General features: G+C 34.8%; 3 protein-coding genes and 1 pseudogene across 3 annotated transcripts; all 4 read right to left on the reverse strand.

Annotated features, from left to right (window-relative positions):
* Window positions 1-18500: 18500 nt before the first annotated feature.
* Window positions 18501-24923, reverse strand: LOC115955923 (annotated as a pseudogene).
* Window positions 24924-44573: 19650 nt separating this feature from the next.
* LOC115954891 (tetraspanin-6) lies at window positions 44574-47361 on the reverse strand. Its single transcript, XM_031072882.1, has 3 exons — window positions 46695-47361; window positions 45274-45590; window positions 44574-44831 (listed from the first exon to the last, which is right to left on the reverse strand). The coding sequence occupies exons 1-3, from the start codon at window positions 47184-47186 to the stop codon at window positions 44792-44794; spliced, it is 849 nt and encodes a 282-aa protein (XP_030928742.1). The 5' UTR covers window positions 47187-47361; the 3' UTR covers window positions 44574-44791.
* Window positions 47362-55219: 7858 nt separating this feature from the next.
* Window positions 55220-55828, reverse strand: LOC115957108. Its single transcript, XM_031075336.1, has one exon. It carries the CDS (start codon window positions 55826-55828, stop codon window positions 55220-55222), a length of 609 nt encoding a protein of 202 aa, XP_030931196.1.
* A 5379-nt stretch (window positions 55829-61207) lies between these two features.
* LOC115955551 (serine carboxypeptidase-like 27) lies at window positions 61208-65823 on the reverse strand. Its single transcript, XM_031073705.1, has 9 exons — window positions 64825-65823; window positions 64635-64730; window positions 64308-64400; window positions 64106-64191; window positions 63741-64001; window positions 62599-62726; window positions 62419-62514; window positions 61996-62101; window positions 61208-61673 (listed from the first exon to the last, which is right to left on the reverse strand). The coding sequence occupies exons 1-9, from the start codon at window positions 65177-65179 to the stop codon at window positions 61533-61535; spliced, it is 1362 nt and encodes a 453-aa protein (XP_030929565.1). The 5' UTR covers window positions 65180-65823; the 3' UTR covers window positions 61208-61532.
* Between the last annotated feature and the right edge of the window lie 6266 nt (window positions 65824-72089).

The following is a 72089-nucleotide window of genomic DNA, read 5'->3' on the forward strand; positions in this document are numbered from 1 at the left end:
CGAGACTGTTTCAATTTCCAAACTGATGCGTTGGCAACATTATTCACATTCCAAAATTTTGGGATTGCTCAATTTTGCATACAAATTTTTTTTTTTTTCAAAGGTCAAGACTCAAGAGTCTTATTTTTGGTCTGCAAAATGACAAGAATATAATACCCCTAGAATTGGTATAGTCATCACTCATCAAAGACTAATCAATGATTAAAGATACTACAGATTCCGAGACTGTTTCAATTTCCAAACGTTGGCAACATTATTCGCATTCCAAAATTTTGGGATTGCTCAATTTTGCATACATCTTTTTTTTTTTTTTCAAAGGTCAAGACTCAAGAGTCCTATTTTTGGTCTGCAAAATGACAAGAATATAATACCCCTACAATTGGTATAGTCATCATTCATCAAAGACTAATCAATGATTAAAGACACTTGAGAGACAGAGACTGTTTCAATTTCCAAACTAATGCTACAGCAACGTTTCAATTTCCAAACTAATGCTACAGCAACATTATTCACGTTTCAAAATTTTGGGATGTATCAATATAGCATATAAAATGATTTTCTTTTAAAAAAAAAATTAAGAGTTTTGTAGTTAAATTAGTTGGCTTAGTAATTAGTATTTTTGATGAGACACTCATAGTTCAAATCCCTTTCTTCCTTCTATCGAATTTATAAAATATTAAATAAAAAAAAAAAAGGTCAAAAGACTTCATTAATATTACTAAACGACATTTGATGGCCAAGCCAAACGCGCATAGACCTGTTCTTGATATTGAAATGTTGTAGACGAAATGAGAAAGTTTTTTTTTTGGGCAATCTTTTTTTTATTTGATCATGTTATTTTTGGCAATCTTGGTTCAAAGGTGGTTCATTAGTTTTGACTTTGACTTTCAAACCAAAATTGGAAGGGAAAATTAAAGACATCAAATCAAATGTGACTCCATGCTACAGCAATAACAAAACTATGTTATTGACTGATTGTATGCCATTTTTGTAGCCATAAACTGTGGGTTTGGGTTTAAAAGTCTAATTGTAATTTTTTATATAAAGAATCTGTTTTCCGCATATCATGTGTATGTTACATGACAAGGAATACAGATTCTTTTTTCTTTTCTTTCTTCTTTCCATTACTGCTTATGAATGACGCGGATGGGACTTTATTTAGAAATGATGACCTACACTATGGAAAACAACTATTTTCTTCACTGTGGATCACATTAAAATTTAAAATTCTTTCTCCCAAGTAAGCTACAAAAGACTAATAACTCTGAAAGCAAAGACTAATAAGGCTAAAAATGTTATTTAATATATACTACCTTATACTAAATTGAGTTTGTGTTGTTAAGTTCACTCACCATCATTTTCTCAACCAAAAAAAAAAAAAAAAAAAAGTTAACTTACCAGCATTGTAATGGAAAATTCTTGTATAAAACGGTTTCATAAGTCCTATGTCTCAATTACACAAGTCTCACAGATATATGGATTTCACATGCATGAAACTCACAGTTCATTAAGATATAGGTCTTATAAAACCGTCTCATACAACACTTACTCTATTACAAAATATGCCTACATGAATTTAATATAACTGGACTTTGGAATACAAATTTGAAGGAAAAAGAAAAAAGGCATTTCTATTTGACTCCATCAAGATTAAGAAAATGCCACATTACCGTACACGGACTTAAATGTGAAACTTCTGTAGCCAAAACCTTTGTTGGTTTGGGTTTAAAAGTCAGTTTGATGTTTTCATAGGGATATAAAACTAATGAAATTGGTCATGATTGTAAAAATTTCTGGGGGCCACGAATAGAACATTCAATGCAACTTGCTTGCTTCAATTTTGTAATTTTTCTTTATTTGATTTTGAAAAAGTCTAAGACCACAAAATTTTCATAACTGTAATCTGTAATGTGACAGAATGTGATTGATAAAAAAAAAAAATAGATAAATATGTTAATACCCTGTGTTGGTCACATTAACCGGCTCTCCTCATCCCCACCATGGATGGTCATTAAAGGCCGTCGTGTTGTAAACAAGGTTGTTAAATCCGGACCGAACTGGACGGTCCGACCCGAAAACCCATGACCCGGGCCCCAATCCGGTTCTTTAGCCAGAGAAAACGGGTCCTAAACTTAATTGGGAAAAACGCGTGCTCTAGGAATAGAACTAGTGACCTCGCAGGAGTTTTGGACTTTTGTCCAACACGCCAACCACTGAACCAGTAGGCTTTCCTGGGTGCTTCTTGACATTTATATTTTATTTATTTTAATTTTACAAGATTAATAGTTTTGGATTTAATTTTATCACTATTTACTTAATAGTATTTTCTAATTTTTTTTTTTTGTTCAAGAATTATTCTTTTACATCAATAAATATGAATATGAAAATTGTAAATTTATGTTAAAAATCATTTTATTTTAAATTAAAATGCATTTTTTATTCGAAAGATTAATAAATACAATTTTTTAAAGCTTGTTTATATTTATTATTTTCTATTCACTTTATAAAAATAACGAAAATACATTTGAAAGTTTTTTTTAACTGCATAATATTTTTTAAGGGTAAATTTTCATATTTTTACACATTTAATACATTTATTTGTATTTTAATTAATATTAAATTAATTTTGACGTCATTACAGTTCGACCTCGATTGGATCTCGGTCCAACCTTAAAAACCTTGAACCTCTCCCTTCTCTGATTCTTTAAACAATCCGGATCTGAAAATCTTGATTGTAAAGGGCAAGTGCAAATTGGTCGTGACAATTTGACTATGATTTTTTTTTTCCTCCTCTTTAAAGGGGACCCAGGCAATGCCAGGATGACTCAGCTTTTTTATAAAATCGCCAATAATTGGAAAAAAATATATGAAATTTATTGCATCATTAGACTCGTTGGAATACTTATCCTCCTTACGTGGCTCACTATTATAATGATGGTATTGCCCTCTAGCAGTCTAGCCGTAGAAGCCATGAACCACTTCCAATCATAATATCACAAATTCACAAGTAGCAGTGATTTGATAGATCATCGTCCTTATAATCTAATGAAAATGCTGAGATTACTAAAAATGACACAATTTTATATCACAATTCGTCATATATCGAGTTGTAATTGATGAAAGTGTGTTCTCACATGGTCCATAAACACTCCTTCACCAATCACAACTCGTCACGTGGTAAGTTATGGAATAAAATTGTGTCATTTTTTATGGTCCTAACACAACTCATAATCTAAAGGCTAATTCATGTGCAGTTTATCTATATGTTTAATATAGTTTAAAGACCCAAAATATAAAAATGATAAAAATACACAAGCAATTACTAGGTGATTCCAACATACAGTGATGTGGTATTTCAAACCAATAAAAACTCAAAAACAAATTAATTAATACAAAAATATGATATAAACTCAAAAATTAATGTGAAAAAATTAATTATTCGTAGGGTATTTAATTTTTTATTCTAAAAAAAAAATAGTGGATTAATCCTACATTAAAAAATTTGTGTAAGACCAAAAAAAATACTTAATATTCTCAACCAAAAAAAAAAAGATTTGGAATACCATATCAGTTTTTTTTTTTTTTTTTTTAGGGAAATTCCGTATTAGTTGTACTTCAAAAATACTTTATAATTTTCCAAAATACACACCTATATACGCTATAGTTTGATATAGTTTTTATTGATACCATTAGTTTCTCATTTTTCTAATCCATCCCATGTAGTATCCACTTATTTCATTAAATTGTTTTTATCTACTCTCCTATTTAAATCATTAACGAAAGCAAAAGATCTCATAGTTAAATTGGTACATCTTTATGTACAAAGTGTTTAAAGGTTTAAGAGGAAAAATGTTCGAACTATGAAGTTAGCAACATATTATAATTACCTCTAAAAACAATCATTAACAAAAAGTATCACGTGAATAAAAAGATATCACAAGAGGTGTGCTTTGAAATGAAGGTATGATAAACGAGTATATATGTGCCATAAATTAGTACCCAACTTCTGAATATGTGGCTTGAAGAACTTGCTTTTGTTTCATAATCACCGAATTCCTAGCCACACCAAATCGTGCATGTCCCTAATAGGCTAATCATATTGATAATTTGATAACAATTAATAACTTGTACTTGTAAACCTAGCATTAATGGTAAACCGACTTATAAGGGACCCCCTTAACTCTTAAGTCATTAATTTCTAGCATTAATGGTAAAGGGACTTAGGAGCCCCCTTAACTCTTAATTTCTAGTATATATCTAAACTTTAGATATAAAATTGGTATTTCCTTGATTTTGTCTTTTTAATTAACTAAGAGTCCTTGTCAATATTGGGAGTCTAGGGATGACAATTTTGGTTTATCCCGCCCCAATCTATTCTGCTCTACACAGATATTTTTTACCCCATAAAGGTGTTGAGGTGGGCCGGAGATAGGGTGAGATTTTTGCCCCACATCTCGAGACAAAGTAATGATTGATTTAAATTGCCTAACCGTGCCCCACATATATTTGCAAAAAATACAATTCATTTTATTTTTATTTCAAAACATCCCCTAGAGTTCCTACTATCTTATATTTTTAAGTATTAAAATTTTTGGATATTATGATTTTTTTCAAAATTGTCTTGTTAAATAATTTGATTTATATTATTGTAATAGGTGTGGAATATGGCAGGTTAACACAGGATGGAGTTCATCCATACTTATCATAAACAATTTTTTTTTTTTCATAATTTTATTAATAAATTTTGAGAAAGTTATTCTCCTTTCTTTCTATTGGATTCCAAATTTCTCCTTATATATTACTGGAACTCACAAACTTAAAGATTATTATCTTGAAAGAAACATGTTCTATTTCTTGTGTCTTTCACTTGTGTCACTTTTGGATTTTTTTTTTTTTTAAGAATCTTTTTTAAGGATGTTGTATTTGGAATTTTGATGTAATTTTTCTTTGAGAAACTTGGACTATATACTCTATAGAAATAGTTTATAATTGATTGAACTTTCCTTTTGCTGGAAGATTTTAATTATTGTTATTGCTGGAAAGATAAATGGATATTTTGTATTAGAGCTCTGACAATTATAGTTTGTTGCCTCAAGCTCTAGGCCCTCGTCAGGTTTGGGACCTGACAAGTGCTCATGCTGTGGAACCAACATCTCACATGTACAAAACAATATTTAATGCAAACTGTTTAAAGGCTAGGCTAGGTTTTAGAAAGAGATTAGGTTGTTAACTCTAAGTTGTGTTGAAGAGAACGAAAAAATATCAATTCTTCAAGAATACTTTCTTGGAACAAAGCTCCCAAGACGTACTTAAATTAAATGCTATTATTTAGAATTGTTGTACTTTACAAAAGTGATGTTATTTATAGATACAAAACCTTGGTTTAGTCTCTAGGAGCTCACTCCATGTTATAAGTAAGCAATTGTAGGAGGCGAAATTTTAAGCCAATCATAAAATGCCACATCAAAATTTAGTGACAAAATTTAAATTAATATGTCATTAAATTAGATAAATCAAGTGTTGACATGTGTCATTTAAGAGGATATTTATCCTAATTAAATAGAGATAAATATCTTGATGATAATTATTCTAATTAAATAGAGATAAATATCTCAATTAAATTGGAAGGATAATAGTAATCATTGTCTCTATTAAAATAAATAAATAAAATTAGAGATAATTATTGACAAGGAAGTCAATCACAAGTGGGACTTATACTTTGAAACCACTATAAATAGAGGGCATACCTCCTCTCATTTAGACACAATTTTCTAAGACGTCAAAGTTCTGGAGAAATTCTACCTCAAGAACACACGAAAAATATTCAAATAAATTTTTTGAAGTTCTATTGGAATTAAACTGAAATCTATAAACTTCAACAAACCTCAAATCCTTGAAGCTCAACGAATCCTAAAGCCCCGAAGAACTTAACCTAAAAACCTTCATATTCAAAGACTTAAAGAACAATAAATCTCTAATAAGCTTAAAGCTAGAAATTTGTTGTGGAGACCATTCAATCCATCTTCCAACTAAAGTCAAGAAGATTCCTTGTTCGAGTCAAGTTCAATGAAGATAGAATCAGAGGGTATTCTTTTGTAAAAGAATGGAAATAGAGATTGTACTCGTTATTCATCAATGCAAATTTATATTTGCAAATCATATTTCTTTTCAATTGTTCGATTTTCTGCAATTGAGAAATTTTGTGTTTACAAATTTTTGGCATGCCTGGTGGGACCATCTCTACCTCTCATCTCTTCTTCATCAACTTGTCACATCCTTTGAAGCTATATGGCTTCAAAGAAGACTCAAATCGACAACCCTCTTTTTGGAACAAGTGAAGTTGATCCTACACTTGATTCAAACTTTGATATTCCCTATACTGAACCCATGACAAGGGGAAGGATAAAAGCCCTTGCAGAAGTCTATGCTCAAACAACACCCATACCCCAAACCTCGTCTGTTTTCAACACTTCTAAAACCGAAAAGTCACAAACAACCTCATCAACTCAGGGGGCAAGCAAAGATGTAGCTAGCCTCGTCAAAGAAATGTTGTCTCAACCAGCTTTGTCACCAGAACCAACACAAGAAGCTCCACTTGTTAAAGAAGAGGTTGAATCACTTGATGGCTCTGAATACTTCCAAGCTTAGGGAATCCCCTCACTGTATGAGTTCATTTGCCATGCCAGTCATGATGACTAACACAACATCTTTGGAGGAACAAGTCTCGACCATAGCCCAGACTTTAGAAGAGCTAATGAAGTCCATGAAAGAGCGGGAAGCATTGAGAGACACACAAATAACTTTCTTGATGAATAAGATGGGGAATACATCTGGAACGAATCGTGAAGATGAAAGCTTTCAATTAAAACAAACCCATAATGACAAACCCAAGTGTTCAACAAAGGATCTCAAACTCTCTGCAAATGGGTCTATCTCTCCTGACCAGCTCAAGGAGTTAATCAAGGAAGCTATCAAAGACCAAGTTAAGGGTGGAAGTCAATCGTCCATTGCCTATGCCAAACCATACACTCAAAGGATAGACCTCTTGAGGATGCCTCAAAACTATCAACCACCAAAGTTTCAACAGTTTAAAGGTAAAGGCAATCCAAGGCAGCATGTAGCTCATTTCGTGGAAACTTGTAACAATGCTAGTACTTATGGGGATCTCATGGTCAAGCAATTCGTTCGCTTTTTGAAAGGAAATGCATTTGATGGGAATACTAATCTAGCGTCTGGCTTCATTAATAGTTGGAATCAAATGGAAAGAGAATTCCTAAACCGTTTCAATAGTACTCAACATACTGTTAGCATGATAGAACTCACCAATTCAAAGCAATGGAAAGAAGAGCCTGTCATTGATTACATTCAGCAGTGGAGAAACCTTAGTCTTAACTGCAAGGATCAATTATCTTAGGCATTCGCAATTGAGATGTGTATTCAAGGAATGAATTGAGCTATAAGCTATATCCTTCAAGGAATAAAGCCTAAAACATTTGAAAAATTAGCAACACGCACCCATGACATGGAGCTTAATATTGCTTCCAATGGTCACCAAGGCCCAATTGTTCAAGAACCTCGCAAGGGGAAAGAAAGACAAGATACTCGAAAAGGCGGCAAATTCCCTCCTAAACCAGAAAATAAGCAGTCTTTGATTGTAACTACTACTCCTCTCAAAGTTTTAGTTAAACCCAAGATAAAAGAACAGACATCTGCTCTCACTCAAGAAAGAAGAAGAAGACCAACATTACAAGAAATGCAAGAAAAGCAATATCCATTCCCTGATTCCGATATCTCTAACTTGTTGGATTATCTACTTGAGTTGAAGTTGATTGAGCTACTGGAGATGAAACATCCTGAAGAGGCTAACCAAACAAATGATACCAAGTATTGCTAGTATCATCACCTCATAGGCCACCCCATTGAGCAATGCTCGCTTTGTGTTGAAAGAAAAAATCATGGAGCTAGTTCATCAAGGAAAGATCATGTTTGATGATGAAGTTGCAACTGCCAATCTAGCCATGGTAACCTCAACAACTACTTCTACTTATTTCACCATTCAATTTGGTTCATTTGAGCCTATTAAGGTGAAAGTACCTTTCTCCCCAATGCCAATTCCCGAGGATTATATCTTTTCATCTCTTACATGTTATCAAGTAAGTGGTGAAGAAGAATCTTCAAAAAGTGAGGAGGAAACAGAGCGAGCTATTGTGTATAGAGCATATTGGTCTTCAATCATTTTCACTGATGATGATCGTTTGTTGGGATCCTTATTGACGGTGGATCTGTAGTCAACATTCCGCCAATCAAAATATTAAAATAGCTCGAAATCTCCTTGGATGAACTACTTCCCAGTAAATTGATGATTCAAGGCTTTAATCAAGGTGGACAAAGAGCCATTGGGAAGATTAGTCTTTAGATGCTCATCGGTGAAATGGAATCAACTGCACTCTTCCATGTCTTTGATGCCAAAACCACCTACAAACTGCTTATTGGAAGACCATGGTTGCATGAGTATGGTGTTGTGCCGTCTACGTATCACCAATGTCTTAAGTATTTCCAAGATGGACAAGTAAAAAAGATAGTAGCTGATCACAAGCCCTTTATTGTAGCTGAATCACATTTTGCTGGTGCAAAATTTTACTTGGAAGATCATACGCTAGAGGAAGCACACGTTATTATTTCACCATCTAGCAAAGAAGTAAACCTCCCTTCCAAAACTTCAAAGATTGACTCTCCAATTGAGGAGAAGAAAACCAAGCCAATTGAGGAGAAGGAAACCAAGCAAACAAAGACTTCCATAAAAGAGAAGATGTGTCATGCCTCTGAAGCAACTAAGGTAGCTCCTGTGTTACATTATGTCCCAATCACCAAAAGAAAAGAGGGCCAATCACCATTTTCAGGAGATGGAGAGTCAGCATTGGAGGATCTGCAAGGACTAAATCTCCCAGTTGCTAAAATCACAAAATCAAGAATCTTAAGCCAACCATTGAAAAGGTTTACAAAACCATCCAAGTGACCGATCATTGAACATGGGACTTTGCCCACCAAATGAACTAAAGAGACTTTTGACCCTAATGCATATAGACTTACGGCTAAAGCTGGTTATGACCATGAGAAGCCGAATGGTTTAGGTAAGCTCATCCCTAAAGCCTTTGGAAAAAGGGAACACCAGGTGTCGAAGGCTAAATGTTTTGGTGTAACAAGTTCTAAGGTTGGAATTGGATACACTCCATCATCTCCTATTCATCTTCCCATTCGAAAAGCTAGTGTTTCAATAATTTCAATAGATTATGAGGAAGAAGAACAGTCTTCAAACCTATCAAAGAGTTCATCTGTTTTCGAGTGCATTGCGCAACCCACTTCCCATATATCAGTCTTGGATAGGTTAGGGACACAAGAAAACAACTCTGTGGTTGGCACTCAAGGCTCTATTTTCATAAGACTTGGTCACTCAACTCCTCCTTAAGTTGACACTCGAGGTTCAGTTTTCACAAGGCTTAGTCATGCAATCCGTTCTCGACTCTCAGAAGATTTGAAGGCAAAGCGAGAGCAGAATGAGAGGACAAATCTCCTCCCTAAAGGTGCTAATGACACAATCATTGAAGACACGAAAGAAGAACCCCTATTGAAGATGATACTAAGGATGCTCTACCCTCATTTGAAAAAGGCGTACAGACTACAATTGATGAATTGAAGGAAGTCAACATTAGCACCACTGAAGACCCTAGGCCAATCTTTATAAATGCAAGTTTATCTCTAGAAGAGGAAGATGTCTATGTTGAACTCCTCAAAGAGTATAGGGATGTTTTTGCTTGGATGTACAAAGAAATGCCCGGTCTTAATCCAAAGATTGTCGTTCATCATTTATCAATAAGACATGGGGTATGACCAACAAAACAAGCACAACTTAGGTTCTGGCCTGAGTTAATCTCCTAAATTGAAGGTGAAGTCAACAAACTTATTGAAGTTGGCTTTATTCGAGAAGTCAAGTATCCTTCATGGATATCAAACATTGTCCCAGTAAGAAAGAAGAATGGGCAAATCCACATTTGTGTCCACTTTCGTGACCTCAATAGGGCATGTCCAAAAGATGATTTTCCTCTTCCTTTAACAGAAATTATGGTTGATGCTACAGTAGGCCATGAAGCTCTTTCATTTATGGATGGGTTCTCTGGTTACAATCAAATTCGCATGGCTCCAAAAGATGAAGAGCTCACTGCTTTTTATACTCCAAAAGGGATTTATTGTTATAAAGTTATGCCATTTGGGTTAAAAAATGATGGTGCCACTTATCAAAGGATAATGCAAAAAATATTTGATGATATACTCCATAAGAATGTAGAATGCTATGTTGATGATCTGGTGGTGAAGTCGAAGAAAAGAATTGAGCACCTTCAAGACCTTCATCAAGTTTTTGAGCAACTTCATAGGTACCAACTCAAAATGAATCCTACGAAGTGTGCATTTGGAGTTACATTGGGAAAATTCCTAGGATTTATAGTCCGACACAGAGGAATTGAGATAGATAGTTCAAAGATTGATACTATTCAAAAAATGGCAGAGCCTCGAAATATTCATGATCTCAAAAGTCTTCAAGGAAAGCTTGCCTACATTAGGAGGTTCATATCCAACTTGGTTGGGCGCTGTCAACCTTTCAATCGCCTTATGAAGAAAGATATCCCATTTGAATGGGATGAAGCATGTAGAAACGCTTTTGAGAGTATCAAAACATGCTTGTTGAATCCTCCTATCTTACAAGCACCCATACATAGGTGGCCGCTCATTCTTTACATAACAGCACAAGAACAATCTCTAGGAGTGCTCCTGGCACAGGAAAATGAAGAAGGAAAAGAGAATGCTCTTTATTACTTGAGTAGAACCTCACATGGTGCTGAGCTTAATTACTCACCAATTGAAAAGATGTGTTTAGTTTTGATGTTTGTCATTCAAAAGCTAAGGCATTACCTACAAGCCCATTCAATACAGCTCGTTTCACGAGCAAATCCCATCAAGTACATTATGACTAAGCCAGTTCTTTCGAGGAGGCTAGCAAAATGGGCTCTTTTACTCCAAGAGTTTGAGATAATATATATGTCCAACAAAAAGCGGTGAAAGGACAAGCTTTAGCCAACTTCCTTGCTGACCATCCTATTCCTGATGATTGGGAGCTGTCCGATGACCTTCCTGATGAAAAAGTAATGCTTATTGAAATTTCGCAAACATGGAAGATGTTCTACGATGGGGCTGCTCAATGTAGTGGTGCCGATGCTGGGGTAGTTTTTGTAACTCCAAAAGGAGATGTACTCCCATATGCATTCACTCTCATAGAATGTTGTTCAAACAATGTTGCTGAATACCAAGCACTAATCCTAGGTCTTGAAATGGCAATGGATGCGAAAACAACTTGTTTGGAAGTCTTTGGTGATTCGAAATTAGTTATAAATCAAGTGCTTCTGCACTATGATGTGAAGAAACCTAAATTGATCTCATATTACAAATACGCCAGGAGACTTTTGGGTTGGTTTAATCATATCAGTATTACACGTCCCAAGAAATGAGAATAAGCAAGCTAATGCCTTGGCAAAATTAGCAATAGCTCTTACTCTACAACAGCTTGAGGTGAAAATTCCAATATGCCAAACATGGGTAATACCTCCAAACTTTGATGAAGATGAGATAGAAGAAGAAGTTAATGCAATTTCAATGTTTGAGATAGAAAGAGAGGATTGGCAACAATCCATCATTGATTACATAGAACATGGGAAGTTGCCTAATGATCCTCGACATAGAACAGAGATTCAGCGATGAATTCCACGTTTTGTTTATTATAAGTATACTTTATATCGCCGTTCTTTTAATGGTCTTCTCCTTCGTTGCTTGGATGATGAGGAAGCTGTCAAGGCACTTGAAGAAGCTCATTCAGGGATTTGTGGTGCTCACCAATCTGATCCCAAACTTCATTTTCAAATTAAGCAAATGGGTTATTATTGGCCCACTATGGTCAAAGATTGTATGGATTATGCAAAAAGGTGTTCAGCATGTCAATTCCATGCAAATTTCATTCATCAACCTTCAAAACCCTTACACGCTACTATAACTTCATGGCCATGTGATGCTTGGGGATTAGATGTGGTTGGACCATTGATTCCGAAGTCCTCTGGTGGACATTCATATATCCTAGCTGTGACAAATTATTTCTTCAAATGGGCTGAAGCTGCTGTATTTCAAGAAGTGAAGAAAGAAACTGTTGTGAACTTCATCAAAAAAAACATCATCTTCAGATATGGTGTGCCTCGTTACATAATAACCAATAATGGGAAAGAATTCTAGAACAAGTCAATGGACAAGCTTTGCAATGACTTTGGTTTTAAGCAACATAACTCCTCAATGTATAATGCTCCAGCTAATGGTCTTGCAAAAGCTTTTAACAAAACTCTATGCAATCTTCTCAAGAAAGTTGTAGGGAAGTCAAAAAGAGATTGGCATGGAAGAGTTGAAAAAGCTTTGTGGGCGTATCGCACAACATACCAACACCTACCCAAGCTACAACCTACTCTCTTGTTTATGGGGTAGAAACTGTTTTACCACTTGAACGCCAAATCTCTTCATTAAGAATTGCCATTTAAGAATGCCCCTCTAATGAGGACAATATTCGTCTACGACTTGAAGAATTGGAAGCTTTGGATGAAAAAAGGCTTGAGGCACAACAACGCCTTGAGGGTTATCAAGCTTGCCTTTCTAGGACTTTCAACAAAAAGATTCATCCTCGATCTTTCCAAATTGGAGATTTGGTTCTTGCTATACGAAGACCCATCATCATCACTCATCGCACCAAAAATAATTTTGTGTCAAAATGGGACGGACCATATTTTGTTCAAGAAGCTTATACAAATGGCACATACAAGTTGGTTGCTGAAGATGGTTTGAGAATTGTCCCCATCAACGGAAAATTCTTGAAACATTACTATGCTTGAAATTTGAAATGCTCCTTGGCAAGAGCTTAAAACTGCTTACTTCAACACTTAAAAAAGTACATGATGTTCTCCCATTACTTTTGAAAGTGTTAAAAAAAAAAAGCCCGCTAGGTAGAAAACCTTCTAAAAGTACATGATATTCTCCCATTACTTTTGAAAGTGTTAAAAAAAAAAAAGCCCGCTAGGTAGAAAACCTTCTAAAAGGCTACCTAGGAAAAAGTTAGGATATTAAAAACTCGCTAGGTCGAGAACCTTTAAAAGGCGGTCTAAGCAAAAGTTAGAGACCAAAGGCAGCTTAGTATTTTATACTAAGTTCAATCATGTCTCAAACCAAAACCTTTTGAACTATGTGGTGACTTGATCCCTCTCAAGGGGTAGGTAGGCAGCTTGGTATTTCATACTAAGTTCAGTCACATGTTAAAACAAAAGCCCTTTGAATTATGTCATGGCTTTGAACCCTTTCAAGGGGCACGTAAGGAGCTTGGTATTCTATACTAAGTTTAGTTGCCTGTTGAAAAAAAAAATTTGAGCAATTAGTTTTCAACTAAGAAGTTCAATTACATGTTTCAAATTGATCAATTAGTTTTTAACTAAGAAGTTCAATTGCATGCTACAAATTGAGCAATTAGTTTTCAACTAAGCAGTTCAATTGCATGTTTCAAATTGATCAATTAGTTTTTAACTAAGAAGTTCAATTACATGCTACAAATTTAGCAAAATTAGTTCAATCACATGTCCAAAAAAAAAAAAAAAGGGCGAGAGCAGTGACTAAGAAGTTCAATCATATTGAAGGAAAATTCCAAACTACATCATGACTAAATCCTATGCATTGCAGAATTCTTCTATAAAAAAATATTAAAAATAAAAAAAAAATTAAAAAAAAAACTCCAATTCCTTAAGCTACCTAATTAAACAAAACAAATGTCCAATCTCCACAAAAAAAAAAAAAAAAAAAAAAAAAAGTACGATCAAGGCAACCACTTCAAGTTCTTCAAATCGGAACGCTCGCTCTCTAAGGTGCTTTGTATCTTCTTCAAGGCCTCTGCATCTTGGTCTTCAAGCACAGTAGTTGACTTAATGATTTCAAGTTGATCTTGCAGAGTTTCTATGATGCCATTCTCTTCAACCTGCTTGGACTTTATTTGTGGCACTAATTGTGCTAACTCAGTTAGCTTTGCCTTCAGGTCATCAATCTCTGAATTGGTAATTTGAAGTTTAGCGTCTAGAGATTCTTTCCTACTCAATGCTTCTATAATAAGAAGTTCAGTTTCATTCACACGACGTGTTTGAATCTTTAGACTCACATGATTACTAATAGATGTCTCCTTCTCTTTGTAATATGAAACATCTTTTAAGTATTTGTCAACATGCACCTACAATGGCTGAGGGTCAATCCCAAAATTCTGTATCCCATGATAAATCTTGCTTACCTCATCCTTGGTAAAGATCTTATTCAAAGGGAAGTCTGAAAGCTGAAAGAAAAGGAGGTCTCCAAGCATCAAAGCCCCTTGTTTACTCATAGACATCCCTTATTCTTGTTGTGAAGAAACCTTGTTTGTGTCATTCACAGGTTTAGGAGATGCTATAGCATTATAAACCCTCTGCTTTTTGGTCTCCAAGTTCACAGCAAAAGGTTCGTTGTGGGTTAAAGTAGGGACATGGTCAGCTAAGGTCATCGTACTACTACCTTTTGATGATTTTCTTATATGTTTCTAGTTAGCATCGGAATCCTTGCTTGCATCATCATCAAAAACTTCAAGTGTATCCTTATATTTGCATATCACTTGAACGTTTAGTACCTCTCTTTTGAACATCAATAGTAGTGCTAGAAGGATTTTCAATAGACTAAAGTTGATGGCTAGGACTCATAGTTGCTTGTTCCTTCTTTCCTTTGCGAGATTTACTAGCTGGTGGCTTAGAAAGAAGAAGTGCAGTCTTGGCTAATGTATCAGTACCTTTAGTAAAGTCATCCTTGCAAATGTTTTTCCACCAATCTGTGTAGCTACGAGTAACTCTATTTTCAAAGTCTATGGATGAAGATGGTACAAGCACTATGGAAGAAGTGTTGGAACAAGTGAATGACTGATAATATTGGTACAACTCCTTTTGAATTCTTTCTTTTAGGTCACCTGGAATGTTTTGGTAGAACCCAAAAACGTCTACTAAATTGGTGTGGGCTATATGACTCTACAACACAATGATCTTCACATCGGAGAGATAAATATCTAGAGCGGAGAGACATAAAATAACCCAATCTTGGAACAGATAGTCCTCCATTGTCCTCAAAAGTTAGGTCAAGGTCTAACCTAAATGAAGTCCCATGCCAAAAGAAATCCTTACTAGACCGTATACGGTCACGTGCAGATACTTCGTCAAACGGTGTCTCATAGCTTACTCTAGAATATCTTGTCATCATAGGCTTTCCCAGTTCATCATTTATGACACGATGGCTTTTGAAGAAGTGCGCTATCCATGCATAAACATAATGGATAGCAAAGCCATTGTTAGACTTGCTTGGTACAAGATTGTTAATGATTGTTTTAAGCCCTCAATAGATGCTTGCTAAAACAGGAACGGCAAGGCCTAAAACTTCATCACTAGCTATGAGACTAGCAATCTTAAAAGTACCAGGACGAATGGTACCCAAGTCCTTAATAGGAAAAAAAATACACAAAGCCAGCAAGCAAGAAAAGCTACCAAATAAGTTTCTTTCTTAAGGTCTTTAGGAACCTAAATATCAAAAATAGCCGCATGTTCTTTGTCTTTCCAAGGCCCACGATCAAGGATAAGGCCTGATGGATTTTGGCTACTTTTTGGATGGAGTCCTTTCTTTGCTTGTTTCTTTGGAGTAGGATGTCTTTCATCTCCTTTAAACCAAAAAGCAATCCAATTATTGACGTTAACTTTACTTTGCTTCTTCATTTGATGTTGGAGATGATGGTAGACTATAAACAAATAGTGACAACCTCGAGGCAAGTAATTTTTCCCTTGATCATCAAATCTTTTAAGCTCCTTTGCAGTGGGAACCACTTCATCATAAAAAAGTCCTCTAATGGGAAGTCCACCAAGCTTATGCAAATCCCACGTTGTAATAGAAATTTCTCTAACCAAATTATGCAAAGTATTTGTCGTTGGACTCCAACATTCACAAAATGCTTTACAAGATGTTCGTTGTAATCATATGTGAACAAGGAAGCAAAAACAGCTTCATAAAGGTTGGCAGCCTTAAGAAGTTCCTTGCATCAACTGAGTATGTTTTCCAACCATTCCCAATATAATGGAATATAGGAAATTCCTCCATTCACGTTGAAGGAGTATTCCCAGTTTGTTTGTCCCGCAATTATTTCTCGTCCCAGAGATGAGTATGGTTCATACTCACAATGTTTGTGTGGTGGGAAGCAAGTAGAAGTGTTGCACTTGCATCAACATTTTGGGGAGCAGCTTGTGACCATTGCGGCAAGTTAGGTGGACATATATCCCATCCCATTTTGGTGAAAACTCTCCAATAATGGGAGGACGGATGATTAGAGTCGAAGGCTTCGCTTCCTTGTTGTCTCTCTCTGAATAAATGAATAGGGACAATTTGTCGCCAATATACGAATCTTCGAAGGAAAAGGCTTGGACACGCTAAAAAGGGAGGAAAAGAAGCAAAAGTCAGTTTTCACAATTATTTCTAAAAGAAACCAAAAAAAAAATTACACACCTGAGAGAGATGGATAAACCAAGTCCTGCATCTCAAGTACTTTCCAAAACAAACAAAAAATTATTACACACTTGAGAGAGATGGATAAATCAAGTCCCACATCTCAAGTGAGTACTTTCAAATCTTAATGCTTGAGAGAGAGGATAAACCAAGTCCTGCATCTCAAGTACTTTCTTTCAAAAAAAAATTACACAGTTGAGAGAAATGGATAAACCAAGTCCCGCATCTCAAGTGAGTACTTTCAAATCTTAATACTTGAGAGAGATGGATATATAAACCAAGTCTCACATCTCAAGTATGTATGTCAAGAGAAAGTCACAACATGCGGAAGAAAATATTGCATAAACAAAAACTATAAAAAAAATAAAAATAAAATAAAAAAAAACTGAGTACAAGAATGTACCTCTAGAAGAGGAAGTTCCATAATTGAGCTTGTGCAAAATTTGACACAGTTGCGATGGTCTTTAGAAACAATGAAAATTGTGAGGCCGGATACTACATGAAGAAAAACAGTCATGAGCACGGTTTACAGAAGAAAAATGTATATATACACGAGGTTACCTAAAAAAAAAAAAGAGATCACGCCTTGCTACCTGACTGAGAAAGAAGAAAAGAAAAAAAAAATCTTATGCCTTCTTCAAGAAGTTTTCTTGAGATTCCCGAACTTATGCGCTATGAAAATTGTGAATTATGTGCGGCTGGAGCTGCCCTTTTATAGTGCTGGTCAGAGAGTTTAATTGCAACTAAAACTCATCCAGTCAAGACTAGGTTGGCCAAGAAAAGAAGTCAAAATAAAGAAGAATTCTTGTACCTGATGGAATGAATAAAGCAAGTGCGAGTCCCTCTGTTCTGTTGGGAATTAAATTCTAAAAATAAAAATAAAAAATTTGTTGCAACGGACACTAACTCCTATCTGTTACGCTTAAGAAAGTGCAAAGAATCATCATTGCAATTAAACAAGCAAGTTGGGGCTTGTCCAAAAGATGGAGTTTCAGTCCTTATATAGTTGGGACATTGATATCAAGCAGTCTCAGATTATTTGTTTAATTCCTACCTATCTAATCAAAGACCACTTTGGCTAGCTAGGAAACTGATTCCTTCTTGAAGTTATCTTCTCATGGGAAGGGAATTCTTCTTCAACTTGCACTACGAAAAAGAAACGTGGCTTCTTGCATGGCGGTGTCTTGCATGTATTATATGGGTGGATTCTTGCATGCATTAGAACTCTTTTAATTCTTGATATACCTCGGCCAATGGATTTGAACATGGCTACTATTACATTAGACAATCTCTACTTAGGCCGTGAACCAACAGTGGGATCATTGTGATATGAAAAAAATAAAAGTATGTATATATGAAAGGTGCTGAAATTAATTGCATCAAAGCATGAAATTTGTCGAGACTTGATCACTTTCCACGCTTAAAATTGTGGGCATAATCAAGTCTCGAGGGGGCATTTGTAAGAGGCAAAATTATAAGCCAATCATAAAATGCCACATCAAAATTTAGTGAAAAAATTTAAATTAATATCATTAAATTAGATAAATCAAATGCTGACGTGTCATTTAAGATGATATTTATCCTAATTAAATAGAGATAAATATCTCAATTAAATTGGAAGGATAATAGTTAATCATTATCTCTATTAAATAAATAAATAAAATTAGAGATAATTATCTACAAGGAAGTCAATCCCAAGTGGGACTTATCCTTTAAAACCACTATAAATAGAGGTCTTATTTCCTCTCATTTAGACACGATTTTCTAAGACGTCGAAACTCTCGAGAAATTCTACCTCAAGAACACATGAAGAACAAAGAACAATAAATCTCTAATAAGCTCAAAACGACCATTCAATCCATCTTCCTACTAATTAAAGTCAAGAAGATTCTTTGTTCGAGTCAAGTTCAATAAAGTTCAGAGGTATTCTTTTGTAAAAGAATTGAAATAGAGATTGTACTCGTTATTTATCAATACAAATTTATATTTGCAAATCATATTTCTTTTCAATTGTTCAATTTTCTGCAATTGAGAAATTTTGTGTTTTCAGCGATATTCTCCTATGATCCAATCTACATTGGCTTACTCATTTCCTGAAGGCAAAAGACGAAATAATGTTGATTTCATGTTGTGTATGATCTGGTGGAGCTGATGGCAACTGCAATGAGCTTGGCTCTTGAGTTTCCGGCTTTTCTTGCTCTGAATGCCTACCCGAGTGACTCTCATTATTGTCCCAATGATCATTTCTGACATTGGACCTTCTTGGAGGTGCATGCAAGCTATCATGGCTGCTGTGGTGATAGTTGTGCAAGAGGTGAACAGGGGACGTGCCACATGTGGGAGTTGCCGGAGTACTTGAAATGGGTGATTTAGTCTCAGTATGATTGCTATGTTTAGCGTTCTTTTTGGCTGTGCGGTGCCAATCTTTTAATCCTGTTGCCAGCTGATCATTAAAAATGGTAGAACCCATACTAGATCCCATCTGTAAAATCAGGTAAACAAATCATAATTAAGTTGGTTATAAATTGGTGGTAATTTTCTTACTTGGTTCTCTTTTACTTAGCTCATATACATAATTTGAACCAATGGCGTCCAATCCATAATTATTACTCCTTAACACTAGGCCACGATCGAATCCAAATCCCTTATTCTAGAACAATGATCTTTATCAGTGAATTAGAATAAACTAATTTTGCTCTTAGTTTTGTACCATTTCAAGCCATATGACCTATAGGTGTAATATACTATATCTCACCTGAGTCACCAAAGCGTAGAGAGGCAAAGTCACATAACTGCATACAACTTGTATGATGACCCTGGAAAAATGTCAGTGTTGTACTTAGATTAGCAATTCTTAAATTGAATGACAATCAATAATCACTAGTCCTTAATCATCCAGGTGAAATCACTGCAAAGACACCCTCATACAGAATTATATGCATGCGTATTTGTGATGAAACTCACCCTATTGAGATTCTGATGACGATATCTGCAGTGCGATTATGGAAGCAATTACTCAAGCCAAACTGAGCCTGAAAGAGATGAAAATATATATGTAACAGGAAAGTTAGAAAACCCTCTCAGCTTATAGTTCTCTTGTAGTGAAATTCTAAGTCCTAAAAATGGTTTTAAAGAACACAATTGCTTAGACTACAGACATTAAGGTTGGGTAATTTTAAGGACTCAATATGTTTCACAACTTTTTTTTTTACAATGTTTTAAGGTAATAAGTTATTATTAGAGCAACATCACTTTCAAATGGACCCACTGTGGACACCAATTTTATTTTGCACAAATTATAAGAAGTTACATCAGCAGTTATGAAAAATTTTATGCACCTATATATATGTATTGCAGTACAGTATATGCACAAAACATAAGGTATACTCAACAAATCATCAGCAGTACAGCTCGTGACTCAATAAATTTTATGTACTTATTGCACCAGATATATGATTTTGAGCCAAGCAAATGTCACATGGAACTTTGTGTATAGTAGTGCAGATATCATTTAGTACTTGTAAATAATGGAATAATTGAGTAGAAAGGAAATGTTTACCGTACTCCAAGCAAAGAAGGCCAATTGAAATGCATTCTGCCATTAAAAGTCATCACATAGAGAGGCCAAAAGCAAAGGAGGTTAATGTTAGATTCCTTATAGATTAACATGCTAGTAATTTTCTTGATGTAAGTGAGAGATACCTGAAAAAGAACCAAGTGAATGAGAAAGAGAATGAACTTGGGGCGTCCAAACCAGAAGAGGTCATCACCTGGCTGCACCACAGGCGCACCCCTAACCACATCTTCTTTCTCTGGAATTCTTAACCCCATTTGTGTAATTATCACTAGTAGCTTTGTCCCCACCAGGAGTATTATCTGTAAAATTCACAGCAAACCACATCAACTTCCATTAAACCAACAGCCCAAAATGAGAATGTAGGAGTACAAGTTTGTTTCTGGTTGCCTACAATCAATGGGAGAAATGGTAGCCACAGATAAGAATGCCATCCTGTCATTGTATAGAAAGAAACATTTCTTATTTATCAGAAATCACAAGACAATTTACGCTAAATTTGGACTAAAGAAAAGAGAATGACAGAAAACAGCCAAATGACCTCCCAATTTAGAATGGATCGATTTCATGATTCGAATTAAATTTTACAAAATGTATATTCTTTAAATTTTTTCAATAACATCGTGCTGTGTCCGTTCCATTTTTTCACAATTTAGAATGGAAAATTGTGACCACAGTTTGATATCCAAGAAGTAGAATTCAGCTTACCATATGTGTTGGACAGGAGGAATAACAACGCAAAGAACCATATGATTCGACTGCGCATGAGAAGTAAGATTAAGATTCTAATATAATTGAAAATCAATCAAAGAAACAAACACCTTAAAGTTAAATTGTTTGAGCACAAACCTGATCCCCACCACAACTTTAAAATCCTTTTCAAGTGATCTGCTAATGTATTTTTGGAAATCAAATGTTGTTTCATTTTCTGGTGCCAAATGTGCCTGTAAAATGTAAATCACATAGGCAACATTGGAGCTTCAGTTATCAAAACGAATTTATATCCCTTTCTCGACTTGGTATATATATATATATATATATATATATATATATAGAAGCTCGAACATTGTGTTACTCCATATATTAAAACTTACCATGATGAATCCATGTCTCAGTGCAAGGTAATCAACCTTGTTAACTGAGGTAAAAAATTGTCGGAAGAAACGCATGAACACACCTAATGAAACGAGGAGAAAGAGGAACTCTTATAAGAATTTGAGCAATAGCTTCACGACTTGTAGTGTCCAACTTTTTATTTTTTAGTGGAGATTTGAGTCTCCAACTTAGTAACACGGAATGGCATGCGGAGAAATATACACGACATACTGTAATTTTTCAAATAACAATTATTTTGAAAATCTAATAGTTTGATTACATATTTTTTATATTTTTAACTTGCATGTCAAATTTTGTTTTAATCAAATATTATTTACTATTTAATCCATAAATTTTTTTTTCATAATTTTATATTACCAAAAAAAAAATTGAAATTTAAAATTTGTTGACAACATAACCATTAATTGATCTTTGATTTTGTAGAAATTTTATAAGCATGAAAAAATTATATAATTAATCTAATGGTAGATTTGTCAAAATCACATTCAATAAAAAGATATTGAGTTGTGTTAGAGCCAAAATTTATCCATTTGTTTCAAGCATCTTAAATTCTTAACCCTTAAACTTAAAACACTACTTAATTAATTTAACTAATAAATCAATAAAATACTAGGAAGTAACAGTTAACTTAAAAGTTATTAGTTTACATATAAAGTAATTAATTTAACAATTAAATCATTAAAACACTTCTTAATTCGTCGACATTATAATTTTTTTGGAATTTAATTCTTGCTTACTATCCAAAGGGAAATTGGTGACTTGCTCTAGATGTTCAAATGTCTACGCCCAAACGATGTATCCCTTGCAAACCTAAACCTTTGTGGATCTGCATCACATTAATCATTGTATACATCACATCCATAGTGTGCATGAGAATTTGTCTTTTTACCACACTATCAAAAAGAAAAATTAAAAGCAAACCAAAAAAAAAAAAATCTAGCGATTTTATATATATATATATATATATATAAAAGATAACTTAGCAAACCTTAACTAGAAATTGCATCTCATTAACAATAAGTAAAAATAAGAAAAGTAATTTACATTGCAGTTGCATAATATAATAATAATAATGTACTACTTAACAGCAGCTAGCCACCTACCCAATCAGCAAAGAGATAAAAATAAATAAAACATTACTGTTGCTATCATACAGAATTTTCTCATAAAAGTGATCATAAATCATAATAACTTTATTCAGGAAAAAAAAAAAAAAACAAAACAAAACAAAACAAACAAACAATAATAACGTCACTTTTACACACTACTAAGTACTAACATGACTTTTTTTTTTTTTAGGGGAAGTACTAACATCACTTGATTCTCAAAAACATATATACATTAACTTCACTTTTATTAGCACAAATAACAAGGTACCACCTAAATACTTGTGAAAAAAAATTATAAAAATTATGTATGAGATTAATATTACAAATTAATGTATTACTAATCATAGAAAAGTAATTCAAACATTCATCATTATTAATAACACATTAGTTTATAAATCTGTAATAAAATTTATAATATCTCTGATAATTAATTGTTTGGTATTCCATAGTTTTAGTAGCTTATATACTAAGTATGAGACAAAATATATAGTTTTTGGTAATTTTTATGTTAAATGTATGACAAAAAGATAAAAATTAGCCTAATTTTGTTAAATTTTAAAAAGAAAAAAATTGAAGCAAAAATCAAAGCAAAAACAGACACTTAGTTTTCTATTATTATCATACACTTATTGAAAAGTCATTTATAAAGGAATCCATTGATTTTTATACTAAAATACAAGAATTCTATGACTTTGTTTTTGTTTGTTTTTGTGACTTGTAGCTTTCAAACTAAATGTATACCCTATAAAATTAAACTTTGCTACGTTGACCAGTTTGACAGTATTTGAGACTTACCGTGAGAGGATTGATATTCAGGTTTCTTTGTTTCTTCCTCCCAAACTTTCCATATTCTCATCTGCGATCCAAGCAAGAATTTTGACAACATTCAAAGAAGGAAAAGAACTAGAGAAATGTATACATTTTGTACAATCGCAGTGTGGGATTGATTTACTACTATATATTTGATGAATACATCATTTCTCTCACAAACATGAAAATAATTACGAGAGAAGTACCTTAGTTCTGCCCAAAGTCAATGTGGTGATGCAGTAGAGCACATGAACAACGGCTAGCACAAAAATGAATATATGGAGCTGGTGAATCCCTAATTTAGACACCAACGCGACTTTACCCTATCAAAATGCCAAACAAAAAAAAACTTCAATCCACTAAATTCATCATTCCCACTTTTTTTATAAACTTTACAAACGGATATATTACATATCACAAAAAAAATAATTCAAATATTTATTTATTTATTATGATATTCAACCATTACTTATAAGTTATAACATTCATTGATTCTATTCCAAGTTTCCAACAACCCCTACCCCAATAATTGAAGGTTATTCATTGGTGGTACCACAATATTAAATTCGTTTAAATTAAATAATAATAATAATAATAAAAAATGCTAACGAGTGTCCTTAGAACACTAATTAATAATCCATTTAAAGAAAACTTTTATGAAAAATGAAAAAAAATAATAATAATTAATATTTTGACAGTTTTTTCATTTCCCATAAAAGTGGTATCAAAACTTTCCTAAAATGGATTATTAATGAGTATCCTAAGAACCCTCGTTAGCATGATCCATAAAAAAATCATTGAGCTTACCTCTAGAGTGCATTTGTCAATTTCTTTAGCAGCTAATATTCTTCGTGAAGCGAAACCAGAATCCCAAAGTTGTAGCAGTTTCCGTCCTTTATCCTGGGAATCTGTCTCTTCCTTGCTCTCCTTGTACCCCTTTTTACAGGGGTGCCAAGTGGCTCCAACACTCTTGGGTATACATATATCAGTAATTGGCGCTTGAAACACTATTAAGAGCAAGGATATGAATCCCAATATCATAAGCTCTGAAAAAGGAAAATATATAAATCCAACAAAGAAAAAGTGTTAGGCTTTGGACAGACTCAACTTCTTCTTCTTTTTTTAAGATATGATAAAGATCAAACTTTGAGCATTGGAATAATAGTTAAATAATTAAATTCACTTTTTGGTAATTTATAATGATCGCTACGTACCTGTTTTGATTTTTTCGAGTGCTTCGTAAAGAGTTAACTTGTGTTTTTTTTTTAGCCACTACATAGGAATGCAAGAATCATTCATCAAGAAAAAAATATATATACACACAAAAGAAACTGCAGGTTACCCAAACGGATATCAAGATAAATAAATAAGCTTACTTACCTTTCCAATGATATGAACAATATGTTCAATGAAGAGAGAAATAACAACCAACACAAAGCAGACCACCGCAACAGCCCATGTTGGAGTGCGCTCCAGTGAACGTTCATACTCACCTGGATTTGGACTGTCCTTGCCCACCATGGAAGCAAAACTCTTAAGAAAGTTTACAATGAAATGTTGAAGAAACAATGGAGGAAATTAATTACTGTCGTGATGATGATATCCACAACAAAATAATTGCAGCTTCTATACCCAAGTTTTTCTGCTGTGTGCGTAGAGAGAGTTCGTTTGTTGTTTATATAGAGAGTAGAAACGAATTAAGTCTAAGTCTACACATCGGTAGACTTTGACCCTTTCAAAGATCGGTAGTTACACTTATAGAGACGCAGAACAACAAATTTAGAAACTTTTATCTATTAAACAAAACAACTAAAATAAATTTCTCAGTTCTCTCCCGGAATAAGACAGAAAGTTCATTAGAAAATTCTATATAGTAACCCATGTAGTATTTAGAGAAGAAATTGATAGGCCAAAAACATTTTGACCCCTTGTGATAAATTAACTAATTAAATTGCCAAGTTTATCAATTAATCAAATTAACATACAAAACGCGTGATAGCACAAACAAATCACCAATAATTAAAGTATGCAGCGGAAAATAAATTGACACGATGATTTGTTTACGAATGGGAAAAACCTACATGGCAAGTAAAGGAATCTTAGTACCTTATACCAACTTGCTGTTGAACCCTTACCCCAATACCCAATTGGACTTGTTCTGTAGTGACAATCTCTCCTTATAATGCACAACTCCCATTACGTGACTAACCAATTGCGCAAATCTCAGTACGCGACTTGATCACCAACTTAAAAAGGATGTTGGCTGCAAAGTTCTTCTGTTCATCCCACGATGAAAATCATGAAGTTGCTTGGTCACAAAACCCAATGGTGTAAAACCACAACAGCTTCTTCAAGAATTAGGGCAAACTAGGTTTCCGATTACACTCTTCTTCACACTTGTGGAATTGTGCTCTTGTGCCATTGTGCCTAACCTTTTACGGCCCTTAAAATAATCCTTATATATGCTTGAAGTTGTGAGAAAAGAAAACTTAAACATGTACTCACGAATTGGATGAAACACAGTCTTGAAAAACTGAACTTTATAAACCTTGACAGATACCCTATCTGTCGAGCTGCTGTCGAGCCACGGGATTCAAACAGCTCTAAGTCTCGATAGATGCTAGCTATCAAGCTTTAATGAATAGCACTTTCTGACTTGGTTCTTGGACAGACTTGCATGGTTTTAAGACTTAAACTTAAAACCTTGTTACTTGAAGTATTAAACACATCCTAGATCTACCCAATTACAAGTAAAGTGCGTTTTGTCAAAAGATTAGCCAATTACACAAAATAGTAACATATGTTTCTAACATGTGAAACACATATGTCCTAACAAAAATAGTACTAATTTTATAGGTTCCATAGGAAATAACACTAAAGTAGGTTCATTTGTCTTTTTCCAAACAAAACAAAGTTTTCTAGGTCCCACTTGATAGTTAGTAGCCATAATCTCATTTTTCTTGCCACATGTTCTTAAGCGACGACAAATTTTTATCCCGGGGTGACTTTCTCACACAATTTGTCCTTTGAATTATTTGACCCACATAATCATAATAAAAATAAATAAAATATAAGACATTTTGTAAGGATATAAACCCCTGCAAAACACAATATATTTAACTTAATTTATTAGCCAAGTTGTTAATTAGGTTAATTATTCAGATCTAGATTAAACATTCATCACATGTAACAAACACAAAGGAAAAGTGAATAACACAAAATGTGATGACCCAGGAAAACCAATGACACAACTCGTTTCAAGGTAAAAAAACCTAGAGGGAACTATCAAAAAAGGACAATCCACTATATCAAATTGAGATTTACAGTTAAGATTACCAATTCATGGTAAATCTAACACAGTTACCAAACTAGGTTCTAAACTCCACAAACTTCTTTGATCTAGATCTGTTCTCACAAGAACCACCTATTCATACCTTGAACTTTAGTACACTTGATAACTAAAGGCTTGGCTACAACTTTATCCACCAATACTAGCAATATGGATTTAATCTCCGATAGGTGCTTGATAGAGTTAGAAGGTACAAAACCTCACAGATCTCATAAGAGTAACTCTCAATACTTGAAAAACGTGTATTAGGGTTTTTTTTTTTAATACTTAGGAGTGTTGGACTCAAACCCTAAACATTTCACGGGCTGTTAGGACTTATTTAAAATTCTGCAAATCACAATTTGATCGATCAAGGCTTCTCTTCGATCGATCACGCTTAAAGTACAGTTTTGCAATTCTTCTTTCTACAGCTTGTATGTTCTTGAAACATCACTTGAATCAACTTGAGCAATGTCTAAAACATTTCAAAGACACTAAGATCTTATACTAGACATGTTTTTGTTCTTGGTTTACCAACATACAACAAATTTAGAACCTAAACATTTATGACTAAATCTTTAGAACCTAACACCTTTTATATTAAACTAAAATGTTATGATCCTAGTATCCCACACTGCTTAAGTGTAAGTTTAAATATGTGTATATAAGCTCTTGAGCAACATCTCCTTACAAGCTGGATTTCAAGGGTGACTTCTACTTGTGGATTTGTAACATTTGGTATCAAAACCAACCACCACCTCGAGTAATCGAGTTAATATAACTAATAGATGAGTGGAGCCGCAAGTTCTACCCATGAGTTTGTAACATAAAACCCTAGCCTCCACTAATCTTTTTCTCTTCTATCTTAACTTTTTTACAATTTCAAGCACTTTACTTTTGCCATAGACCCAAATTTTAACTTCTTAATTCCTACCACTTAAAAGAATAGATAAAGAAATGTTGGATTCTACGTAACCTTTTAAGAGTATTCAAGCCCATGAGAGTAAAACTTTGCAAGTAAATTTCTATATTCTTAACACTTTCACATTTATTTATTTTAAGGAATCAAATTATATGTTTAAATTTCTCTATCTTTAGGTTAATCTCTTAATTCAATTGTCATTAACTATGAAGTGATTTTCTTTATTTTAATGATATAAAATATATACATAAAAGCAATTGGGATTATGGAGAAGCCTAATCATAATAATGATTTCAATCCAAAGTATATCTAAAGGAACTTGTATCAAAGTATATTTTGCAAATCTTCCAATTGAATAAATTAAACTAAGTAATCAAATATAAATTAAAGTTTATATTATTTTTGATCTTGTATGACAATTACATTTAATATATGACTGTTTATCTATTTTGTTATTTATATCGATTAATAATATTTAGATTAATTTTAATTTCAATTTTGCCCCTCCAGAAATGAAATCTGGCTCTGCCACTAGATTTAGTGGCATAAAAAAATTTATAATTATTTTGGCAACCTTTTTTATATGGTATTTTGTGATTGATACATAATAAATGTTATGTCAATGATATACTTATGTGAAATTGAAGTTGCTCCAATAATAGCTTGTCATTTTAACAAATTATGAAAAACGATATAAAAAAAAATTTGTATCTCTAGCATTGCTATATAAAACATGAAGTACTTTTAAGTTTCAACACTTCCTCCTCTATAAAAATATTCCCAAAAAGAGCCAGATGGAAAAGTGGTGACAAACAAATTAAACATGAATTAGGTTAAAAAAGAAAACACGAATTAGTTTTTAGATTATAAGCTGAGTCATCCTTGCATTACACTTTGGTCCCCTTTTCCCTCAAAAAACAATAAAATTAAAATTATAGCCAAATTTGCAAGACTTTGGAGTCTCTCTAATAACAACAACAATAGCCAACAAAATTAATGACACGATTGAATCCACAGTAGGGATAATCAGAAAAAGTGACCCAACATGGCCGTGGACTTGGAACAAGATACGTATAATATGGGTTGGTTAACGAGGAATAATAATCTTGTCCAATTGGGTGGCACAATGATTCAATGAAATGGGCCCTAATAGCATTGAGATAAACATATATACTTGTGGCAAATGTACGAAAGGAAAAAAAAAATCATATTGATTTAATAGAGGATGTGACTTCTGAACAATCCTATATATCGGAATTACTAGAAAGTTGGAGAAAGGATTCATATCTCGTGCAATACCTAGGGTATTGCACGGGGTACAATACCTAAATTCTCAACCATAGATTTAATCTAATGGCTTAAACCTTTGACACCTCACCAATCCACGCTGGCAATCCGTGTGCTCAGCTCTTTGCCAATTCAATTTGCTCTCTCCTTACTGCTTCTTGCCTAAACTTCTCATCAGATCCAAAAAAATTCAACATATTTCTCTCTTCCACCAAACCTTTGTCTATGGCTGAATCTCCATGGCTATAGCTAGCAGCCACCAAATCCCTCACCACCACACATCTCTCTCTCTCTCTCTCTCTCTCTCTCTCTCTCTCTCTCTCTCTCTCTCTCTCTCTCATCTAGGTTTCTCTGTTTTCTCCTTCACTCAAGCCTAGTCGTGGTTGAGCTTTTGCCTCCATTCACACCGATCGCCGTTGGCGGTGCCTCTCATCGGCATCACAACCACTGGTGGCCGCCGGTCCAGCTCTCTTATTCTTTATTTTCTTTCTCTTTTTTTTTTTTTTTTCAATTTTTATTTGCCTTTTAGACAAGACTGAAACCCCTTTAACACTCATTTTGTTTCATTTTTAGACCCCTTAAACAATTGATTTAACTTAGGTAATTAGCCAAGTTGTTACTTAGTCCAATTAAACAAGTCTAGGTTATCACAATAACACAGATCAAATCATGCAAAGTAGTGGAAAATAAATAACACAAAATATGATCACCCAAGAAACCAAACTGGTAAAAACCTGGGGAGGATTTGACCTAACTATCCTCAAGGTAAACTTGAATCCACTATCTTGAAAGAATCGAAGTTCATACAATAAGACTTACAAGCCCCCACACTCGACTTCTTATTGCTACCAACCAGTAGAACTTACTGACACGACCACGTGCAAACTCCGAATCCACATACTCCTTCTTTCTTAGATTCACCACCAGATACAAGCACATCCGCTTGTGTTTTCTTTAAATTTCAATGGCAACAACTGAATTGATCATCAAGGCGTAGATAAATCTTCTCCTTGAAAACTCTAAGTTTGTGTAAAGGAAAGTTTCTCTAGATCTCACAAGAGATTTACACAAACTGCAATTATGAGCAACACTAAAACGTGGCTAGGGTTTGCCTTTTATACATAGGACAAATAAGAAACCCTAAAAATATTTTAAAATACTTAAGGCTGAGTTGGAAAAATCTGCAGAAAATCATTCTGCCCGAGCTTTGATCGATCGAGTCTGTCTTTCGATCGATCGAGCCAGGCCGAAAGGCACAATGTTTTCCTGCTTTAACTCGATTCCAACTTTACATAAATGCACAACTTTGAGCTAGACTAAAACACTTCTAAACACATTGTTTTGATCATGGTTTGCCAACAATACAAATTAGAGTTCTAAATACATAAAATCCTAAGACTTTAGAACCTAACAGTGGGGACAAACAAATTAAACATGAGTTAGGTTAAAAAAAAAAACACGAATTAGTTTTTAAATTATAAGCTGGGTCATCCTTGCATTACACTTGGGTCCCTTTTTCCCTCAAAAAGCAATAAAATTAAAATTATAGCCAAATTTGCAAGACTTTGGAGTCTCTCTGATAACAACAACAATAATCAACAGACTCAATGACACGATTGAATCCACAATAGCGATAGTCAGAAAAAGTGACCCAACATGGCCGTGGACTTGGAACAAGGTACGTATTATATGGGTTGCTTAACTAGGAATAATAATCTTGTCCAATTGGGTGGCACAATGATTCAATGAAATGGGCCCTGATAGCATTGAGATAAACATATATACTGTAGCAAATGTACGAAAGAAAAAAAAAATTCATATTGATTTAATAGAGGATGTGACTTCTGAACAATCCTATATATCGGAATTACTAGAAAGTTGGAGAAGGGACATGGACAGAACCAAGATTCATATCTAAGGAGCCAAAGTTTAAAACCAAAAAAAAAAATTATGAAAATAAAAACTAATATCTATTTCATATTCAATAAAATAATACATATAAAATAAGTATTTCTTAAACATTTTATATTATAAAACACATCAACAAAGTATAACATACAAAATAAGTATTTCTTATTTTGTGCATGATTTTTGTTTAGTCCTTTTTTTTTTTTTTTGGTAGTTAAAGGGCCATGAATGTTTTTATTTATTTATTTTCTTGTAGGTCAATATCTAAATATTTTAGAGAAGAAGAGACAAATATATATATATAAGAGCAAATCTTAATTTTTTTATACTAGTTTTTTTTTTTTTGGGAGGGGGGGTCCAATGGCCCCCCTCTACCCTAGTGTTGATCCATCCCTGAGAAGGGATTCATATCCCATACAATACCTAGGCTATTGCGCAGGATGCAATACTTAAATTCTCAGTCATAGATTTAATCTAATGGCTTAAACCTTTGACACCTCACCAATCCACACTAGCAATCCGTGTGCTCAGCTCTTTTTCAATTCAATTTTCTCTCTCCTCACTGCCTCCTGCCTAAGCTTCTCATCAGATCCAAAAAAAATCAAAATATATCTCTCTTCCACCAAACCTTTGTCTATGGCTGAATCTCCATGGCTATAGCTAGCAGCCACCAAATCCCTCACCACCACACATTCTCCTCGTCTCACTCTCTCTCTCTCACATCTGGGTTTCTCTGTTTTCTCCTTCTCTCAAGCCCAGCCGTGGCCGAGTTTCTACCTCCACTCACACCTATCGCCGTTGGCGGTGCCCTTCATCGGCATCACAACCACTAGTGGCTGCAGGTCTAGCTCCCTTATTCTTTATTTTCTTTCTCTTTTATTTTTTCCCAATTTTTATTTGCCTTTTAGACAAGACTGAAACAAGACTGAAACCCCTTTAACACTCATTTTGTTTCATTTTTTTATAGTTTGATGAATTACATTTTTGTTTCATTTTTATAGCTTGTCATTTTAACAAATTATGAAAAACAATATAAAAAAAATTGTATCTTTAGCATTGTTATATAAAACATGAAGTACTTTTAAGTTTCAACACTTCCTCCTCTATAAAAATATTCCCCAAAAAGAGCCAGATTGAAAAGTGGTGACAAACAAATTAAACATGAGTTAGGTTAAAAAAAAAAAAAAAACACGAATTAGTTTTTAGATTATAAGCTGAGTCATCCTTGCATTACACTTGGGTCCCCTTTTCCCTCAAAAACCAATAAAATTAAAATTATAGCCAAATTTGCATGACTTTGGAGTCTCTCTGATAACAACAACAATTGTCAACAGACTTAATGACATGATTGAATCCACAGTAGGGGTAGTCAGAATAAGTGACCCAACATGGCCGTGGACTTGGTACAAGGTACGTATTATATGGGTTGCTTAACTAGGAATAATAATCTTGTCCAATTGGGTGGCACTATGATTCAAAGAAATGGGCCCTGATAACATTGAGATAAACATATATACTAGTAGCAAATGTACGAAAGAAAAAAAAAATCATATTGATTTAATAGAAGATGTGACCTTTGAACCATCCTATATATCAGAATTACTAGAAAGTTGGAGAAGGGGTTCATATCCATGCAATACCCTAGGTATTGCACAGAGTACAATACCTAAATTCTCAGCCATAGATTTAATCTAATGGCTTAAGCCTTTGACACCTCACCAATCCATGCTAGCAATCTATGTGCTCAACTCTCTACTAATTCAATTTGCTCTCTACTCACTGCTTTCTGCCTAAACTTCTCGTCAGAGCCAAAAAAATTGAAAATATTTCTCTCTTCCACCAAACCTTTGTCTATGCCTAAATCTCCATGGCTATAGCTAGCAGCCACCAAATCCCTCACCACCACACATTCTCCTCGTCTCTCTCTCTCTCTCTCTCTCTCTCTCTCTCTGGATTTCTATGTTTTCTCTTTCTCTCAAGCCCAACCATGGCCGAGCTTCTGCTTCCACTCACACCTATTGCCATTGGCGGTGCCTCTCATCGGCATCACAACCACTGGTGGCCGCAAGTCCAGTTCTCTTATTCTTTACTTTCTTTCTCTTTTTTTTTTCTTTTTTTTCAATTTTTATTTGCCTTTTAGACAAGACCAAAACCCCTTTGACACTCATTTTGTTTCATTTTTTATTAGTTTGATGAAGTACATTTTGTTTCAGTTTTGATTAGCTTGATGAATGGATTTTCTTGTTTGGATTTCTGGAATTAGTAATAACTGTTATTATTGGCATTTCTAAAGCTGGTTTTTGGGTGGGCATTGAAGATGTTTGTTGAAATGCTTCATAGAGTTGTTGTTTATCTCTCTGTATTCTGCCCTTTTTTAAAAAAATTTATGCTAAAACTGTGATGATATGTGTATGGAAATTAGATTTTCAAGTTAGTGTGTTATCTTTGAAAACTTATATCAAGCAGACAGTAGATAAATTATTCTCATAAAAGCTATGATTTTGTATTCAAAGTAGCACAAAAATGAAAAACCATTTATTTGTTAACTTCATTAAGTGGTCTACTGGCTGCCTAAGAGCATCCACAGTAGTGGAGCTAAATTTTTAGCAATTTAGCTCCACTAAAAGTTACTTTATCTATTTTACCTACACACATGCTGCAGCAGTGGATCTATTTTAGCTTTCAACATAATAAAATAATATAAACATCACAATAAAATATTATATCTACTACAATAAAATAATATATTCCACTACCAAAAAAATATTACACCACCAACCTCAATCACCTCTACCGTCAACCACAGGCACAACCACCACCACCACCACCACCATCACCACCGACGGCAGTCCACAGCAAAAAAAAAAAAGAAACCCACAACGAGCACAAGCCCACTGCCACAAACACAAATACAAGCCCACTTGCCCACAACAGATCGGAAAACACCACCACCACCACCACCATTACCGGCAGTCCACAGCAAAAAAAAAAAAAAAAAAAAAACCCACAACGAGCACAAAAAAAAAAAAAAAAACCCACATCAGAGCTTGCAGTCCCAGTCTATAGTACCGACTCCAACGGTCATGATCCAGGGTGCCACGTTGGCCAATGAGGCTCTGATAGGCCCACTGTTTCCGGCAGAGCAAGAGACGAAAATGCCCTTCTCAACCGCCGTGAAAGCTCCGATTGCGGTGGTGTCTCTGTAATACGGAGCGGACCCACCGCCGAGAGAGAGCGAAAGCACGTCCACGCCGTCGCTTATGGCCTGATCCATACCCGCAAGAATATCGGATCCGAAGCACCCAACGCTCCAACAAACTTTGTAAGCTGCAACGCGCGACCGACTCGCCATTCCAGGCGCCGTGCCCTGAGCGTAGCCGAGAAGAGAAGCGTTCCCCACGGGGGATCCGGCAGCGATGCTGGCTGTGTGGGTCCCATGGCCGACATTGTCGAGCTGAGGGATGAGGGAGGCCGGCGAGCTGAGGGATGAGAGGGGCCAGTGAGCTAGAGATGGGTGAGGGAGATGAGTGTTTGTCTGTTTGATGATTGAGGGAGATGAGAGTGCACAGCAGTGAAGGAATGAAATAAAAGGATGAAAAAAATAAGATTAGTTTGATTATTTTATTCGGTAGTGGGAGTAAAAATTTTTTTTTTTTTTAGATGAGTGCTACAGTGCACATCTATAGATAGATGTGCACTGTAGCAAATAAGCTAAATTTTATACCTTTGGCTTCACTGCGGCAGGTTCTTTTTGTTATATTGGTGGAGCTAAAATAGCATTATAGCTTTTTAGCTCCACTGCTGCAAATGCTCTAAGCTCTTTGAGCAAATATCTAATAGGTGAGTCTTTACTTTAGTCCTTCATGCTTTTAGATGGGAGTAGACATTGAAAACTTTTAGTGCTCTTGGGTTTTTTTGCTGAATTTTCAGTGCTCTTGGTTGGTTGTAATAGCATTGAAATAGCCAAAATTTTACTAGAAATGATAGCAAAAAATGATTTGTTTCACAATAATTTTCTCTTAGTAGTAATTATTTATATTTAGGTACTAATTGTTCTCTCATGTGGTATTCTCACATTCCTACAATAGGGTACTGTGGTTTTTTTTTTTTTTTTTTCACACAATCAGTAGCAGATTTTCCACCTGAGGTTGCACACTTGAGCTTATGAATAGTGCAATGGTTTTAACTCTCTCCCTTTCCTTTTTCTTGTTTTGTATTAAAATAAAATTTCAAAGAATCCTTAGCTGCTAGTGCTTAACTTCAAGATGCATTCTTTTTGTTGTTGACAGATTTCCAATAATAATTTGATTTTTAAGATGCTCCAAATTGGGAGATATTCTACTTTTTCTTATGCTTATTGTTGTTATTTGTTTGGTAGATACTTGTCAATGATTGGTTGAAAAAAATTAATGACATGTTTCATAAACCTTCACTAATGTTAAATGTTATCATTGAGAAAGTGTTTTATATTTTATGTTTAACTATTAGGAGTGTGTAGATGTATATGTGTGTGGGGTGCTAATGGGGAGTGCGTGTGGTGCTGATGAGGCATGTGTGTGTTGCTGCATGGTGAGGTGCTGCAGGGTGTGCGTGGGCTGCTAATGTGGGGTGTGTCTACTATTGATGGGACATACATGTGCAGCTGATGAGGTGTGCATGTGCCAGTGCAGCCTGAGTGTATAATGTGTCTGTGCTTTAGATAATGTTATATTTGATTAGCTGGCATTGTATACTTGTATTTCAGTATAGATATACTTGTATTACTTGTATTGGTGATATGTTTACATCAGCCTTTTGTGGCATGAGAGTTACTTGATATAGTTAGTTAGTTGGAGGGAATGGGCTGGCAAGGTGGTTACAATTGAGCAAGGTCACAATGCTTAAGATTTTTGAAGCATTTGATCTTGAAGCATGCAAGACTCTTTTTTTGGTTATTATGTGGGAATTAGGTAATATGGTGGTGGAAAAAAATTTAAGGATGGCAATTCGTGTTCGCGTGTTAGGTTCGTACCGTGTCAACTCATGAGTATCCAACTATATGGGTCAACACTAACCCGACATGTCTATTAAACGGGTCAAGATTCTTCAACCCTAACACGGCCCATTTATTAAACAGGTCAGTCGTGTCAACCTATTTATTATATATTATCAAAATGAAAAGAAAAAAATTTATGAAAAAACAAACAAAAAAATATTTTTAATATAAAATTTAGAACTAACGAGTAACTGCATTACAAATAGTCATTCAAAACTAAAACATATCTTAATATCACAAATAATCAACCACTATATGTCAAAGAAAATAAACCACAACAACTATTAAGTTTATATATTTGGGGTTTGAATGGTATATTGGTAAAATATCATTTAATTAAACAGGTCAAATAGGTCAAACTGCTTTCATATGTTGAACACTAACCCAACTCATTTATTAAACGGGTCAGTCGTGTCAACCCAAATATGACACGAACCCATTAAGACTCAACCCATAACCTGCTAATGTCGTGTCGTGTCGTATCGGATTCGCGAGTCGTGTCCAATTTTGCCACCTCTAAAAAAAATTGTCTATGTATCGTGTTATTATGGCCTTGTAATTGAAGAATATAATTTAATACAATTTAGTTTATTTTTTGGATCAAGCTTCTTTTTTTTCTTTTTTTCTTTTTTTTTTCTAGCTTACTTCCATCTTGGATCCATTGATTTTAAAATATGCTAAGCATCCTTGAAGACTGTTGTTGTGTAATTCCTGTTTTCAAGAGAACATATTGAGCATTAAGTTGTAATCTAACAGAATTAGATTACCAATAGTATTTCCAAGAAATTCCATCATATAGATTGGCTTTTTGGTGAAGAACAGGAATAAGGCTGTATATAATTTATATAATTTGTGTTTTTAAGTCATCCTCAATTTTTAGTACTTTGTTCCAAGCAAGAATGACTCTATTTAGACTACATAAAAAATTGGAATGCATTAAGACCTAAAAAGCTAATAATAGAACTCCGTCACAATATGGTATTTGCAAAACAAATTTGTTTACATTACATTTATTCATCAACACAAAAAAAAAAAAAAAAAAAAAAAAAAAAAAACGAGTCACTACATGAAGGTACAACTTGCTCAACAATTCAATTATACAATGGCAACAATGGAAGGCAAAAATTATGATGCCATGGCCGAGACAAGTCCTTTCAAAACTTCAATTTTTTTTTTTTTTCCATTACACAAGATGAATTTGTTGAATGAATTAGCCAATTTAAAGAATCACTTGCGTTTCTCAATATGATGAATCTCCCTCAAGACTACACAACATACAAATAAATTAGATTAACATCACTTCAAATTTCTAACATATATTTTCTCAAACATCTTCAGTGCATTTCACAACTCAAACCACAGTAGTAACATAGGGAATGAGAAAAAACTGATCCATTCTGACAAACTTCAAACTGAGAAATTATTATCAAGCTAAGAATCATAGTTTTGTTTCAATGAAAGAAACTAAGGAATAAGAAATGGATACTCTAAGGCAAAGAAATCAAGATCAGAAGAAAAAATCATAGATTTAGTATCAACATTTCCAAATGCCAAAGCCAATAGACCCATACACACATCAATTACCAAAAACAAAACCATTTTCATTCACTCACAATAGATTCGGCCATACTGCAAAGCCCCAATTTTCAAACTCAAGCAAAATCAAGTTTTACACTCAACAAGAAAACCCATTAATCAAGCTAATAAATAAAAAATCCAATTTCCATACACATAGCATCACAGTTTTAGCATAAAAATCCAAAAAAAAAAAAAGCAGAATACAGAGAGATAAACTAAAACTCTATGAAGCATTTCAACAAACATCTTCAATGCCCACCCAAAAACCAGCTTTAAAAATGTCAATAATAACAGTTATTGCTAATTCCAAAAATCCAAACAAGAAAACCCATTCATCAAGCTAATCAAAACTGAAACAAAATGTAATTCATCAAACTAATAAAAAAATGAAACAAAATGAGTGTCAAAGGGGTTTCGGTCTTGTCTAAAAGGCAAATAAAAATTGAAAAAAAAATTAAGAGAAAGAAAATAAAGAATAAGAGAGCTGAACTTGCGGCCACCAGTGTAACACCCCGACCCAATTTTTATAATTAAACTATGTGTTTAAGTGGTTAAGTATTATTATTATTTTTAAGCCACTTACTTTCTAAAATTAATATAAGAGTATTTAATAAACATATTATTTTATAATGCCATGGAATAAGAATTGTAAAGATTACAAATAATTGAATGGCCATTTGTATTATATATATATATATATACACACACACACACTAATTATGTACAAAACTATATTAAGTGGTTAAGTTATGAGATATATATATATATATAGTTGTTGGTATTTTAACTATGTATGATGCATGAGATATTATAGTGGAAATTCCACCTACATGCAATCAATTGAAATTCAACACATGTAAAGCCTAGAACCATGCATGAGGACAAACCCCATAGACCAAGACTTGGCCATGCAATGAACAAGCTCCACCTCACCTCTTCTTTGACTTTCTCAAACAAGTAGAATATCCACGAAGCCATCTCCCTCTCTAGTTCCTACGGGTAAACAACAAATCTGAATTTCATACCTCTCTTTGCTCTCTTTTTCTCTTAAGGAAAGTGCTAGGAAGCTCCCTTGAGTCTTCCTCTCAAGTCCACCGGTTCACAGACCAAAAGAAAGGCAAAACCCCACCCAAAAGTCTTCCCCTTATCTCATTTTCTTGGCTGCACCAGACAGAAAGTCCAGTAGCAAGAAGGAAGCTTCTTTCAACTCTCTCAAGCTCTCTACCTCTCATACTTCTGGTCCAGCCACTAGAAAAGGAAAATTCTTTCATGTAAGTCTACATATATATATATATGCTGTTTTAAGAAGCTTTGAAGTTGTGTTGGTGATTTGTTGAAGGTAGGTTAGGGTTTTTACTAATTAACGATTTTATAGGATTAAGGAAGTAAGAAAAAGTTAGGATGAGTATTTTGATGCTGCTGCTGGGATTTTTGGTTGTGCTTATTTTGCTCTAAATGGTTAAATGACTGTGTGTAAGTGTTTTATAACATGTCTTATGTGTGTATAAAAATCCCCATATGAAAATACCATCATTTGATAATTGTTTGTGAATTTACAATAAAACGTTGCAAAGCTGTCACTGTGACAGATTCTGTGTTCATGCATGATAAATTATGTATTAAATTTTATATAGTGAATTTGGATGCTAGGGATAACTCCTATGAAACCTAAGACACTTGTTAGTGAATTGGTCTCACAGAATTTGGGTTAATATAAAAATAATGGTTTAATTTCCAAGTTGCATGAAATTCTGTTAGGACAGATTTGAGTATGTTGTCTTGTATGATTTTTAATAAATCATGGATTTATGATTTGACTCCGAAATTTTTATAGTATATACTGGACATATAGGGGAGTTGTTCTGTAAAATTTCATGACAATTGGATGTGCGTGAACAGCCCATTTGTATTTTACAAATGAGGCATACGCTGCTGGAATAAAGCAGTGAACAGTAAGGGACATGCCTAACTTTGAGGATTTAATTCCAAAGTTAGGGTGAATGTTTTGAGCTATAATTTAATATGCTTATCTTTTGGTATGTCTAAATCATAGATTAATTTTTTTGTAACTTTTTTTGAGGTTTAGTACTCAAAGGTGGGGTTCTAAACCACGAGACAGTTGTATTTATGAAGCTGTTTTGTCCAACGTGTTGTATGTTACCATATGAATGTATACAACTACATGACCACGCTTAAAGGATTTTATATTTATGCATGCATTATTGCTCTAACCTCAAAGCACCTTTTTAAATAAAGTTGGCTCTTCTAGAGATATGGGATTAATATAAGAATGTTGGTTTCTCTAGAATTTTGTACTTGTTGTTGATGAATGTATTTTTGTTTGTGGAAACCTCGTTGAGGTGGGATTAGGATTTCCTTGATTCTAAGAGATAAGCTTTGAGATGAATGTGTAAGTCTATGACAAGGAAATTATGGATAGTAATAAGCTTTGATTTATGGTTTAGGTGTTACCAGTATCCAAGTCTAAGCTCCTTCGACTTTAGGCTCTCGGTTCCTCTGCTTTCAAGTAAGGGATAAGTTATATGGGCATTTGGTAAGTCATGAGGTTATTTTAAAGTATATTATGCATTAAAATGTTTTTGATTAGAGATATGGCATGTAATCATTATTCTGACAAAGATATGTTCGTGAGCTTTCGAAAAACTTATGTATATGATTTAAGCATATTTATGCTATTATTGATTCCACGAACATGATATTTAAAGAAAAGAATGGAAATGCTATTATTATGAAATGTTATGCAAAATAAGAAGTTTCAGTATGACGTAAAGTATGAAGTATTTTCAAGTTATGTCCTCTGGTGATTTGAACTCTGCTAGTAGAGGTTAATTACTGGCTTTCCATGGAAAAATATTATATGTTTGGCCATTTAAAGTAGAGGAAATGAGGCTGCCCGTAACTCTAGGCCATTTAAAGTAAAGGAAATGGGGTTGTCTGTAACTCTAATCTAAATAAGGCCTTCTCCCCAATGTGTACGGACGGCAGGGAGGAATAAAACCTTGAGGAGATGTGCCATCAGGCCTCTCAAAGAGGACAATATCATGCACACGGGGTCACCCAAATGTGATGAGACCTTCTCTGTACGGACTTATCAGATATGGACTAACCAATATGTTATGAGCAGCTATGTTATGTTATTAATCATGAGAGAATTATTTTGTTAAAATGCATTGTGAAAAGTAAAAGCTCTCATGGCAAGAAGAAGTTTCTGATGAAAAGAAAAGTTGTTCATTAAAGACAAAAGTTTCTGAAGTTCTGTTATACTATAAAGATAAAGCTTCTGATGAAAGTATAAGTTATGTTTAAAAGTTACCAGATACCTGTTCTTTATGAAATGATTTGATTTACATGCATCCTTATTGAATTCTCATATATCTTACATTTACTGAGCTGTGTAGCTCACCCCTTCCACTCTTTCAGATAGCAAGTTTTATTTTGGAGCAGAGGGAGCCTTAGTCGAGTTTGGAAGGAGCTGGTTTTAGTTTTATATGTATAGAACCTAAATTAGCAAATTGAATGATTAGCTTTATAGTATTGTGTATTTTAGGATCTAATGAAAGTTGTGTACCTTAAAGTATTAAGAAATGTATTATGTGAAAGTGTGGAAATTAAATGATTGGTGGATTATGTTATTCTTTGGAGTACAATGTAGATGCTCTGAATGTCAAGTGAAAGGTTATATAATTTAAGTAAAGAAACAAGGATTGAAAAGAAAGAAGAAAGCTTTTGTAAAAGTTTTCAAAAAGTTAAGTTGGTTCTTGTTAATATCAGGTTTAGGCTTGATATTAGCATGCCGGTCATGGTCACAAATCCGGGTATCAGGTTTGGGGCGTGACAACCAATGGTTGTGATACCGATGAGAGGCACCACCAATGGCAATAGGTGTGAATGGAAGCAAAAGCTCGGCCATGGCTGGGCTTGAGAGAAGGAGAAAACAGAGAAACCCAGATGAGAGAGAGAGAGAGAGAGAGAAACGAGGAGAATGTGTGGTGGTGAGGGATTTGGTGGCTGCTAGCTATAGCCATGGAGATTCAGCCATAGACAAAGGTTTGGTGGAAGAGAGAAATATTTTGAATTTTTTTGGATCTAATGAGAAGCTTAGGCAGGAAGTAGTGAGGAGAGAGCAAATTGAATTGGCAAAAAGTTGAGCACACGGATTGCCAGCGTGGATTGGTGAGGTGTCAAAGGTTTAAGCTATTAAATTAAATCTATGACTGAGAATTTAGGTATTGCACGGGATATGAATCCGTTGGAGAAGTGGTGGGATTACCTCCCTCAATTTCGTGACAATACTCTGTTGCGAATTGCAATAGGACCTCGCATGCGACCATTGACCATGTATTAGTGTGTCCGGTCAATCATGTTGGAAAATGAGCTTGATTTTTGGTTTCACTCATCCTTCTTATCTTCTGTACTCACTTGTCAGCATCTTTATTGCAAAAACATGGATGATAATTTGGAGAAAATTAGTGATGTTACAATTTTTCTAAATTTTATGTATAAAATTTTATACAAATTAACATGTTAATTATAAATAAAGCACATAATAAACAAATAATATATTTATTGTTAATTCAATTTGATGGATAAGAACTCAAAGGAAATACCAAAAAAAAAAAAAATGGTGGTAGATAGAAACAAACGGTGCCTGTAAACTCACGTCTTTATAAGAAGTCTACGACATCTATATTCTAATTTCTATCTCTCCCTCATGCATGTACTACTTGGTATGTACAACTTGCTAACACATACGTATTTATTGCTCCTAATGTTGGTACTTGGAGTAAATTATTGACCACGAGTGGTCATGAATTGGGTGAACCACAACCCTAAGGTTGAATTTTGGAAAATGAGAGTTCAAAAGCTACTAGTTGAATAAAAATACTATGTCCACCCTTAGTCTTTCACTTTGTTAAAATATAAAGAATAAAAACATTATAGAGAAAATGTAATAAAATATTTGTGAAGGCTGAAGCAAGGAGAAAAGAAAGAAGAAAAAGAACACTAATGATGCACAAAAAATCAGTAGGCTAAATGCTCCAAGCTTCAATGGGCTAGCGATTACTTGGAAAGCCTGAAAAGAAAGAAACACAACATCAAAAGTGACCGGGGTGAACTGGCCAAGAACCCTCCAATACTTAAGTTAGTTTTTCTCTCTAAAACTCAAGAATTCCAACTTTAGGGGTAGTGGAAACTTACCTTCATTTGATATGGATAGGGCTATAAATGAACTAAGTCATTCATATACAGCTCAGGCTTGGCTCAATAAAAAGCTCGTTCATGTTTATTTGTTTATAAACAAGCCAAGTTCAAGCTTTAGTTTTAGGCTTATTTAATAGACGAATCGAGCCCGAGTAAAAAATATTGTTCATGAACAAGTTCATGAACACCAAGGCTCAATACAAAAGTAACAAAACAAGTTGAACCTAAGCTTATTTATGAGTTTGGTAATAAAATTAATATGAGCTTGACAAGTAAACTCATATCCTTCTAAGACTTTAATTAATTATAAGTTGAGACCACTCATCCAAACCAAATAGGCTAGATAATAAACTTGATATAGGCTTGATATTATACTTGTGTTAGATCTCAAGCTCAAAAGCATGATATTGAACTTAAGTTTGGGCTTGATATTGAGCTCAAGCTTGGCTTGACTAATGAATCAAGCCGAGCTCAAGCTTTTATACATTATAACGAGCTCAAGCTTGAACATTATTTTTAGGCTCATATCAAACTCAAGCCAAACTTAAACATTCTACTTTTGCTGTCGAGCCAAGCTTGAACATTCACTACTCGACAAAACTCGGCTCATTTACAACCTTAGATGTGGATGAGTCCTTATATAGTGAGCCCTAGAGTGGTTACTTGTTAGTAACTTTCTCAATGTGTATGGAAGTTAGAAGGTTCAGACTTACTTCCACAACTGCTAGAAGTTAGAAAGTTCAATCTTATCCTCTATAATCGCCATTAGAAGTTAAGTATTTAGTAGGAAGTTATAACGAGAAACAAGGATTTTGCTCATACTTCAAAATAGTAGAACGTGGTCCACATTATAAGCTTTTGTACATAAATCCATTCTAAAAATTTTCTAAGTGTTGAGAGGCCTTCCAAGTGTTTCCCTAATGGACGACCTTCATACCCACGAACGACCTCCTGACGATGGATGATCTTCTTATGTTGGGTTAACCTTTTTGGTCCTGGACAGCTCTATAGACGAATTGGAGATGGTCCGATTTTTAGTACACCATCAAACACAAAAGTTATGTGATTTGTTCTAGCAGCTTATGTCTATGAGATAAAACTCTAGAAAGTTACATATTTTATATTAGATTTGTGTGAAATACAAAGACCCTTAATTGGGTACATATAAATGCTACAAGGTCTAAGATTAGATGTTGATGAACTTTACACTAAATTGGGCCACTTGGGCCAATGCATATAATAAACACAAACCCAATATCAATATGATATTTAACACACTTTATACTTTACCAAATATAGGCTACACAACCTTCATACCACTAATTATTTTCCTTATAAAATAACCCAAATTTAAAATAGAAGAAAAATTAAACACATAATATGATATAAATTGGTTTTTGATGTAGTATAGAGAAAAACATTGAGAGTAAGGCAGATTTTTCTCCCACTAGTCTTCTCTTTGGCTTACTTTTTTTTTTTTTTTTTTTTTTGGGTATTTTTGAGAAGAGGCCCCTTTTACAATTAAGGGGTTTGTGGTCATTTCAATGCATAGGTTATCGGTGGGAAGGTACAAATTTATCGGTAAATAATATTTGTACCCTCGGTATTTAATTTATGTTCAATTCCTCTTCACCTACCACATCATCCTCTCTAGAAAGTAGAAACTTGCTTCTTCCTTCTTTTTTTTTTTTTTTTTTTTTTTTTTTTTTTTTTTTTTTTGGGAGTTATCTTGTGTTTGGCCCAATCCATGACCACTTGAGTTATCTCACTCGTTAATGGTTTACTCCATGCATTAAATAGAAGCTTGATCTCTTTTTTCTTTTTCTTTTTTGGAAGGCAGCAATACTTGATCTTAGCCAAAAAGCCAAAAAAGGTATTACCGACAAATTTATTTAATGCCCAAAGTTGCATATACCAACAAATTTCTTTAATGCCCAAGTTGCATATACTTCAACTAACCCTACTTTAAGTATTAAAATCTCCACCAATGTCAAAAGGCAGTAAAGTGAAAGTAAAAGCTACTGGTATTAACTAATAATATGATCTTTGATTAAAGTTAAAATCCATCTTTGTACAAAAAGCAGCAAAAGAAGTCTGTAAAATAAAAAGAAGACATGGAGATCTCAAATGCAACACTGGAAAATAAACTGCATTGTCTGTCCCATCTGTATTAGAGCACTCAGGAACACAAACTGAATCTGAGAGAACATCAGAACTTCTTTAGCTAATAAAGCCCTTCTCTTTTGTCTTGCAACCATCTCCACCTGTAGAAAAGTAAGCCAAAAAAAGTATTTCTTAGCATGAGCAAGAGAAAGACAGAGAGAAAAAAAAAAGGTTAAAGTTTCAAGTTTCAACTGGGCCTGCATATCCAAAACTAGTATGACAAAGCCTCTAAAGATACCTTGGACCAAGTTTAAGGCCCACCAGATCATTTAGGGTCCGTTAGGCCTTTGAAACTTGAAAAAATGATTCAAAACTAAGGGAAAGAGAAAAAGTGTCAATGTCCAAGTTATTCAAAAACTCTTTGAATAACTTTTTTTTATGTTGTCTAAAGCTTAAAAGTTAGTAATAAAATGTTTTTTTTTACCTTACCCCTTTCTTTCTTTTTCACCTAATAACCAAACAAATGTGAAATACCCAAGTAATTAAAAATGTGAGAGAATGGAACAATTGCAAGAGTGTTTCTCTCAATGTCTGAGTACTCACCAGTGATAATCCCATCTGGGTTTGATATGTTTGACTCGGTTTTCGCCATAAGGGTATTCAGTTTCAGCTCGTTTTGTGTTTCGGAAAGCGCAGCAGCCGATTGAATAAATCCCAATAAGGAACACAAGCATTACAATGTTTAGAACAGAGAGCTTGTGCCAATCCCTTCTCACATTCTCAAGCACCCCGGCCTTGCAAGAATCACACTCGTAGCACAACAAGTCGGGCGCATTGTTCCAATGGTAGCAATCCGGGTCTTGGGCTACCGCTGTTGCCATGTTGTAATTGCATGAAGTTGGTGGCTTACAGCAACCAGACTGCATACAAATTTATTATGATTAATTAGCATAAACTTATTAATTTTGGCCCCACCCTAAAATTGAAATAAACATAGAAGGTTTAAATCTCTCATCAAAAAAAAAAAAAAAATTAAATCTTTTCTTTTGTTGTTCTTTTAAGGGGAGGTGGGATAATCCACTTAGTTTAACTTGTAAAGTTTTATACTATCACACAAGGATCAAGATTCAAATTTCATTTACATGAAAAGAAAATCAATTAGTGTCTTAACTAGCTTGAAGATGTTATAAATTCAAATCTTATCATATTTATTAATTAAAAAAAAACTATATTATCAAAAAATAAAGGACTTTTTGATTGGCTTGTATTATTAAGAGCGGCTAGTAATGCTTTATCACTCCTTTTCATTATTCCGTTTGAAAATTGATGTAAAAGTAACAATAATTTTTCTTTTTATTAGCAACCGAGTAAAAGTAGGTTAGAAAGATATTTTTACAAATTTATGAAGCAAAAGGGAAGAAATTCAAAGTTTTTTTTTTTAGAATTCTAAATATTTTTAACACACACAGAGAAAAAAGGAAAGAGGGGATGAAAGAAATTCAAGGTTGATACCACAGACTCCAGGAGCTACAAATCTCTATATATGATCAGTAAAGAAAATATCTGAATAGTGCACTCACCCAAACAGAACAAAAACAAAAAAAACAAAAACAAAAGAGATGTGCAAAATTATTGTCTTAATAATAACGATTCTTGTCAACAAAGAATTGCAGAAAAATTTAATCAACCCCAGGAAAAAAGTTGATTCTTTTTGTAGGGGAAGAAAACGAAGCAAATAGATTTACAATTTCTGAGATTGAGATAGTTTCTTAATAAAGAAAATTGTTTAATTTCCCATGCAGGAATTTATAGGACAAACAATTAGTACCCTTAAACCAGCTGAGAAAGTTTGAGACCTTACTGAAATATTTGCAACCAAAATAATGATTTCCCAAAAATGATAGAATGGAACTTCAAATTAAAGATACTACCATATGAGGAAGCCATAAAAGACAAAATCTTAATTGTAAAGCTCAACAAATTCAAGCCTTAAAAGAAAAGAAAAAAAAAAAGAATAAATTCACCTGTATTGGAGACATGTCCTTCTCAAGATAATCAAGAGGTGTCCAAAGAGCAATCTTGGCACAAGTCTTAGAGCCCAATATACAACTCCTAATAGTCATCCAATAATTAGGATCCTTAATCCTATTCCTCAACCAAGGTGAGTAGTCCTGTAAACGATACTCCTTATAAACCCTACCAGGTACTTCAACACCACCACCTTGGCTTGTGACCACAAAACCAAACACAGTCAAAGCCATTAGAGTTCCAATAAGGAACAACATGACCACTAAGTAAACCCAAAGTGCCCATGCTACATGAAAGCATGCCCCAATGAAACCAGCTAGGGAAATAACAAGGACAACAAAACCCACAACTAGAAGTGGGGTTTGGAGGAAACTCTCACAGGATGTGCTATTCCTTGCCATCCATAAGCCTCCACCAATGATGGGTATTGAAGCTAAGAGTGTAAAAAGGTTCAGGAAGCCGATCACCGTGTTGCTTAACCGACGCATCTCTCTCTCTCTCTCTCTCTCTCTCTCTCTCTCTCTCTGTGTGGCTAATTTCTTTTTCTGATTCTTGTGATGTCTTCTTCAGCTTTCTCTCTCTTTTTAAATGGGTGGCATTGCTTTTCTTTGTTTCAGGTCCTGACACCTCGTGAATTCAAAATGTCTATCAACTTTGCTCTATTTGCTTTTCCTGTAATAGAGTATTGAGAAACTTTATTTGAGAAGAATGTGATGAAAATGACTAAACTATACTTCTTAGTCATGAAGGAAATTTGTTTAAACTTACAGAATGACTGAAATGCCATTCCTAGCACACTGTTAGAGTTTTATATAGCCCATGGTTTAGGACAATAAGGAGAAATTAGTGTCTTTGATAATCCGGTACAACCAACGTACTATACATTAATCTTATACTATACATTCATCTTTTATATACTTTTATATATATATCATACGTGGTATACACGTGTAGGATCCAATTTTATGCAAAGAAGAACGTATTGTACACTATTCGCATTAAAACTTATGCTAGAAATATTTAAAAAAAAAATTATATAGGAAGACTGAAATTTCATTAAATTACTGAAAAGAAGTTATATAGTGGATAAGAACTTGTTCTAGAAATATTACAAGTTTTGACATATAAAGTTTTTAAATTAATGTATCAGTTTTTAAATAGGAAATAAAAATATAACAATTTTTTTTTTTAATGTTGTTAATATGATCCCAATCTTGCTATCACATCAATTCATAAATATTTTGATTTTTTAATAAATTGATAGTAGTTTTGACATTTTCCTAATATTACGGGTCCATTTGGTACACCACTTTAAACATATATTTTCAGTTTTTAAACAACATTACACATATTTTCATACAATTTTTCACTCACAAGTATTTTCCAAAAAATTAAAAATTGTTATTTAAACACACATAACAAACAGGCCGACATATGTTTGGCAAATAATAGATTAATCTGCAACAAATCATTTACTCTGAGAGCAAGCAACGCATTGTAGAATAGTATTGATTCAGTGATAACCTTTCTACTGTCAACAAACAAGCAGTAAGAAATTAGCTTATAAAAGATGCATCGATTCATTGTGCATTGTCCAAGGCAAGCAACGAATAATAGGTATTTTGGTAATTTTAAAATGGGGTTCAATGAGTTGCGTATGGATTATGGACCCCATTTTGGACTTCTTTTTGAAGCATGATCAGATGCAGAATTAGGCTATCTTTGGGTGGGAATGGAATATATAATCGATGCCTTTTTCTTATCCACTCAAATTCTTTTTTTAATTGCCTTTGATAATCTTTACGGCTCCACTATGCCCTTGTTTTTCAATTAATAAAAAAAATATATATTCCACAATATGCTTTCAACCATTTGATTTGTCACTGACAAAAAAATAATTGTCAAGTGGTTTTGATCATGTTTGTTATTGTATACTAGAATAATAGAAGTGCAAACACCTATCTTTGATTTCTTTTCTTTTCTTTACTTTTCATTTTCTTGCTTAAGAAATACTACTCCTATTCTATATAGATCCAAACATGAAAATAGTAAAGTCTACATAATAGAGTTGTAAAGAATGTATTCCTGAATTTTTCTTTTGCAAAATTTGTCATCATTCGTTAAAGAAGACGTTTGCACCTTATCAAAAGCTAATAAATATTATCTTCTTTTTCTTTTCTTTTCTTTTCTTGTGTGTGATATTTTTTTTGTAGGCTTATTATCTAATAATTAAGATTTTTGGCCCCACAAGTAAAGTATGGAAACAAACTTTACCGGTATATACCTCTCTAATAGTATATTATATTGGTATAATTGAGATTTTTTTTTATCCCACAAACAAATGTAATAATTACACCTAAACAAGCATATATAAATATATATATATATATATATATATATATATATAACTAACTTCTAAAGGGGGTTTCAATTAGCACTAGGGTGTCGACGAATCAAGTTCGTGTGGATTTTTGTTCCAACCGCCACCCTACTCAAAGATTTTGGGTTCAAAAAGAGATCATCAATTGTCAATCATATATCAACACTTAGGTGTTCTATTCACTAATGTTCTTTGATGAGCAGCTGTTTTGTAGGTGTGGTGTAGCAACAAGTAGGAGGCATGCCAAAGAGGCAATTGAGGGAGAACAAAGATCTCTAGATCTCCATTCCCCCTTTGAGTTCTCTGTCGAACGAGTTGGGATTGTCGGATTAATTCCATCTGGTAAACCCAACACTCAAATGGATGAGATCATATTTCTAAGGATTTAACCCATCACCAACCGCTTCTAGAATCAAAACCAATTGAAATTTGTCTAGTTGGCTTGAGTTGCAGAGACATATCGATGGTTGATGTTCAAACAATTCTAATTAGCTCAATTGATCAAACATCTGGAATTTTATTATTTATATCTACTAAAAGATGTCTTTTAGAGATATTATATATATTTGAACTAGTAAGGAAAGAGGTATATCTCACAAGATTACCCTCTCACTACATGTGGAATCCATATATAAGATCCATACATATTGTGAGAAGAATATTTTAAAACTACAAACATTCCTTCAAGTCCGAAATGTTAAAACATTTAGATGGTCGATTTCTGCGATCATCTTGGGTTTAATCAATTAGTGGAACTATAATAATATATCATCACGATACTGATAGGTGGCTCTCTTTTTCTTTTTTTTCTTTTTTCGGGTATGAAAAGGACTAAACAGTACTAGAATGTTTGGTGCAAGACTCATAGTCTCATACCATGTTCCTTCATAATCACATAGGTCAAACCCTTGTATACTATGGCTCTACCTACGGCCTACCAAGTACCAACCAAAATCATCCGACAGCAAGAATCCAAAAAATTAACAACCACTAGCTATATATTTTTAAATGAATTTCAATGTAGTAATCGCATAAATAATCAAGAAAATACAAAAACAAACACAAACAAGTGTAGTCCTAAAATTTTTCAATAGTGTAATTGCATATATAACCAAGCCCAAATTGGGTCCATTCTACTTTATATACTTGCTGAGTTGTTGTACTACTTAAGTAGTCTATAGGCTTCTTTTGTACATTTTTATTATAATTAAATAATTTTTAGAAAAATAAAAATATAATATAACTCAATAATATACCCTTAGTTTTTACTTCTTACAGTCAAATTTTGAATGAATGACACCAAATTGTATATGCTTTATCCATATTAGAAACAGCTCTATAGCCGATTTAGGAGTTCAAATGAACTCTCTGACCTGGCCAAAAACCAAAAGTTATATATAAAAAAAAAAAAATTTGACTCCTAAAATTAAATTTTGAACACTCTAACCCTACATTTTGTTTAATCTAAATTGAAATAAACTTGAATATAATCATTTTAGTGCTATTTTCACAATAATTTTACAATAAAAGTTAAGTGACAAAGTTTTAATTAATTTTTATCTAAATCCACAAATAACATCACTTTTTTATAATATCTTTAACAACTTGCTACCTAAATTTTGTTGTAAAAGTGTTATGTCAGTAGCTAGCTATATTCTTAAAACTGCTGCTTTATTTTTAAAATTAAATAAATAAATAAATCTTCTTTTCGGACTCTGGCTTACTTTGCCATTGACCGCAGAATAAAATTGTTTTTCCTACACTTTTCTTCTTCATTAGCAAAAAATTACATAACTTTTAGCACACAAAAATTACAACACTAATGACCCCCTAGAAAAAAATTCTGGATCCGCCACTAATCCATATTGATATTAAGAACGTATATCATCTAATTCTCAAACATAATCTAAACATTTAGTCACTAGGGCCACTGAAGTGATTTATTATACAAAATGAATTCAAAATTTTATTAAGGTAAAATAAAATAATTCGACCTTCTTCTATGTATAAAAATGTCACACCTTGTGTACAAAACTCCTACTTTTGTTAAGTTTGAGAGAAGTCATTGTAGGCAACCTTACCACTAAATTATTTTTTTTTCAGAGGCTAATTCCCGAACTTAAACCAAACCTACGAGTTACCCTAGGATGTGAAACCCGAGGAATTTTCCAAAACTTGCAAATTATAAACTAAATTAAGAACTAAAGTGCTAGCATTTCTCATATATATCTATTTTTTATATAAATTTTTGCTGTTACTTTTTTTTTTTTTTTTGGGTGCCGTGTGTAAGCTATAATAATGAATTAAACTAGGGGGTTTAAATAGAATGAAGAATTTTTGAAACCAATGACCAGATTATTGATTCCCTTATTTTCCTGGACCATACATCGAAAAAGCTCGAGAATGTAAAGGCCAGAACTCAGAGGCATGGTTAAAGCAATAAAATAAATCCATGTACAAAAAGCCCTAGACAATGTGTCATGGAAATATGTTTGCTAAAGAATCCTGCATGGCTTTCTCCGGCAAGGTAGAGTGGCCTATGCCTTGTATTTAGCGAAACTCTCTCAAACCATTCAACGAGAGATATATAGGCTTCTTTTGCCGCAGTTCCAAATGCATTGGAAAATTAGATAAGGTAGGTTTATAATTTATGTGAATTAGAACGAGATAGTGTATGCACATGTGTGAGACAGGTGAAGTGTTTGAATAAGGTAGGCTTATAATTTATGTTCTACGATTCCTATGCCAAACTTTGTATATGTCGGGTGAAATGTTTGAATAAGGAAAAGCAAATTTACCTCTACACCTTGTACCAAATAGTAGTGACCATAAGTTTGAACTTTGAAACTTTTTAGGGTAGAGTGTAACACTTGATCTTTTTTCTTTTTCTTTTTACTTTTTCTTTTTGTAATTTGTGTAAGGCATGTTCATTACTTCAATATTTTTAAGGACTATTTACTTTTTATCATTTAAATAAATAAAATCATTAGTGGTTTGGGTGAGACTAATGTTAGGATATGACTCAATTCACTTGAGAAAGCGTTTGTGATCTCATTAACATCTAGCCTTTCAAATATTGGTTTTTCAATTAATAAAGGAGTTATTATGGTCACGCCTATATAGCATATAGGTGATAAAGCCAAATATCCCCACTCATATTCCAATTAGCAAAAATAAACTCACCTTATAAGTTATAAGTTATAACCAAAAAACATTTAAGTAACACTTTGTTGCACTGCTATTCTTTTTTTCTTTTCTTTTCTTTTGTAAATGTTGCATTGCTATTCTAGATACAGACAGAAAATATAATCAAAATGCTATGATAAAGGACAATGTTATTGATCTATTTTATATAGGAAAGTTCCATTGATCAAACAAAACAATTTATCTATGATTTTAATTTTTAATTTTTAGTTTTTATTCAAGCGTAAGGACTAGAGAGAGATAAAATTCTCTCGTCTTAATTAGTCCTGCCTTCTCGACCACGTAAGGGCTCCACCTCCTTAGAGGCCTCTTAAGCCATAAAGGATCACCTTGGCCCACTCATGAGCCCAAAAACTGAGTGGCCTTGATGAGGGCCCTTTATTAACCTGGGCCTCAATCAACCACAAAACTAGAGCCTGGCCTATTTGTGGGTCCACAAGTAGCATAGTAACTAAGACTTGGGCACTGGGCCCACCTCTTAACCTAACAGCAAAACCCAAACAAAAAACATAGAGAAAGAACTGCATTTGCATTGGTCTCTCATATATGGCTATTCTTTTTTTTTTCTTTCTCCTTTTTTTGTGGGCTATTCCTGGCCCTTACCACCTACACTCCACAAGGATTTATATTTGTGCAATGACCACCGTACCAAAAATGTGCAGTGGTGCTTCTCTTGAATATTTTTTTTTTATGAATAAAATTATATTTAAAAAAGAATAAGAGAAGACCACAACTCATCTCCATCTTCTGTAACAAGAATCCAAGAAGAAAGAAAGGAGATAAAGATGGGTCCATCCCAATTACAAGAAGCCACTCAATGGCCAAATTGTGAGCCAAAATCATGAATTCTGTAAACTGGTTTAGCCGCCGTATTTTGTGTGCCTGCCACATTCTTAAGATACTAATAAAATGAAACAAAAATTTGATGGTCAAACCCACACACCAAACTTGTGTGATTATGAATGCTATCTAACAGTTTTGAGATTTTTTTCCAAAATAATCAAATCCTTTATACTATTTTATTAGTTAGCCAAGATTTTGAAACTATTTTAGTATCTAACAAATCAAGTGTACAGAACTCGATTTTGGTCGGTAAAATTGCACTTGAAAATTGAGTGTGAGCACTCGAGTTCCAAACTCAAGTTTCTCACACTCGATTTTCAAGTGCAATTTTACCGACCAAAATCGAGTTCTCTACACTCAATTTGTTAGATACTAAAATAGTTTTAAAATTTTGGCTAACTAATAAAATAGTTTGACTTTTATAATTATTTGAAAAAAAATGAAAAAAAAAAAAAAACCCAGTTTTGAACTTCGAAATGTGAAAAGACAATGTCTGATGTGATAGGTAATACGAGCATGGCATTTGAAGTTGGGTGCATCGATTTTTGAATGAAAGTCAAGAAAGCGAAACTGTTTGACCTGCATTGGATTTGTTTTTTCATTATTGTAAGATTGCTGTCTGTGCCAGTGAAATCAAACTGAGCTGGATCAAGATCAGCCATACCTATTTGCTGGCTTGAACACATGCTGCACATGGCTTGACCGTACACATTTCAACTTTTTTTTTCGATTGAGTTAATGGCGCAGTGCGTTCTCCTGAATTAAGTTACTGGAAGCCAAAGTGGGCCATGTTATCTTAATCTACACAGTCCAAAAAACTAGTTTGTAACCCATAACATCAACTATTCAAAGCGTTGAAGTTACACTTGAGCGGTTAATATAATATATAGGGATGTCAACTTAATTTAGAAAATTTAAAGGGTTGTTTGATAACGTTGTTTTAGTAACGTTATTTGTATTTTTTGAAAATACATGTGGATGAAAAAGTATGTGAAAATACGTGTAATGTTGTTTAAAAACTGAAAACATGTGTTTAAACTCCTATACCAAATAACCCCTCAGTTTATGAGTCTCTAGACGCTCTACGCTCATTTATGAAAACTGGCACGTACATTCCTTTAAACTCTAATATCATTTGTTGGGGGATAACACATTAATATAACCCAAAAGACTTTTAAGCCTTATAAGCTTAGACCTAGCTATGTTATAGGAAACCAATCCCTCTTGATATTTTTTTTCAATATGTAACTTCACTCACACGTATATTCCCAACAAAATCAAATGCCATAGCAAAAAAATTGAAGATCAAATTGAGCTGTAGAGGATCAATGTTTTTTGGCACCCTATGGGACATTTGTTCTTTCCTCTTTTCTCCCTTTGTTTCTTTTAATGAACTATAAAATTCCTCCTTGGATCATAAAGAACTATAAAATTCCTACTTCCTAGTGTGCTTTGTTACACATTGCTAAGAAAATAGTTGGATGATAGCTTTATAAGTGCTTGGGTTACCTAGGGAATTAGAGCACTTCTTTTGGACTATTCCTCTCCTTCTCCTAAATTACTTCATGAATAATTTCTGATCCTAAACTTATGAGCTTGATTTATCCCCCCGCTAATTATTTAGAACCTCAAGCAGCTCCTACTGGAATTGTTATAGTCGGGTCAAAATTTGCCTTCTTCCCCTCTTTGTTTTATTCTCTTGGTTGCTGGTACTGTCTGATTGTTTTACTTTTTTTTTTTTTTTTTTTTTTGATAATCTGCAATTCATAGCTAAGAAATCAAAATACAGTTGGGGAAATCTTCCTTACACACAGCCAACAAGTCTGGAGGAAGATTATCCTTATTGAAGCAAAAAGACATCCTAGAGTCTAAAGCAGCCCTAGCTGTATGGTGCGCAACACCATTGCAAGATCTAGGAACCCAAATGAACGAAAAGGAAACAAAAAAACCAGTTAAACGGCGAATATCAGAGATGGGGGCGAGAATTGCCCAAGGAACATGGGAGTCCGGAGCGAAGATGGCGTCGAAGCACTGCTTGGCATCCCCTTCAAATAGGACATGGCTCCACTTCTCTATTCTGGCAAGCTGAACAGCTCATAGAAGTGCTTTGGTTTCGACTTGGAGAGGGGTGGAATTTCTGATGGTTCTCGCCCAAGTTTTGATGGGGGCGCCCAAGTGGTTTCTAGCGAAAACAGCAATGGAGGCAAGGTTGGATGAGATAGCAGCATCTACATTGATCTTGATCCATCCCAATGGAGGGGGAGTCCAGTGCTGGCGGTTGGTGGGCGAGATGAGGGATGATGAACACACCTGGAACCTGGTTTGGATAATCCGGATGGACCCAAGAATATCCCATCTAATGTTGTGGTGTAGCACCCTGTTTCTAGATTGCCAGATCTCTTCAAGAATTAAGGCCAAGTTGAGTGAGACCATCTCTTGATCCGAGGCACAGTTACAGAGCTTTGGTGGCTGAAGGACGAGTTTAATGATGTCTTCGGTGTTTGGAAGTGTGATCTGATCAGGCTTGAATCCCCAACAAGCAAAGAACCATAATGCTCTGGAGGCATTGCATTTGGTGAATAAATGTATAGGAGTCTCGGTACATTCTCTGCAAAATAGGCAACTCGTATCAGCTATTTGGAAGCGCCTTGAGAGGTTGTCTCTGGTGGGAAGGGCATTAACTGCTAGTCTCCAGAGAAACATTTTGGTTTTTTCAGGCATCTTAAGTTTCCAAAGTTTTTTCCAGTCTATATCCGTGGTTTAGGGAGGATTTGAAAGAGTACGAATTGTGTGATAGGCAGATTTGACTGAGAAGCATCCTCTGGATTCGGGAATCCAAATCAGCTTGTCCGGGGTGGGCGTGACTGGGATAGGCATGCTAAGGATTGCCTGAGCTGAGGTTGAATCAAAAAGCTCTTGGATGAGGCTTGATTTCCAACAGTGCATATCTGTGTTGATCAGATGAGAGACTAGGATAGGTAAATGGTTGTAGGCAGCCACTCTTGGGGTTGGGTTGAAGCCTTCAATCCAAGGAACCCAGGGATCTTCCCAAACATTAATATTTGTACCATCCCCGATGGCATAGCATGCACCCTTAACAATTACTTTCTTTGCCTGCTCAATAGCCTTCCATATAGGTGATGCGGACTTGTGAGGATCAGCACGAAGCCAATCGTTGCTGATTTTGTATTTGGCCCTTAAGATTTCCATGCATAGGCTGTCCCTTTTGATTGCTATCATCCAGGCCAGTTTAGCAAGGAGGGCGTTGTTTACGTCCTTAGCTTTCTTGAATCCAAGACCACCAAGATGCCTAGGATGGCAGAGCTTATCCCATGCTCTCCATGCAAGGAAATTTCCTTCTTGTTTATTGGGATTCCACCAGAATCTTCTAGTGAGGGAATCAAGAGTGTCGCAAATATTGTTGGGAACTTTAAAGGTGGACATGGTGTAAGTGGGCAAGGTTTGTGCAACTGAGGTGATAAGGGTTCTTCGTCCAGCCCAGGAAAGACACTTACTTCTCCAACCAGCAAGCTTTGTTTCAAGCTTAGATTGGAGATAAGCGAAGTCTTTTGATGGGGACTTGGATAAGAAGAGATGTGCTCCTAGGTAGACCGCATCTTTCTTGAGGGTTTTGACTTGGAGAATGTTTTTGATGATTCTATGAGTGGGGGTAAGAGTGTGCTTCGAAAAAAAGATGCCCGACTTGCTTCTGTTCACTGATTGCCCAGACCAACTGCTATATTTTTCGAGAATGTTTGAGATGGTTGTTGCATCCTTTCTGGTTGCTCTAGAGAAAAGCATGATGTCATCTGCATACATCAGATGGGTGATTGTGGGTCCGCTAATGCTTGTTTTGATGCCACTAATGTTCTTATTTTTGAGCTCAAGATCAAGCATTCTAGAAAGAATTTCTTGGCCTAAGATGAACAAGTAGGCCGAGAGCGGGTCTCCCTGCCTAAGTCCTCTGCTAGGTTTAAACGTCTCGGATTTGCCCCCATTGACTAGGACCTCAAAGGAAACTGAGGATATGCAAGAGAATATCCAGTTGGCAAACACCTCATTGAAACCTAGATGAAGGAGTACTGTGTGGATGAAATTCCAGCTAACTCTGTCATATGCTTTTTGAAGATCCAATTTAAGAACCATAAGACCAGGCTTTGTCTTTCGAGTTTTGAAACTGTGAAGAATTTCTTGGACTATGACTTGGTTCTCTACTATCCACCTATTAGGTATGAAAGCTGATTGAGCCGGAGAAATGATCTTGTCAAGGTGAGGCCTGAGCTTTGCAACCAGCAATTTGGAAATGATTTTGTACACGACGTTACAAAGACTAATAGGCCTAAAATGATGGACAGAAGTGGGGTTAGAGACTTTAGGAATGAGAACAATAAGGGAGCTATTTACCTCTCTTGGCATGGACCCAACATGGAAAAAGGATGTGACAGCTTTAATGACATCTTCACCTATGATAGGCCATAGTTGTTTATAAAAGATGACAGGGAAGCCATCAGGTCCAGGCGCTTTGAGGTCCTGCATACTGAATAGAGTGGCTTTGATCTCTTCAGGGGAGGGGATCCGACTGAGCTCAGAGTTGTCATCCTCGGTGATGCATGGTAGGATCAAATGCTCAAGGTGGGGTGGGAAATTCATCTCCTCTTGCTTGAACAAGCCCTTGAAATGTTCTAGGAACAGCCTTCTGATAGCGTTAGAATTCGTAATCCATGAGCCGTTCTCATCTCGGATGGCGTCAATGCTATTCTTTTTCCTTCTAATGATAGTGGATAGATGGAAGAACCGGGTGTTTTTGTCCCCAAGTTTGAGCCAAAGCTCTCTAGACTTTTGGCGCCATAAAGTTTCGCTTCTAAGGAGCCATTCCGAGAGTTCAGATTGCAGAGCGGCTTCCAATGCTTCTGTCTCAGTGGATGGGGGCGAATCCTGAGTCTCCTTGATTTTTTGCATGAGAAGGTTGATCTTGTCCTGGCATTTTCCAAATACCTCTTTATTCCATTTCCGAAGTGCATCTCTAGTGGTGGCTTGCTTTTTGCACAATTTGATGAAATCAGAGCCCCCCACAGTTTGCTTCCAAGCATGTTCAATAACCGGTTGGCATCTATTGTCTCTAAGCCAAGTTGCTTCAAATCTAAAAGGGCGGTGGGCAAAGGTGGATTGAGGGTTGGTGTCTAGCAGGATAGGGACGTGATCTGACCTTATGGCTCCCAGGTGGGAGATAGTAGCATTTGGGAATGCTAGTCTCCAAGAAATGTTGGCAATCCCTCTTTCAAGTCTTCTTTTGATGGAAGCATTACCCCATTTGCCTTTAGCCCAAGTGAACTTGTTGCCGCTATACCCCAAATCGACAGCTCCAAATTCAAACATGAGTTCTTTGAGATAATTGGTGGATGATGAGCTACCCTTTTTTCCTCCGTAAGATTCATCCTCGTTAAGCACATAGTTGAAATCACCCAGACATGCCCAGGGGCCTTGATGAGTTTCTAGGATAGCAGATAGATTTTCCCATGCTTTTTTCTTTTTGGAGAAATAAGGGGGGCCGTAGAAACCGACCAATAACCAATCACAGACAGAATCAGATATAGACATGGCGATGAGATTTTTGTTATACTCAGTATGTTTGACGGTCCAACCAGATTTCCACATCAAACAAAGACCCCCTGCTTTTCCTTTGGCTTCAACAACTAACAAATGATCAAAATTGATAGAACGCCTAATAGAATCCATTCTACTAAACAAAGCTTTAGTTTCAGACAAAAAAATAAAATCGGGCTTAGCCCTTTTTATTTGAGCCTTTAAGGCTCGAACTGTCAAGGCGTTGCAAATACCTCGACAGTTCCAACCAAGGAGCCTCATTGGAACGGTGGGGGCATGGTAAGGCCCGCCTCCTCGGCCATAGTAGGAAAAGATTCACAATCAGAAGAAGGTGCAGAATTGGTAAAAGGGTGCCACTGTGAGAAACACTTACTAGAGCGAGCTTTATCCTCTGCTTTTTGACTTTCCTGAAGGATAAAAGATTCAAGTCTAGATTGCGGGATGAGCGTGGCAATGTCCGGGTCGAAGTAGATGGACTCCGGGCCGGTGGTCGCCTTTCTGAGCCGCTTGGCAAAGGTGGCGAGTTCATCGTTGATGCCCTTTCTTTTCAGGTTTTTGGGTTGATGAGGTGTATTGGGATGAATGGCTTGGTCGGACTTAAGGGAGCTAAGGCTTTCAGCGAAGGTGAACTTCTGTTGGTGGGTAGATTGATAATGTGAAGATGTGGAAGTTAGGGATTTGGAATCTTCTGGGAGATGTGGGTAGTGTATGTTGGTGGGACGGTTTAAGCTAGTGGAATGTGATGGGCTGGGATTGACTAATGGGCTGTGGTTGTCCTGTGTGGGAGATGCGTCTTTATGTATTGGTATGGGCTTTAAGCCCACTTGTACTGGGGTTAGACGGATAAGGTTGAAGAGGCTAGGCACTTCCTGTGAGCTGGCTGGGCGCACCGAGTTAGTTTCCTCAATTGGTGTGAGACGCGTGTACTCTGACATTGTCTGAGGTGGGTCCAGCTCAGTAGTACTAGGCATGTCCTCAGTCGTACAAGTGCCTGCTGTCACAGAGGTAGTGGGAGCGTGCTTGGGGTGCCACGTTTGCTAATTGAGAGTAGGGACTGTACTATCCGTTACCGGTGGTACTGCATCCGGAGTAGGTGTGGGTGGGCGAGCGTCTTGCTCTGCCGTTGAAGCATTTGGTATGGGAGAGTCTTTTCCGGTGGGCTGACTTGGGTTTTGGGAATGAGGAGTGGATGGCTCACCATACCGTTTATCCATGCCGTCTAGAACGCCAGTCGGAATGTCATCGTTTCCTGGACGAAGCCAGGGACCTGCCGCTTTAAAACGGATTCCTTTGGGGTTGGTGAGTTGGAGGACTTTGCTTTCGCAAGATTTTTCCTCATGACCGATAATCCCGCAGTTGTAACAAAAATCAGCAAGCTTCTCATATTTTATGCCAACCCATGTATCAGTTTTATTTGGACGAGGTAGAAAAAAACCTGGGCGTAATGGCTTGTCTAAGGGAATGTCGACTCGGACTCTAAGGAATTTCTTCCACGCGCCACCAGGCTCTCCTGCTAGGTCTATTTCTTGAACCACCCCAATATGAGAGCCTATCTTCCTTATGTTGTCCTCTGTTTTCCACAGGGCAGGAAGTCCGTGGATCTGAGCCCAGAGAGTGGTAGTACAGAAGTCTATTTCTTGCCATGTGATGTCCGGGCTCCATTTTTTAAGGACGAGGTGGCCTCCACGGTATGACCAAGGGCGCCTGAAAAAAGCTCTATGAGCGTCTACTTCATGTTGGAAGGAGAACATGAAAATGTTCTTGCTTAGGCGTTTAACCTCCATTGGGTAGACAGGTTTCCATGCCTTGAGAGTTACTTCTCTAACGTAACTGAGGTTGGTGTCTTTAGAGGTGATGAGTTTGGCTATGAGGATGAGGTCCGGTGAAGTGGATGAGGTTTGGTTTGGAGGGAGCTCAAGTCTGGATTCATCGCAAGAAATGTTTTCCGTTCGGGCGACGAGGTCGGAGACCTCCATGGATGACTGTGAGAGGTGAAGCTATAAGGGTTGTGAGTGACAAGGTGAAGTGTTAGATGTACAGGTGGAGGTGGTAGGCTGGACTATGGGGTAGGTGGGCGGGGGTAAGCATGCACGGAGTTAGCTATAGCAGCTAAGGAGAGAGGGGAAAGGGGAGGAGGTACTAGAGAGAGTACGGAGAGAAACTCTTATGAATGTCTAATTGTTTTACTTAGTAATGCATGCACAAGTTTCCTCCATGTACTTCAGAAATAAAATTAAATAAAATAAAAAGAGGAAAATATCCTAATAGGCAATGGAATGTTCAGTTGCGTACACAGTCCTATGGTTCATCTTATATATATATATATAGAGAGAGAGAGAGAGAGAAAGAGAGAGAGAGAGAGAGAGAAAGGGAGAGATTGCTGGATCCCACAATTTTACCCATAGAATTACTTAAAATGTGAACATTTTCAATTCAAGATTTACAAAGAAAAAATAAATAGATCATACAAGTACAACATTGTTGAACAGAACAAGATCAATGATTATTAAGTAGCAATGTACGGTTGTAATTATTGAAATCCTACAAAGAATACATTTCATGTATAAATTTTGAATACTAAATTTTTCCATTTCAGTATAACAGACCCTTCCGGCAATTTTCCCTTTTCATACACAACCTTGCAAACTAAAGTTATGGAATGGAGACACTTGGGGGGCAAGAATGGAGGGGCACTCGAGAGGAATGCTTCTCTTTATTGTCTTTACCTAGCCCCTGTATAAGAATCGTAATATATATTTTTGGTGCTTACTTGTTAAGACAGAGTGATTAGGATTAACTGGCTTTAGCTTGGCAATGGCTTGTTCTCCAAAAATGATTTGAAAAGAATGAAAGCCTGGCAAGGGCGATGAAGTGGAACCTCATGTCCTGCTCCAGTTACTGTGACAAATGTCAATCCTTTGTATACTTGGCTCCAGCCACCAACCTGTGTCACAAAAGAAGAGAGCTTGTGAGGAGATGATTAATCAAATTTAGAGCAATAAAAAGTTAATTTGCAATATTGGCCCAAAACCACAGATATAGAAATGTTCGTCATAACAAACTGTTGTAAAATTGTTGTATAATTATGTTGAGAAACAAAAATATAGGCAAATTATTTATAAAAAACGTTTTTACTAAGAGCAATTACCAATTCTAGTACATTTTGATGCTAATACTAAAATCAAATGTCACATAATGATCTCTCTGTAGTGTATTCCACAAAAACTGACAGTAATATGTTTGTAAACATCTTTCTGAGCACTAACCTTTCCATTGTCATACCATGGGTACCAGTTGGTAATAGTTGGTAGCTTCAGGGCATCAATGGAGTAACGAGTTGCAGTCACAGGAACCACCGCATCAGTGTCTCCACTGACAAAAGAGTTCATAAAAATCCATGTTCAGATAGGGGATGCATATAAATCTAACAAAACTTATTGATAGAAATTCCAACTCCATTCCACACCAACAATATGACAGTGCTAAAAGAAAGCATTAATAAAACAAACTGCCAGCAGTAGGGAAGTGCTCAGGTAAAAATGAGATATCGTTTCCAGTACTACAACTATATCAACATCACTTTCCCATATATATAAATAAAATTACTGACTGCATAGTAAACTCCGCGAAGAAGGGAAGACACACATATACACGCACACAAACAGAGTGAGAGAAAAAGAGAGAGAGACCTGTATACCCATATCCTAAGACCAGCAGCAATGAGTTCTTGGTAAATAGGAAGCATAGAGAGTGGAGAATCCGCCCAGGAATTACCAACGATATCACTGTGAAGGAAAGATTTGAGGCAACAATGCTATTACAACATATGCAAGGAAATTATCTCAAATATCTAAAACAGAATTCTTTACCTGCATGTTTTCCATGGATAAGAAATCCGAGTTAAATTTGCATGGAGTGCCTTCTGAACTTCTGGGTGATTGAAGTACACTTCAGAGTACCTATCGGTGCAGGGATCATATGCTCGGGACATCCATGGCTTAGGTCGAAATTGAGAGAGTCAGATCAACTAAAACAAACCTCATGAGCAGTTTGTAATAGATTAAGCAATTTTTAGACCACTAAGATGAATATATTGATACTGAACAAGTAGCGCAGATTAAAATAGCAATTCTAACTGAAATATACCAGTAGTTAGGAAATTCAGAATCAGAATTATTTTATGCAGTATTGAATCTAGAGTTGATCCAAAGGTAACAGGAGAACATGGGTCGGGGAAAAAAGAAAACATATTTAAGAGTGGGAAAAGCCATTTTCGAAGCATGTGTTGCCCTTTAGGACACATTCAGAACAAATTTATATACTTTACATATATTTAAAACTTATTTACATATAAACAAGTATGTATTTGTGCATAATAAATTAGAAACAGAAAATAAGAGTTTAAGATAGTTTAATTGTGGTTGAATGTTCCAAAAATCTATGGCACAATGCATTCAACAAAATAAAAGATAAAAACTGTGACAAATGCCTAACACATACAACGGTTCAATCAGCACAAAGTTAAACAGGAGAGTTAGTGTGCATCTGTGAGGCTTCTAATCAATCAAGTGATGTCGACTGAAACTCCTACACACTTTTAGAATGACTGGGAAGATCATAGGCATGCAGAGAAAAAGTATGATACGAGCATGTGCCAAGGGCCTGAGGCCAGGAGACCCAGGACCCACTTCTCGATGTGCAACATCATGAAGAACATAAGGGCACTTGGGCATCCTCAACAGCTCAAATTCAAGATCCAAAAGCTCTCTCAAGTACTCAAATGATCCAACAGATCTAAATCTAAGTTCCTTTCTAAGCCAGTCAATGTGAGAACAATAATTGGATTTTTGAGGGGAAAAAACCTGTATATTCTTTTTCTTTTCCCTTCCCCTGAAAATTCATTAATCATATCTATATATCATATATAATACATATTAAATCTCTACAAAGACTATTCCAAAATTACCATTGTCCAGATAAGAAAATTAAATAAAAATTGATGAGAGCTTACATAATGACCCTTTAACTTGCGCTTCAATGATTGAGTGTTATTGCAAGGCCGAGTGTAAATGCTATATGGATCAATCTTTCCCTGCTCCAGCTCAGCAACACTGAGAGCCTTCATGCATTCCAAAGAGGGATGCTGAGATGACCCAAAATCACAGGCAACTCTTAATATGCGATAGGTGGAATCCGAAATCAAACCATGGGTCCACCAATACTCAAAGGTGCCAACATAATCATGGTAATCATCAGTAACAGCGTTTCCCACCTATAGAAAGAAATCAAGCAAGAAAAGAAAATCACCTGACAATAGTTGATTGCCATGAACAACCAGATCAAAATGGAAAGCATAATGAAATCTAACATTCTCACCAGAAATCCCTTGAAGTTAATAATTGGGTTCTGGACTCCCTTGTTTCTTTGGTAAACAATTTGAGATAACTGGGGAACATAGTGACCTGAAACAGATAGTGTCCACAAGTTAGCTTATCCATTATCATATCAAGTTTCCAAGAAACTTTGTAACATAATTGAAAACAAAAATAAAAAAGAATGACGTAAGATAACTCACTACCTGCATAACTTTCTCCAGCAATGTAGAAATCCCTGTGCTTATACTGTGGAAACCTTTCGAACCAATTGACAAGAAATGTATATGCATCTTTGGCTACAAATGTACAACACCCAGATCCCAAAAACATCCAAAGATGTCATTTAACTAATGTTGAGCTAAAATACCATAATGTGCAATGCTTATCAATCATCCACACAAGTGAAATTTAAGTAAAATTCACTTGTGTAGTGAATTTCACTTGTGTTTACTTAATTTCACTACACAAGTGAATTTATGTAAACTTGGGCGTCAATGACAATCTATTTGACAATTAAACAATTAAATTACCTGTCTTCTGATCACCCGCTGTGTACAAATCTGATGACGTATTCGAATACGAAAAACCAACACCAGCTGGAGATTCCAGGAACAGTAAATTTGCCACTGTATGAAAAGAGTTTGAAAATTGATCAAAATTAAGTTAAATCTCATCATAAACACAGTAAATGAACATTGGCTTGTCAAATTTAATACATACAATTGCTCCAAGAATAGGGATTTAAGTAAAGGGTCTTCCCGTCAGGCCTAATGTGAAAAGGTCCTATCTCTTCAGCTGCACCATAAGCAACAGAAGAGCAACCTGGACCACCATTGAGCCAAAGCACTAGTGGCCTTGACTCAGGTTTACGACTAGCTGGTGTCTCAACCAACCAGTAAAACAATGCTCTCCCAGCTTGCTCATTCACAGTCACGTAACCTGAATACTGAGCGAACCCCACATTCTTTGGCTGCCCTGGCAACTCAGTGATCCTATCACTCACTTGAGAAGAAGCAAAACAAGTTCCCACAAGAAGGGACAAAACGCAAACAACAGAGACTACAGATTGGCCCATGAACCAATCAGACAAGTAGTAACAAAGCTAAACAAAACCCAGAAACACAAATCTCAAACTTGTTCAGGCTTTTTAAGGAGTTTAGCTATAGAACATTGAGACAGAGAGAGTGAGACCAATAAAGACCTCAATTTTGAAGTACAAAACCAATGGTCACTAATCCCAAACTAGTCTTGGACTTCAAAGAATTCTCCTACGAGCATGGAACAGCTAAAACAAAGAAAACCCAGATCCCAAAAAACACCTCTGAGTTCCCAACTAATTTATCTAAAAAGCAAAGGGAGGTTCTTATAATCTTATTATATAGATTGGGAATTTTTTTCAAAACCCCAATGATTTTGATTAGCTGTGATGGCCGATTGGGTACGAATGATCAATTATAAAAACCATGCATTTATCCGTGTTCATTATTATAATCAAAGCTTTGAATTTTCTTCTCTCTTTCTTGGGTTTACTTCTATCAGGCAATTCACCAAACAGGTTATAGGCGCACATGGGGTAGGTTCTGAATATTCAAACTTTTTTGCTGAGTTTATTAACATTTTTAGAAATTCTAAAAACCCAATAAGGAAGGGAAGGCAGTGAAATAAGTATAAACCCTTTTTTTTTAATAAGAAGTATAAACACTGTTAATCATTGACTAATCTAATCAGTGAAACCAATGAATGATAACAAAAGCTCTAGTCTCAAAAAAAAAAAAAAAAAAACAAAACAAAAGCACTAAAATATTATTATAAAAAAAAAAGCTCTAAAATATATATATAGCTTAAAAAATTAAGTTTACCAAAAAAGCTTTAAAAATTAAAAAAAAGTCACACTCAGTACCGGTCCAGTTGTTATTAACCACTCTGCCTTATGGCCCATCGAATTTTGCTCTCATAAATGGAGGGAACAAATAAATGTGTAGGGTCAGTGCCGTGAGCCAGTGCTCAGTGTACTGTTGTTTCTTAAAAACTTTTTTTCTTTCGTTTCAAACTTTTATTTCTTTCGTTTCTTCCGGGCCCCCACTTTATTTCTTCTATCTTCTTGAATCTTACCTTTCTTGTAATTAACTTTTTGGAATTAGAAAATTCTTTAAGTTTATTTTCCTTTTTTGGATTAAGACTAATCATAGGGGTTTATGCATGGATCAGTACATCATGTACATGTACTGCAAACAAAAGCAAAAGATAGAATTAGAGATGAGTGTTAAATGAAAAATGTCTATAACATTTTTATAACAATTTTACAATAAATTATAGGTGATAAGTTGTGATTAGCTATAATTTAAATCTACCATTAAAATTATTTTTTTACTCACTAATAACGACTTATAACAACCTGTCATATAGTATGATTTGTTATAAAAATACTGTGGATATAGTATTTTTTTTATTTTAATTTCTAAAATAAATAGGTTGATAAATCAAATTTTCTACTGGTATTTTATATTAAATCCTAACAAATTTAATCATCTGAATATGATGTAACGCAATTTCTGACTCACATTGTCAATAAACAATATTTTTGAAATGATATGATTAAGTCCGGTAGGAATTAATATAAAATACTAGTAGAAAATTTTATATGAAATTTTCTACTAGTATTTTATATTAACTCCTAACGGATTTAATCACATGAATATGATGATTGATGAAACACAGTGATCTCAGTTGTGATGGCATTTAAAAAGGTGTGTGACAAATATTGTATTAATAATAATTTTCCATAATTGACATTGACAGATTAACAAATGCTGGATGCCCAGATGCTAGATCTTGTCTGATAGCCTCGATCAACAACTTGCGAGACAGCCGACTAAACTACCAAACTAGCTGGCATGTCTTCAATCCGCAAAGGATCTACTGAGCTAAGAATATCAGACCAAGCAAATATAACAACTTTGTTTTTGTTTCTGTGTACTCTGCTTGCTGCTGATGCTACCAAATTTATTCAAACTACCCCATCAACACTTACATTTATGCAAGCCATGTTTAGGGGAATAATGTCACATAATGAAATCTTCACACCGAGGGGGGAAATAGACTGTCCGAGTAAGATGCTCGAAATGTGTCTTGTTTTATATCTACTTTTCACGTTCCAAATGTAAACATCACAGTTTCGTTTTTTAAAATGCATGTGTCAACGCATACAATTGTGGATATTTTGTGAAATAGTATATTTATAATGTGTGTGAGGGTCCTTTTTTGGACAATGTCCAAGCCCAAGTTGAAGCAAAGACCCTGGACTTTTGAGTCGTCGTTTAAAGAGATTGGGCTTAGTTTACCACAGCAAAATGGGCTGTTTACAAAACCAAGTGGTGCACAGAGCAAAAATCCTACAATATATATATATATATATACTAGCAAGAATATATATATGTTGAACAACAATAAACAGTAAATGAACAATATAATAAAGAGAGAAACAAATATATTGTTAAGGATCCTTAAAACACTATGAAATATTTCATTACTTTCTTTAGTTGTAAATCACAATGTGCTCACTAAAACGTGTTATAAGGTTCAAATAAGTTCAAAAATTATAGACTTAGATGATTATCTAAACCTCTAAGACTTGCAAAGTTTGAATCTCTTTGAATCCAAGTATGTTCTATAGTGGCTGTTTTGGGATACCGGGCGATATTTCTCTTTCTTTTATTACTTTTTTTGAGTTTTTGACAGAGTTTTCTTAATGATTCTGTTATGATTTACTATTGTTGAATGCCCCTTCAATGTTGGCTACTTCTCCCTTTTATAGCATCATTCTAGTGTTTTGGGGTACTACTAATTCCCCTCCTTTGCTCCCTTGGGTACTAGAGCCCACGTTGTACCAGCCACTCTGATGACTGGTCATTTCCTTGTTTCTCATAATTTTCTTCTTTTGATGTTATTTCCCTAAAAGTTTCTTGTTGACTTTCTATTATGGAGTGTCCTTAGATGGCTGACCTCCAATCTCTCTTCCCTCAAGACTTTTAATCCTTACCTTTTTCAGGTTCAGCTTTTGGCTGTCATTTTTCCCAGGTGAGCCGAATCCATTCCTGCCAGGTTGAAGGTTTACCCGACTACTTCTCTTTATAGTTCTTCTTTCTGGGTTGCCCGAGGTACTAGCCCCTTGTTCATGAATTGTTATTCCCCAAGCCTTCTGTTTCCTTTCTGCATCACTGGGTGATTGAGAAGGACATATATGTCCTTCATTCTTTGTGTTTCTTGGTGCTTTTTTTTGAACTGTCTCAATCTCATCTTAGCTGTGTTGCACATCCCAAGGATTCCGAGCCCTTGGCAGCCTCTGAGTATCCCGGCCTAGTGCTTCCCACTGGGCTTTCTTTGATTTTCTGATCTTGACGAGTTGGGCTTTTTTCCTTTCTTCCCTCTGTTTCATGGGCCCTAAAGGCTTGTCCTTTCATGGGTTCTGGGCTTCAAAATTTTCTTTTGATAGATTTGGGCCATCCTTTTCTCTTGTGATGAGCTCAACCTTTTTATATGAAGTTCACCCACTATGCCTTTTTTTTGGGCCTTGGTGTTATAACTTTTTAGACCTCAACAATGTGTGTAAAGAAATTCTTAGTCTGTTTACAATTGACACATTGTCTATGGTCTAACTTAACTCTTTCATGAATCACAAAATTCCCGAGGATCTTGATTATATTAAAGAACATATATAGAAGCAAAAAGAATAAATTTCAGCTCCTCTTCCATATCAATTGACATAAAATCTTTGATGGGAAAATGATCATTCTAACTTATTTGGTTGATAATTGGGAAATTAAATGGCTATGGTGAAAGCGACAATGAAGCTACAAGCCTACAACAAAAGGGCAATGGAAGAGAAGGAATTTTTTTTCTAAATAACAATAAATATTAAAAAATTTAGTTAATTGTCACGTTTCAAAACAATTTTGAAAACTAGCATCTCGAGTGTCTAAAACTCGAGTTCCAAGATAAAACTCGAGTTTTTAAGTCTCGATTTGTAAGTGGATTAAGTTAAAGGGAAAAAAATCAGGCTGAAAATCGAGTTTTAAAAACTCGATTTCCATTAATTGAGAAAAAACGCCGCTATAGGTCTTTAAAACGTCACTATAGGGCTTAAAAACGCCACTATAGGACCCCCTAAACCTGTACTTATAAAAAAAATTTTGCAGAAAAACGCCGCTATAGGGTTTTAAAACGTCACTGTAAGGCTTAAAAACGCCACTATAGGTGAAATTTTTTTCATGGAAATCGAGTTTTAAAGACTCAAGATCTATGTGGCATTTTCACACTCGCGAGTCGAGTCCAAAAGACTCGAGTTATAATATGGATCTCGAGTTTCTAAAACTCGAGATGTTAGTTTTCTTAATTATTTGAAAACGTGCTTAACTTACTATTTTGAATGGCTGAAGGAATCTGATATGAACAATAGAGAAGGTGGACAACATATTATTGTTGCTTATTACAAAAAGCAAAAAGGAACACAAAGGACCAATATACTAGGCCCCCACCTATTGATGCTAGTAAATAAAACTTCATCTTTTTTTTTTTTTTTTTGGTAGAAGTGTACATCAGTCATCACATGGTGGAACTAAATTCACTTATATAGGGATTAGACAGGTGCTCTAGAATTTCTGTATACCTTAGAATGTTCCAAACTACTTTTCACAACAAAAGTTAAAACATCTCATTAAAACTTAATTTTTCAAATATACTTTCGTTCACGTTGGTCAATTGATTCTCTCTCACTTTTTTTGTTTTTTTTTTTTTTGGAAGTTAAGCTCGCTCCAAGTCCAAATAGAGGGGAAAAAAAGACAGGTGGGTAGAACCGGAATTCACCTATTTGGGGAGCTAGGCCTAGATGTGGCACTATGGTAAGGCTTTGACACTTATATGTATTAACAGAAAAATGTGTCAAATTTGCATATTTTTATCCAAAAATTATCCATATGAGTTAAGTTAAAATTGTGTAGATATATAATGTTTCTATAGTAACCGTATAAATATACATTGTTGCTATAATAATCAAATAAATTTACACTTAAACTATTTATTCTACGTTTAGTTTTTTATTATTTCTTTACGTATCCTAAGGATAAAGTATAAAAGTGAATTGTTGTTGTTGTATGCAAAAAGAGATAAATAATTAAAAAAATATTTAAAAATTTGATGTTTTAATGAAATGTAATATAAAATAAACAATTCAATGTATAGTATTTTAAAAAGTGGGTATATAAGATAAAAATATAAAATTTTAATGTAAGAATAGATAATAAAAAATAAAAATAAAAATAAATAAATAAATAAATAATGGACAAACTTATGCTACTTTTGATGTCCTATTGCATGAAATGAGATTCTATGAGTCTCATGGTATATTTTTTTTGATAATCGAGTCTCATGGTATATGTTAAGGGAGAGCGAGGAGAGAGCCTATGGACTATGGAGTCCCAAAAACATATTTTTACACAGTGTTGTCATTCCATTTGGTAACTTGAAAGGTAAACAATGTTTGTTTATTTTGACCAACTAGTTCCTAAACTTGATACTAATAATTTCCACATTTCGAAAAATAAAATAAAATAAAACAATGGATAGTAGTCGATGTGGGAATGGTTGGAGATAGATTCTCTATCAGATGGGTACAAAAGAAAAATGGATGGAGCACTTAATTTGGATAGATTTCAAGGAACTAGAGCCTATTGAAATTCAAACCAAAAACCCAGGAGGGGGGGTACCACATATAGAACCAAAAATTGGGGATAAGAAAAGAAGAGATTTCCAGATTCCCAATATGCTTGACAGTGTGAGTTGAAAGAAGATGGACCCATCATGTTTGAGAAGGAAGAAAGAGTCAAAGAGCAAGACAAAACAATGAACGGCTTTAAAGCATGGGCCAAAAGTTTATTCGATGTTGAAGATTCAGCCTCCATATATCGTTTCAACACATGTTTGTTCTATACGGACCTTCTCTAGGTTGTGGTGCAAAAAACAAAACTTCAAATATTATTTACAATTTGTTGCCTTCAAGTTTTATTCTATATTTATCTTTGTCGGTGCCGACTAATTTAATTGATAAAATTTGAGTGTGTTCATTTTAATCTTCTTCTATTTTTTCTTTTTAATTGATAAAATTAGATGATTCCCTTTATTATATTTGTTTATGTAGTACTACGAGTAAAAGTTTTAAAAGTTTTTACTTTAGTTTGTTTTTAAGTTTTGACAAATCAACACATTATTGGTTTGATAATCACTTTATAAGCACAAATTTTTGTGGGAAAGCAAGAATTGAGGATCAAGTATTCTAAAAAAATATTTCATGCATATATACACTTAGATTATGTTAAAATAGAATTTGTTTAGATTATTCCTTTTATCATATTTGTTTATGTAGTACTAGGAGTAAAAGTTTTAAAAGTTTTTTCTTTTGTTTGTTTTTTAGTTTTGACAAATCAGCACACTATTAATTTGTTGATCACTTTACAAGCACATATTTTAGTGGAGGAGTAATAATCGGGGTTCAGCTATTTAAGTATTTAGAAAAAAAACTTTACACATATATTCACTTAGATTATGTTAAAGTAAGATTTGTTTAGATGATTCCCTCCTCTCTTTGTGTGTTTTAGGTAATTTTAGGTTTTTTTTTTTATTTTATATTTATTATTTTAGGTAGTTGAAATACTTTTTAGTGGAATTTGTGGTGTATTTTTTTTTTTTTTTTGGTTAAAACCACATCCCTCCTCCCTTTGTGTGTTTTTGTTTTTTTTATTATTTATTTAATAGTTACTTTAAAAAAACTTATATATAACTGATTGTATGGCAGATATGAAGCTTGATTTGTTAGCTGGGTGGGCTTTTCACCATAATGTAAAATTGTAAATGATTGTGTTTGGTCATCCTCATTCCCTAGTAGTAGGGTAGTGGAGGCCATCCTTGAAGATTTGTATTTAAGATTGTTTACC

This window comes from Quercus lobata, chromosome 8, assembly GCF_001633185.2.
Source record: "Quercus lobata isolate SW786 chromosome 8, ValleyOak3.0 Primary Assembly, whole genome shotgun sequence".
NCBI lineage: Eukaryota > Viridiplantae > Streptophyta > Magnoliopsida > Fagales > Fagaceae > Quercus > Quercus lobata.

Bases quoted from the DNA above. Each gene is read 5' to 3' on its own strand.
- LOC115957108 (XM_031075336.1), bottom strand. From the start codon at position 55,828: ATGTTTCTCTGGAGACTAGCAGTTAATGCCCTTCCCACCAGAGACAAC.
- LOC115954891 (XM_031072882.1), bottom strand. From the start codon at position 47,186: ATGCGTCGGTTAAGCAACACGGTGATCGGCTTCCTGAACCTTTTTACA. The intron at 45,591-46,694 runs GTGAATTTATTC...ATTTGTATGCAG, and splicing joins AGGACATGTCTCCAATACAG to TCTGGTTGCTGTAAGCCACC. The intron at 44,832-45,273 runs GTGAGTACTCAG...ACTTTTCTACAG, and splicing joins CCCAGATGGGATTATCACTG to GTGGAGATGGTTGCAAGACA.
- LOC115955551 (XM_031073705.1), bottom strand. From the start codon at position 65,179: ATGGGCCAATCTGTAGTCTCTGTTGTTTGCGTTTTGTCCCTTCTTGTG. The intron at 64,401-64,634 runs GTAATTTAATTG...GTACATTTGTAG, and splicing joins AGCGGGTGATCAGAAGACAG to CCAAAGATGCATATACATTT. The intron at 62,515-62,598 runs GTAAAGAATTCT...TTTCCTTCACAG, and splicing joins TATCCATGGAAAACATGCAG to TGATATCGTTGGTAATTCCT.